This window comes from Glycine soja, chromosome 18 (assembly GCF_004193775.1).
Source record: "Glycine soja cultivar W05 chromosome 18, ASM419377v2, whole genome shotgun sequence".
NCBI classification, from domain to species: Eukaryota; Viridiplantae; Streptophyta; class Magnoliopsida; order Fabales; family Fabaceae; genus Glycine; species Glycine soja.
Window position 1 is genome coordinate 12,728,502 of NC_041019.1, and position 72,089 is coordinate 12,800,590.

Genomic DNA, 72,089 nt, shown 5'->3' on the forward strand with positions numbered 1-72,089 from the left:
AAATGTTATAACCTGGCAAGGATACAACATAAACAGGTATTCATTTTACACAAAAGCACAAGATGACAAAAGTACAATGCAGAACAACGGGGTCACCCTAAGGGTTGAATCTCAACACTTTGCAAGTGTCAATGCCGCCAATCCCTGTGTAGCTTCCATCCCTTACTTTGGGTTCATTGATGAAATTTGGGAGCTTAATTATGTGAAATTTACGGTATGTGTTTTCAAATGTAAATGGGTTGACAGCAACACCGGTGTGCGCACTGATGATATAGGATTTGCACTGGTAGATCTAAAGAAACTTGGTTACCACAATGACCCTTTCATAATGGCAGAACAAGCTAGACAAGTATTTTACGTGAAAGACCCTTGTGATGAAAGGTGGTGCATGGTTCTGCAGGGCAAAACAGTTGGTGTTAATGTAGAAGATGATGATTCAGACATGGACACCTATGTTAGTCCTTTGACCGCTCAAATCACTCGTAACGTTGTCGGAGAAGAAGAAGCTGACGACGTTAATGCTAATCGAAATGATCATGATGAAGGAGAATTGATTAACATCGTCTAATGTAATTTTTTGCAGAGACAGAGGTCACCAAAGCAAGTAAGTGACAACTACATTTTTCTCTAATTGAGGCATCGGTTTTTTTGTTTTAGATGGTATCCTTAGGACTTCATACAGCTCATGTTTGTCGCCAGTTTCATCATCCTCCACCCTTTTCTTCTCTGTCTTCTCACGTTTATTGTTGTTAAACCCATATTTATGCTTTCTTCCCTTCATGTCTTGTTTTATCACAACTTTAGCTGAATCTCCTATCTTCAGCATAGTTGAATCTCCTGTCTTATTCTCCAATGACACACTTTGATGGCCTGTATCTTTTTTCTTCGTATGTTCTAGAGCTTCAGCTTCAGAATGCATAAACCAATCAGAATTTTCCATTGATCACCAAAGGCTTCTGCATCAACATTGACACTCTCCACCCTCTTTGGTTTATGCTTCTGTGCTGCATTTCGTGCTTCCTCGTTATAAACCTCAGCTTTATTAGAGGTTGCAACTAGAACAATTAGCACCAATCTGTGCTTCTTCCTCGTCTACCAGCTCAATATCTTTCCTTTCAACTTTTGTTTTGTAAATTACAGTGTAGTTTACAAAAGCAAAGGTGAAACGAAAGATATTGAGCTGATAGAGGAGGAACATGCATGGATTGGTGTTGATCCTTCTAGTGAGACCTCCAATATGAGAATTATAAGGAGGAAGCACGGAATGCAACACAGAAGCATAAACCAAAGAAGGTAGAGAGTGTCAACGCTGATGCAGAAGCCTTTGGTGATCACTGGAAAATTCTGATTGCTCTATGCATTCTGAAGCTGAACCACTAGAACATACGAAGAAAAGAGATACAGGCCATCAAAGTGTGTCATTGGAGAATAAGACAGGAGATTCAACTATGCTGAAGATAGGAAATTCGGCTAAAGTTGTGATAAAACAAGACATGAAGGGAAGAAGGCATAAATATAGGTTTAACAACAACAAACGTGAGAAGGCACAAAAGAAAAGGGTGGTGGATGATGAAACTGGCGACAAACATCAGCTGGATGAAGTCCTATGAAGATCCTCTTCATTCTCAAAGAGTGGAATGAGCAACAATTTGAAGGTTGTACATTCAGGAACTAAAGAATTAAAAATAGCTAGTAATAAGAGGGATTTGTTTTTGGGATTTTCCGAGTAGCAAGAGCGGCTACGCAAGAAGCTTGCACTTGAGGAGGGAAGGATATTTGCAGCTAATGAACAATTTTCTTAACTATTTGTCCTTAAGATTTTACTGTTTCTTTTTGCTAATATGTAAATATAAATAGTATAAGGGTATGGCGTAAAAACATGGTCTATATTTACTTCTAAGATTGTTAGGGGTAAAAATGACCATGTCCATAAGCCATAGCCTTATACTATTTATATTTACATATTAGCAAAAAGAAACAGTAAAATCTTAAGGACAAATAGTTAAGAAAGTTGTTCATTAGTTGCAAATATCCTTCCCTCCTCAAGTGCAAGCTTCTTGCATAGCCACTCTTGGTGCTCAGAAAATCCCAAAAACAAATCCCTCTTATTACTAGCTATTTTGAATTCTTTAGTTCCTGAATGTACAACCTTCAAATTGTTGTTCGTTCCCCTCTTTGTTTTCTGCAAAAAAGAAAATCAATATCAAAGAAAACATGAATGAAGTCCTAAGGATGCCATGTACATGTGTATTTATGAAGATATAGTATTTATATTCCATCAAGCATACATTGACTGTTGATTACATGTAATAGACTTTTTATAACATGGTTGCCCCAAATCACAATTAAAAAGCACAACTACCAATCTTTCGAAGTCCTTTGGTTAATTTGTCTTGTCTCCTTCTGTGGTGGGGTTTTGTTTAATAATATTATACTTTTGCCTTCCAAAAAAAACTTATGACTGGTCCTCTTTTCATTAATCCTATTTTGTATGTTATTGTATAAAAGATCATGGGTTCTCCACCTGCCTCCACTCCTCCTCCTCCTCCTCCTCCTCTTCCTTCTCCTCCTCCTCCTCCTCCTACTTCGGACACATCGGCTTTGCCGTCTGCCGTGAAGACGACACGCAAAGCCTCACGTCTACGATCGTTGTCCACTAGACCACCTGGTGCTAAGAGACCAATGGTGCATGTTGATCCTGCTGCCGGGAAGGCCAACGGTCCCCACAGGAAGAAATTAAGAACATATTTGGGGATTGTGGCGCGTGATAAGGTGGACATCACCTACGAGAACTGGAAGGAGGTCCCTACTGCTCAGAAGGACCTGATTTGGGAGGATATTTAGGTATTTCTCTTTTCTTATTTGATTTTGTTTAATTAATAGCCAAAAAATACATTATTGTAACAAATAAACTTTATTTGATGTTGTCAGGCGGAATTTGATATCCCAGAGGCTTCTGACAGTAGGACGAAAAGAAAGTTACTACAGACTATGGGGGAGAGATGGAGGCAATTTAAATCAGACCTCACGAGGAAATGGGCCCTTGCAGTCGATCAGGACGGTGTCGAGGACACTGTCTGCGAGAAATATGGCATCAGCAAGGAAAAGTGGGCCTTGTTTTCCCAAACTCACAAAGACCCTTCTTGGGAGGTATGTTCTTTTCCATTTAAGTTGTTTTTCATATTAAACATGATGTTGTTATACTTCATTCTACCCATTTCAAACATTATTGTTTAATTTTTTCAGGATGTGCGCATGAAGGCACAGGCCATCCAGAAGCAGAATACTGCCCCCCTCGTTTTGTCTCGTGGGGGTTATGATTAATTGGAGCAGAAGCTCTTGGCTGAGAAGACGAAGAAGAAGTTGCAGGAAGCTGCACAGTTAGGAAGCGTTGATGGCATCATCGACCCTCCATCCCCGGTCAGACGCCACGTGAAGTGGAAGATGGCCCGCACGAAGAAGACAGGGGAGATGACGACTGAGGCCGCAAAGGAAATCGCTGAGAAGATTGTAAGTCATTTTCAACTAACCATTACAATTATGTTTTAATATTTTGAGAATGCCATGTACCACTGTGTGTTTTCTGTGCAGGATTCGTTTGAGGAGCAGGCCACGCAGGGATCGTTCGTCCCCCATGGACGTCAGGATGTTCTGGCCGCTGCTATTGGACGTCCATAGCACCCTGGACGTGTCCGTGTTGCTGGAGCCGGTGTCACCATCAAGCAATACTTTGGATCGGCTCCACGGACGTCCCGCAGCGCTTCCTCCCTGCCTCCTGACGAATTACAGCAGCTAACCCAGCTAGAGGAGTCCATCACAGAGAAAGTGACGAGGCAGGCCATGGCATCCTTCAACCAGCTTCAGTCGTAGATGAAATCTCAGGGACTTACAGTGCCTCCTGAGCCTCTAGTTGGTCCCTCCGGTCCTCGAGTGAGCACAAAGGGGAGTTGTGTTGATCCCTCAGGAAACGATCCTGAGACGGGTGACTCTGACAGGTGCGACTTGTACATAGAAGCAGATCCTGCCCGCCTGGTTGCCATGGGGAGAGTTTATGAGGGATCCACTGTTGTTCATAACACTCCTTTGTTGCCTGGCCAAGTAAAGGTGAGTGTGGAGTAGGTTACAGATGCAGATGCTCCAGTTCCTGTACCCACTGATGAGATTTCCTTAGTGGGGCAGGCACTTCACACCTTCCTTGCTTGGCCGACACATCTGGTCAAGTCTTTATCACAGCAGGTACTTATTGTCCTTACTATATGTTTCTTCTTTTTAAATTAATTCATTAAGCGTGCCTCAAATTAGGCTATTTAACTTTGTTTCATGAACAAGTAGCTGTGTCTCCGCCAAAACCACCTCCGAAGCCCGATCCGGAGGTTGATGATCCGCTTTATCTGATGACATTGACTATCCCAGAGCTTTTCTTGAGGCCTTATCAGGTTAGATGGGATGCCACCGTGTTCGGGGTCATTAATCCAAATTTCCCCCTCTACATAAAGCACGAAGACCTCTCCGAAATCGCACACGGTGTTCAATGTCTCAGCATATCGGTGTTACAGTTATGGATTTCTGTAAGTCTTTATATAAAAGGCTTTTAATTACCTAAGTTATGGCTTTCAATTCATAAATATTTAACTTTGACTTAACATAAACAGGCATCTCACTGAAACATGTATGCGAGTGGGGAATTCTGATATCTATGGATTCCTCGAGCCACAGTCCATTCAGAGGTCTGGGCAATCGCAGTTTGAGTCTGAAAGTTACATAAAGAGTTGGATGCAGAGTTCACAACGTGATGTCTATCTTGGAGCCTACCTAAATGGGTAAGTCACAAAATAACTAAATTTAATTAATGTTTACTAATGTACTAACCCATTTTAGGTTCCACTGCAGCGGACACTGGCAGATGGTCGTCATCCTGCCCAAGGAACACCTAGTTGTCTGGTTTTGTTCATTGCATAACAGGCCAGACAACTACCTTAAGGGGATTATTAATAGGTTAGTGTTCTTTCCAATACATTTGCATTGTAATACCTCAACGTACAACACCAGTTTTTAATTGTTACTCATATGGAACAGTGCTATCAAGGGTCTTGATGATGCTCCACAGCCTAAATCAAAGGCTTCTGCTAGGTGGATTGTTGTCAAGGTACGTCATTTACATAAAACTTCCACTTATATATATTTCTTTATGTGTCTGTACACTAGTTGTTTAATTAATATCCAAATTTTATTATGTATTTAGTGTAATAGACAAAAAGGAAGTACTGAGTGCGGCTACTATGTGATGCACTGGATGTCCACCATCATTTTAGGAACTTTTAGAAATAATTGGGAAGCGGTAAGTTTATTTCAAACAAAATCGATTTATTTATAATTTGTATTACATTATTAACTTATTATGATTTATTTCATCATGCAGTATTTTAACGATCCTAGACCATTGGAGCCAGAGAGATTAAAAGCATTGCGAGTAGGCACAGTTTTTTCTCCGAGTTAGAGATCAGGCCTAAGATTTAGAGACATTATCTTTAGCTTTAGTTTACTTTGGTTTAACATTTTTTACATTTTCTATGTAACATGAACATTGAATTCATTTGATGATTGTTCTTTATGATAAATCAATTATTTGATGTTTATTATCATTAAAACTGCTTGAAAGCATAATAAAATGTTTATTTGCTGTGAATTGGACCTCCTAAAATTGCATTTGACAGGTACAATTTTGGGTTTACTGTAAAAACAGAAAGTATATATAAAAAAAATACTTGAAAACAACAACGGTTATTAACAAAAACCGATGTTAATATCATAAACAACATCGGTTATTTACAAAAACCGATGTCGATATGAACCTTAACATCGGTTGTAATAGAAAACTGATGTTAACGTTTGAATATTAACATCGGTTATTTGTGTAAAACCGATGTCAGCGTTTGTATTTTAACATCGGTTATCTGTAGATAACCGATGTCAACTCTTGTACATTAACATCGGTTAGTTATAAATAACCGATGTGAACATTTGAATATTAACATCGGTTATGTACACATAACCGATGTTATACACAAAGAACTACACCAAATAAGTGTATGCATCATCAACGTTGACATCGGTTTTCTAGCAAATTAACATCGGTTTTCCAGTAAAACCGATGTTAATGTATTACATTAACATCGGTTTTTCTAAAAAACCGAAGTTAAAATAACATATTAACATCGGTTTTACTGGAAAACCGATATCAACGTTCATCATGCGTACACTTTTTTTGTTGTTGTTCATTGTGTTTAACATCAGGTATTTAGAGAACCGATATTGTCATATACATGTTAACATCGGTTCTCCAAAACCGATGTTAACATTCATATATTCAACATCGGCACTTTCAACATCGGTTTTAGAATCAATGTAGAATGTTCTAAATAACCGATGTTGAAAGTGTATTTTCTAATAGTGAAGAAACAAATGACATTCTCCTAAAAAATACTACTACAAATTTGGATCCCGTGTAATTGCCTCCTTCCTTTTCTACAATATCTGCAACTAATAAAAAATCTGGGAAAATGATCACGGTAAAGAGAGATGACGAATGAATAAAATCTATATTGTATGGTGTGGAACCCCAAAAAAGGAGACAAAATCAGTTGAATTCAAATTGTTCAAATCAACCTTTGTATTTATAATAAATGGCATACATCTAAACCATGCATGTTTGTATTTAGAAGCTCCAGAGTGCCTTCTCTCTTCGTGGGGAGCATCATCATGATTTTGATATATCATTAGTTAGAGTTTATATTATATAATGATAATTCTCCTTAGTTTTAACTCCCTATAATTGATGTGCAGTACGAGAACTTAATGTTCTTGGTCCCTACAATGGAACGCTTAAGTATGATACTTAGTTTACTTCTATGGTAACCTTGAATTCTCAAACTCTCTATATGTTTATCTTTTTATTTTATATATAAATATGTTATGGAATAACTAGAATTTTCAATGTTCATTTTTTAAAAATGCGAGCAACTACTAGGAAGTGTCGAGAATAACTGAGTGAACTATTTCAACTTAATTAAATGCTCAGAGTTTGAGTATTGAAAATATAGTTATGTTAAAAATTTTAAGATGACATTTTGTTATTTATAGTAATCTTTTTAATTGGAACAAGATTGTTTCTAAAGTTCCAATTGAAGATATATGTGATTAATTATTAAAAAAATAGGTTTAATTAAGTTTTTCATACTTGAAATATAGGTTGTTTTTAGATTATTACTTAACATTCATTTTTTTCACCCAAGAACATGAAAAAAATTTCAATTTCATTTTACTACCGTTAGTTGTCATCCGTTAAGTGATGATGTTACAGACGAAGTGTCACGTCATTACATCTTATCACAAACACCTCATTGATATGTGTTAGTGACAATAAAATGTGATGACGTAACACTCTGTATGACGACTAATAACATGTAGTAAAATGAAACTAAAAAAGTTGTCAGGTAATTATTTGACAAAAATAGATTTTTAGGTAGTAAGTGAAAAAGGGTCTATTTTGCAGGTATGAAAAACTTAATTAAGTCAATTTGAAAAATAATTTTTTAGTTAACAAATGATAAAGATGAGTTTTATCAAAATAAATAATTTAATTTTAGATAAAATGATAAATTTTATTATTTTATTAAAAATAAAAATAAAAATGGAAATCATAAATTTAAGTTATGTTTAAAAGCAAATTTTATAAGTCAATAAGAAAAAATCATTTCTAAAACACTTTTATTTGATCAAATATTTGTAAACTTGTCAAAAAAATAAAAATTAATTAAAATAACTTGATGAACCTATATGTAATTTATTTTATCCTATTTATTTATTTAAGATAATTCCTCATTCAAAATAAGAATATACATTAAATTAATTAGATAATTTTTTATTAGTATGAATTAAAAAAACACTATTTGAAATTTGTAATAATTCACTTGTCAATTTATCATGTTTAATCAATTGAACTAGATTAATAAGATAATATTAAAGATAAAATTAAAGAGTTAAGATAATAAGATTTAATATATGGACAAAGTTAAAAGAGAATGCAGAGAATAGTGAAGGAAGAGTTAGGGAAAATATAACATGTTACATGTGTACATTGATTATAGACCGCAAAACATCAATTATATATGATTTAAATAAGTTTTTCATACCTTAAAAATAGAGAGTTTTTAGATTACTATCTAAATATTCATTTTTTCAATCAAATACTGGGAAAAAAATTTAGTTTTATTTTACTATCTGTCGTTAATTGCATTTCATTAAGCGATGACGTGACAGACTGAGTGTTACGTCATCATGCTTTGTCACCGACATGCATTGAAGGGGATGACATGACAATGAGGTGTTCGTGACTAGGTGTGATGACGTGACACTTTGTCTGCCACGTCATCACTTAACGGAAGACGACTAACGACAGTTAATAAAATGAAATTGAAAAAAAATTTAGGTACTTGGTGAAAAAATATAAATGTTATGTAATAATGTAAAAACGCCCTATATTAAACTTGCATTTTCTCTTATTTTTTTTTTACCAAAAATGGATCAAAGTTTCTCATATAATTCGGGTGTTAGAAAGATTACCATATATAACATAAAACTTTTTTGCCAATTCTTTCTAATCGAGCCTCTTGATCTGTCATTATATCTCTAAAAGTTGAAAGAATTACAATTTCCATGGCCCTAAAATTTGAAGGATTCGTTGATAATTAGATTCAGATATGAAAAATTTAATTAAGCCTAAAAAAAAATATAAGGCCAATTGATAATGGTTGATGGTTATTGATCTAAACACAAAAAGGAGAATGTAGTACCGGAGGTAAAGGATGGCTATTTTATTCCTGTTATGCGAATGGGAGGGGTCATCAAAATCAGTTGATCAATTAGGCTCTCAACAGGCCCAAAAAAAATCAACTAGAAGCATGCATAAGCTGCCTTAACTTTAATACAATTTATTTAAAGTTTAAAAATAATAGCGACAATAAACAATGTCCCTTCCTATTTTGATTATAAGAAAAAAAAATTACAATTATTAAAAAATTAACTAATTTCATCAAAGTGTGTTAATTCTAATTAAAAATAAGCTTTTTTTTTAATTATCATTTAAGTTATATCAAACATAAAAAAAAAGTCTTTAATCTTTATTAAATGAAGAAATGTTGAAGACGGATTCATTAAATAAGATAAAAATAATTAAGATTTATTTATACTTGAAACCAAAAAATAAAATAAAATAATAATTATTTATATTTAAGATCAAAGGAAATATAAATTAGAGTGTATATTCAGGGCACATTTAAGTAAATAACTTAATTAGAAGTTTATTCAATAAAGTATAGTTATATTGGAGTTTATACATCTTCAAGTGCATAAATAAACTTATACATTGTTTAATCTAATAAGTATTTGTGTATATGATTAGGAAGTATTTGACCTCTTGACATTCAACTAATCTTTCTTCTAGTGAGTGGATCCATCTTGAAATAAAATCATATTTTTTAGTTGTAGTTTTATATCCAAGTTAGAATCGAAGACCTTAATTAAAAAAATCTAAATATCAAACAACGTTACAAACAACCCAAATCATAACTAAAAAAAATTATAAGATTGAAAAAGATAAAGTTCTATTTCATTAATTGTCATATTATTTTCTTAAACATTTTGGTAATCCTAACATTAAAACGTTATATTATATTATTTCGTTTCAATCGTTATTACCAATCCATAGGTATTATAAAATTAATTTACAAATAATCATATATGATATTTTGTCAATAAATAATAATATAAAATTAATTTACATTACACGTAAAAAAAATAATCTTCCATTGTCAATTCTTTTATTCATATTTTTAAATTAAATTTCAATATATTTTAAAAGTATCAATAATTTTTAAAAAGCATCTTATCTCATAATTTAATTTCTTAATTATAAATCTAAATATAATTTATATATTTAAAAATTATTTACCAGAAATTTTAATTATTTAAAAATAAAAAATACATCTATCAAATTATTTAATAAATTTATATAAACAATAATTTAGTTTTAAATTTATATTAACTAATTTCCTTCGAAAAAATTAACAGAGTAAAAAACTTGCTCTGTCACTCTGTTCCTACGTTCCTCAACAGAACGGAACAGAACTTTCCCCTCCCCATTCCCCTGAACCGTACCAGAGCAATCGATCGATCCATGTTCTCCCTCTGATCCAATCCCAAACCCTACCAATTTCATTCCACTGTCTCTCCGAACTCCAACAATGGCGAACGTGTCCGTCGCGGCGGAGTGGCAGCTCCTCTACAACCGCTACTACCGCAAGCCGGAGCTCTACCCTATGCCGTGGAAGCACGTGGACCTCGCCCGCACCAAGGTCGCCGCCGCGCCCTTCGGCGGCCCCATCGCCGTCATCCGCGACGACTCCAAGATCGTGCAGCTCCACGCTGAGTCCGCCCTCCGTAAGCTCCGCCTCTTCTCCTCCTCGGGGCGCCCCCTCGCCGACGCCGTCTGGCGCCACCCCGGCGGCCGCCTCGTCGGAATGTCCTGGACCGACGACCAGACTCTCCTATGCGTCGTCCAGGACGGCACCGTCTACCGCTATGACGTCCACGCCAACCTAATCGAACCGAACCTCTCCCTCGGGAAAGAGTGCTTTGAAGATAACGTTGCGGATTGCGTGTTTTGGGGGAACGGTTTGGTTTGCATCACCGAGGCGAATCAGTTGTTCTGTATTGCCGATTTCAGGAACCCTAGCGCGGTGAAGCTCGCGGATCCCGAGATCGAGGAAATGCCGCATTGTATGGCCGTGATTGAGCCGCAGTACACGGTATCCGGGAATGTTGAGGTTTTGCTCGGCGTGGATGATGCTGTGGTGCTTGCTGTGGAGGAAGATGGCGTGCAGAGGCTCGGGGAGGGAGTGCTGAGGGGGCCGCTGCAGAAGATGGTGGTTTCGCGCGACGGCAAGTGGCTCGCGTCGTTTACTCACGACGGGAGGCTCTTGGTGACGACTTCGGACTTGACTGGAGTTATCATCGAGAGGGAGTGTGAGGTGGGTTTGGAATGATGCTTTGGATGGATTGAAAGTGTTGTGTTTGTTGTTGGGATAATGCCAGTTTTGTTGTGGTGTAGTCTTCGATTTTAGGATTGGTTGTGGTGTTAAATTTGAAATGCCAGTCAGAAAAATGCTAGCAACGTGTTATCTAACACACTCTTTTAAACACAGTAATGAGTCTCACTTGTGATTTTGTTGTTTCTAATTAATTTAAACCAATAGGAAAGTGTGTCAATAGGAGTGTTAGAGAGTGATACTCTTTTAAACACAGTTATTTAACGAGACTCTATGATTTTGTAGTTTCTGATAATTTTAAACCAATAGGAAAGTATTAGAAAGTATGTTGCTAATAGTCCTAATGCATTATTTATGGGTTTTGAGGGAGTGTTTATGTGGTTTGTGGAATTCAAGGGATGTGCAGAAGGACATGATAATGGATTTAGAAAAAGTCTGTGACTGTGATTTTGGCTGTAATGTCAAGGTTTTTTGAGTTTCTGTGGCTAAATTCCTATGCAACACAAAAAATGGGAGTATCTAATATTTAACAAGGTGTATACAGTGCTCATGTTATGAAGTTTGTACTCTGTTATGAGTGTTTGTGTATATGTATTTGCCCCCCACCCCACTCCCCCAAACCATTTTTATCCTTCATACCTCACGTCAAGTTTGGATCAGAAGCTTGCATGATGCCCTTAACTAAATAATTGCTTTTTATGCATGCAGTCAGCTCTTCCTCCGCAGCAGATTGCTTGGTGTGGAATGGATGCTGTGCTGCTGTACTGGGATGATATGCTTTTAATGATGAGTCCTGAGGGAGAGCCAGTTCACTACCTTTTTGATGAACCAATAATTCTTATACCTGAGTGTGATGGAGTAAGGATATTGTCCAATACTAGAATGGAATTTCTACAGCGGGTGCCTGATTCCACCGTTTCAATCTTCACAATTGGAAGTACATCACCTGCTGCTTTACTATATGATGCCTTGGATCATTTTGATAGACGAAGTGCCAAGGTAGAGACTCTATTCCTGGCTTCCTGCAATTATTTTACTGTTGCAAGACTGATTATCATTTTCACTGTAGAATTCTAAAGTTTTGATTGTATGTAGAGTTTATATGTTCGGAACTTTGAGGTAATAACTAATGTGTGCCATTGATTAAATTTAGATATTTAGTCACTGACAACTAATAAACCTTGAATCTGTCTCATACTTTTTACAGTATGTGGTAAAGAAAGGCTGCAGTGTGAATGTGTGTAAATAGCAAAGACTTTGAAAATATATTTACCTGTCTGTAGGCTTGACAGTGATTCACCATAGCCTAAAGCCATTATAATTGAGCATTAGTTTTAATTCTTTTGGTTTTTGTCTTAATAAAAAATATTTTGAACAATTTGAAAAGGAACTTAACTAGTAGCTCTAGCAATGAATCTTACTGTGTTTTTTCTTCTTTTGCTAGGCTTGTTCTGCTTGTCTGTTGTATTTAGAATCTACTAGATGTGCCTTGAGTCATTCATTGATAGGCTACTTCTTACCAAGGATCTGTCTGTTAATTGTTTGGGTGTAGCCTTTTATTTAAAAATATAAGGCTTCTAGTTTATGCTCTATTGAGCACTGTGATGCTATTTTATTTGTGTCAGTCTGTAACATTAGGAATTGGTTTTGATTTTATTTTAGTCTATTAGTAAACAATTCAATTAAATATTCAAATATGTCTTACTGATTGTTAATATTTGTAGGTTTTTACAGCTCCCTAAACTAATCAAAGCATATTTTAAATCATTATTGTTGGACATGTTGAACATTGCTTTCTATTGACAACATAGTATACCCTTATTTGACTACATTTTGAAGGAAAAGAAGAATTGCTATTATTTCCAGTAATGGAAGGAAGATGTAGGTAAATTTGGCTGACTGAATCTAAGTTAATTTATTTTTTCTAATTTGGTGCAACTGAAAGGAAATTGAAGAATCAAATAGACGTTTTGTGGATGAGTTAAGACATGTTTTTGGCATCAAAGTCAAGAAAGAAGACCTTTATTTTATTTTGATTTTAGTTGATGTGTCTGGCCTTCATTTGTATTTTAATTGTGGCATCATCGAACAGTTCATGCTTGTAGATGAGTTTCTGATTTTCTTGTCATTCCCCAGGCAGATGAAAATTTGAGATTGATAAGATCATCCCTTCCTGAGGCTGTTGAAGCATGTGTTGATGCTGCAGGTCATGAATTTGATCTTTCACGCCAGCAAACTCTCCTAAGGGCAGCCAGTTATGGGCAAGCCTTTTGTAGGTGAGTTTGATTTGGATTTTCTGTTGGATATACTGGTGATATTCCTATAAAAGTGTTTTGTTGTCTCAAGTACACCATTTTCGATAGTGATTGTCTTAAAAGGGACAAGCATATTTTCTGATATTTGCTCTCGGTAATGATATCCAGTTGACTTTGGCAGCAATTTTCAACGTGATCGTATCCAAGAGATGTGTAAAATTCTGCGGGTCTTGAATGCAGTGCGCAGCCCTGAGATTGGCGTTCCTCTTAGTATTCAGCAATACAAGGTTTTTAAGGCTTACTTGTGTATCTCAGTGCTGAAATTGGCTATATTGATGTTATACTGAATTAGCTTATTGCCATCAGTTGCTTACACCATCTGTTCTGATTGGTCGCCTGATTAATGCTCACCAACATCTGCTTGCACTGAAAATATCAGAATATCTTGGAATGAATCAAGTAAGTTTTTGTATATTGTATGGATTATTGTATAATTTTGCATTATGTTTTGATAGCTGTTTGGCACCTGATGATTAAATACAAGATTAAAACTTCCCGTTATATAATCAGAAATTCGGGAATCACTTATCAAGTCTTGGATTCTGTTGCCATTGTTTTATTCTTTCTCTCCTCATTAGTATCATCAGTAAATTAGCAGTCATCTTTAAGTATACGCGTGAATTTGATATTTTATGTGACTGCTTTTGCGTAGGAGGTGGTGATAATGCACTGGGCATGTTCAAAGATAACTGCTTCACTGGCAATTCCTGATGCGACTCTTCTGGAGATTCTGCTGGATAAGGTTCCCCTTCCCCCACTTCAAGCTCTGTTTGATCAATATTTGTTGCAATAACTTGAAAATTTAATGTTTTTTACTCAGTTAAAACTGTGCAAAGGCATATCCTATGCAGCAGTTGCTGCTCATGCAGACAAAAATGGCCGACGAAAGTTATCTGCCTTGCTTGTTGAACATGAGCCTCGTTCATCGAAACAGGTGCTATTCTTATTTTCTTGTGTTTATGGATACTTGTTGAAATTTATGGCTTATTAGTCTTTGCTCCCCACCTCCCGTGCCTCTTTCAACCCATTGTGTTGGCTTGTATCTATTGTCTACTATGTTTTATCCAAGGATATTGAATTTGTTGGGTGGGATATTTTATTGTTATACTCATTAATTCTTATGTCCAGGTTCCTCTCCTGTTAAGCATTGGAGAAGAAGATATAGCCTTGATGAAGGCAACCGAATGTGGTGATACAGATCTTGTTTACCTTGTACTTTTTCATATTTGGCAAAAGGTATTGGCTCTGGAAAACTTAATATTTTAGATTTTGTCAGTTTTTTTATGTATATTGAGTAACATGAGTTTATCTCTAATGAATAATTCTTCTATGGATGATGCAGAGGCAGCCATTGGAGTTCTTTGGCACCATACAGGCCAGACCATTGGCACGGGACTTATTTATAACTTATGCACGGTATGTGACCTTGAACCATATTCCAGAAGGCAAGACAGTGTGGCTCTTCCTGGTTATATAATATTAAGGTCACTGCTAATTCCTAACCAAATGAAGAAAATAAGATGCAAAGAATAGTTTTATTAGTGTCATGTAAAATCTGTAAATTACTGAATTATGATAGAAGTAGAAGTTTAGGAGGCAACAGACCGGGCCTAATTCACTCCCTAAAGCTAGCTCAAGGGAGGAGGATTGTTCAAGTCTTATAACAAGTATCCTGGCCATATTAATATCCACATTCGGAGTTATAAGATTGGCTTAGTGGTTGAGGGGAGAAGGAGAGGTCGTGGGTTCGAATTCCCCCGCTAACAAAAACTAACATTTAACATTTGCATATCAAAAAAAAAAAAAATCCTCATTCAACAATATATACATATTTCTTTATTCTAATTCTCTATTTTTCTGTACTTTAATCTTGTCTTGCTACTATTCCTAGTTGTTGGGTATTCAATCTCCTAGAGCCCTAACAATGTTTTGTTGAGAATGTGTCATCCATTTCAATAATAATTACATCTGAAGTGGTAAAGTTGGGTGGCACACATTTAATAAAGAAAGAAGATGGAGAGAAGGGTAAAACGTAGGGGTTAAGATATAAGATGAACAGAATTTGTTAATATTGTGTTCATGTTTTTTAGCTTAGGCATACTTGTGTTCATGTGTTCTTATTTGAAATATTCAATGCTAAAAGTGGATGTCATCCAGGAATTAATGACTGCATCTCAATTTCAGGTTTTATAAACATGAATTTTTGAAGGACTTCTTCTTATCAACTGGGCAACTGCAAGTATGTTTTGCATCATGTGTAGTTTCTAATTTGGAATCTGCACATATGAGGAAACGTCTGGTTTTTGTCATAGGTTGCATTACCTTGGGTGCATGTTTGGGAGGTTTTGAAGGGAAAGGGAAGGATGGACAAGTTTTGTATTTTTAAATTAAGAGTTATATAATGTTTATAAAAATAAATAAAAGGTGAGGACGTTAGGTTTATGCTAAATCTATTATAATCCTTTTATTTTATTTTAAAAATGATCAAATTAGAGAATGTTTATTAGAAATGGAATTTTACTCTCCTATTCCTTTTCCCCCCAAAACCTCACTCCCAAATATACAATAAAGGTGATATTTTTACACAGATTACTGATTACTGCTCTTTCAATCTCATGAACTTTTTGTGTGGAATTGATAACTTATATATCCACACATCCTCTGACTACCCAGCATTTTATTATTATCTTTTTCTTTTCCCTCTAAATATGCCTTTTGCATAAATCGTGCCATTAATTAGTCTACTATTGATTCTGCCTTGCAATTTTCACATGATTTATTAATTACATCACTGCCTTGAAAGTTTATAATCATACTTGTTATGCCTGTTGTATTGCATTTAAGTAATGCTGCCAGATCATATCCTTGTATGCTCAATTACATGCTTTCCATTTAAATACTGGAATTGATTCTGAGGTCAATCCATGTAGGATGTGGCATTTCTTCTGTGGAAAGAATCCTGGGAACTTGGGAAAAACCCCATGGCAAGCAAAGGATCTCCACTTCATGGTCCTCGAATAAAACTTATTGAGAAGGCACATGGTCTTTTTGCTGAAACCAAGGAGCATACCTTTGAATCAAAGGCAGCTGAAGAGCATGCAAAACTTTTAAGGTGTGTTTAATTTTGTCAAATCACTACACCATAAAATAAATCTCAGCATTTCATTTGTTAGGCTTGTTGTGATAATAACTCCATTCATTTATGAAGAAACTTTTAGAGTTTGGTATGGGTTGAATGAATATTTTTGTCATGCAATCAAGAGTAACATTATGACACTGTCTCTACTGCAGAATTCAGCACGAACTTGAAGTGACTACAAAGCAGGCTATTTTTGTGGATTCTAGTATAAGTGATACAATCCGTACTTGTATTGTCTTGGGAAATCATCGAGCTGCAATGAAAGTGAAAACAGAATTTAAGGTTGGTAAATTTTACTTCATTAGTGCCTATTTGCATGAACAATTTGTTGAGAAAAAAATCCAAAAATAAAAAATAGAAACATTTTAACACCCCCCTCTTTCTTTTTTCTCTGTAAATGAGTTCTTGAGGCACAAAATTTTTGTTGTTCAGGTGTCTGAGAAGAGATGGTATTGGCTTAAAGTTTTTGCCTTAGCAACAATCAAGGATTGGGTTGCCTTAGAGAAATTTTCAAAGGAGAAGAAACCTCCAATTGGTATGTTTTTAGACTGAAATTGTTATTTTATAGTTTGTAGGGAATTGGTAAGTTTAGACTGCAAATATGCAATGAGTGGGTGAGATACTGATATTGGTCATCACTATAAAGAATTCAGTACTATACTTTTGCAGTTTTGGATATTTTAATGAAATATTAGAGTGGTGCAAATCAAGCATAACTCCTTGTTATAATGTTTCAGTGTAGAGGAAAAGAACTTTTCCTAAATTTCAGCTAAGCTAGCTACTAATGCGTTACTACTATAGCATTCAATACCTACATGTTCTGGTATTATAGGTTATAGACCATTTGTTGAGGCATGCATTGAAGCGGATGAAAAGGGAGAAGCTATTAAATATATCCCAAAACTTGCAGACCCTCGAGAAAGAGCTGAGGTATTTTATGTTTGTCTCATCATTCATCAATATAAATCTCATTAATGCCTAAATTCCTTCACTGCCTCTCATCATAATTATCTGAATCCTCATCACTTCACCACTTACTATTTTGTTGATACTATAAAGCTGGAACAGATTAAGGGTTAAATATATTTTTGGGGGAGTTGGAATTTTTTTATTCAAAAACAAGTACAACTAAGCAGAGGATAAAATATCCTCCAAGATAGAAAATTCATGTTGCAACATGGAGATTGTTGAGATTAAAAATGCTGTAAAGGCTATATATCAGAAATAATAACTCCATTGAAATAGCCTTGAACAGAGTGCCATACAGAAGTCAAACAAATTTCTATCTCATTACAAGTATTGTGATCCATTTAATTGCCGAGAAGGATTGCATAAAGTGAACACTGCTACAAATTGTGTAGGACAGATTAGAGCTTTTGCCTTGGATATGAGACTTCATCTGAAATTAGTGTTTTGCCAACTATGGAACAGAAATATTTTCCCTTTTATTACATTTTTGCCCTAGTGTAAGGTGCATATTGCAGCTTTACATAACTTTTCTCTATCTTGGACAGTCATATGCTCGAATTGGTATGGCCAAGGAAGCTGCCGATGCTGCTTCACAGGCAAAAGATGGTGAATTACTTGGTCGGTTGAAATTGACATTTGCACAAAATGCAGCAGCTTCATCAATATTTGATACTCTTCGAGATCGGTTGTCTTTCCAAGGTGCTTAATTTTCTTTCCAGAGCTTTCTGCTCCCTTGTTCCCGTTCCCTACTTATTATTTTCCTTTTTTTGGAACATTAGTTGTGTATATTGTGAAAAAAAATGTATCTTATCTGCTAATGTCTAGAGGTAAATGTGCTCAAATGTTGTCTTTACTTGTTCCCCCTTAGTTGTTGCGAGAGGCCATTTTCGTGTCTTCCTACGTTTTGGCTTGTTTTATGGTCAATGTACCTGTATAATTCAATTTGTCAATGAGTAGAGACCACAGCTGAGTTTGTTAATTGTATTACACATTGATAGATTCTTATTTAATTGATTTTGTTCGTGTGACCACTGATACAGAATATAGAAGTGTTACATTGTTACTTTACCAAACGGCATAGATCATCATGTAAATAATATAGTCGTAACAGAAAGCAATATTTCCTCTCTGAAATATACGTAATTTTTAACTACTTTTAATGTTTGGATATGGATTATGGAAGGATGGATTAACAAATCTTAACCATTGTGTATCTCCAGACGGTTTTATGGTAACGTCAGTTCCAAATTTGGAAGAGACGTGGTAGGCGTCTGAATAATAGGATATTGTCACTGAACAAAAATGCACACCCAGTTTTTAAATATAACTTGAAATTGACTCGCGGATTTATAAATAATATATATGATATTATTTTAGAGATATTAGCAATATTTTTTTTACAAAAAATATTATGTAGAAGATCATAAGGTTTATATGTAGACATTAAAGTATAATTTTAAAATTAATCTGATGGGTAAGTAGATATGTTAAAAATTATATTATCCAATAATTTCACGTGATTGATAATTTTTTTTAACAAGAAAAAAGAATTTTATTCATAAATGGCCATTCAAATTGTACAAAAATGACAATCGATCAGCAACATTACATACCATACCAGTTAAAATACACACTGATAAATAAATATGACAGACCAATCAAAGGATTATTCACCTATACCATCATTTCTAAGAACCAGAATTAATACACCTAAAAGGTGCATCTGAAACATGACCAAAAATTGATTGACATAACTATCAGATCAATACATCTCAAATACCAATACTGAAACTTTGTAATATGTTAAATCCGATCAACCAATATAAGCCGAAGGACATACACGTGATTTATAATTATAATTTCCCTTTTAAAATGTTAGATACATGGTGTTATAAAATTTGAAATTAATTTTAAATTTACAAATCATTTACCATCAAAGAATAATAATAATAATAATAATAATAATAATAATAATAATAATAATAATAATAATAATAATAAAATCAAGCCTTTTTTAGAGGAAGGAGAGACCAAAGAAATGTATTTTAAATTTTTTCTTCAATTTGATTAAAATAATTTTATTGAAAAAGTAAATATTAAAAATAACACTTTATACTAATTTCATTTAAATTTTTTATCAAGAAATGTTAGTGGTTAATTTGTTAGATTTTATTAGAAGGAGGATTGACAAATTCTGAGGTTGTATTTTTTCAAGGAGGCACTTTCACGAAAACTCACGCATATGCTTAACCAATTAAGTTAAGTCATATTTGTGCATAAAATTTGTTACGGTATAGGACACAATGTACCTAAAACTTAAGGCTCATGTGTGAAGAGAGAGAGACAAGTGAGAGTGAGAGAAAGAAATGAGAGAGTTTCAATCTCTTTTTGTGATTCAATTACTAAAATGGGAGAGAGGAAATATTTTAATAAAAAAATCAATTTAGAAAATTATTTCATACTGAAGTGTAATAATTGTATTAGAATTAGCATTGAGTAAGTCATACTTCAAAATTTTAATAAAATGTGATAAGTTGTTAGAATTTGTAATCAATGTCATATAATTATAAATTAATTTAATTAGCAGTTACATATTATAATTAGCAGACATAATTTGATTAAAATTTCAGTTATTGGAAGAATAATATATTATGAAAATATTATTAAATATAAATATCAGAAATGAATATTGTTGCAGTAAAAATTAAAAATTCAGTATTGAATTGACTAATAAAGTGTTACATAGTTGAAAATAAGATTATTATTTTTAGCTAATGGTAATAACTAATAAGATATTCTTCAATTTAATAAAATGTTGACCCAACATGACTCATAATAAATGTAGGAAAAAAAACAATGAGTCTTACATTAATAAAAATGATAAATTGTAAGTAAAATATAATGTTTTGTGGGTTATATTATAAATAATTTGAATGTGGTTATTAAGAAAAGTAGATAAATAATTAATTATATTCAGAGTTATACTAGTGTTGTAAGTGTTGTGCTGTTAGGTGATGCAACAAAGGAAGTTACACCTTAGATGACAAGAGTCTAGTAACCGAAAGTATCACTAGCTTATGCTCCAAGGGGTGAAAAGAATTACGTAGGAGAATAGTTCAGTTTGAAAATTAAAGTATACTCCTTTTAAGTTAATTGTTCATAAATTATTATGCATATATAACAGCTAATTTAATGCAAATTAAATTGATATGTAAAGGATATAAAACGGATAATTTTTTTTTACATCATATAAAACGGACAATTTAATACATATTTAAATGATTATGCATAAATTATAATAGGTAAGCAAAATTAATACAAAATAATGAGTAGAACAAATTATAATTTTTTTTGAAGGAGGACAAACTATAATAAGATTGCTTGAATTATAAATTAAATCATTCAAATTGATATGATTTTCTAATATAAAAAAAATCATGCATAGTATGAACTGATTATAAATTATAAATTATAAATTAAAGTTGTACCCAAGAATTTAAAAATTAAAGTATGCATAATACAAATTGGCATAGTTGTGAGACTGAGTTCAGTCCGACTGATCCAACCGGGACCTTAGAATGGGCTTTCCAAATGCAATAAAATGTGGAGGAAGCAATAGAGCAAGTGCAAGAAGCAACAACCAGCTTATCAATGCTCTCTCGTATCATGAAACCATTCAACCCACAACAGCTTAGTAGTAAGGAGTTTGAGTAATTTGCATAAAATTCTAAGTTCAAATCTTGGTATTGTCATTGTACACCAAAAATTAATACTCCAAACTTAGAGGACTACTCTTCATGAACTTCTTTCATCTGTTGAAATTTGTTCAAGAACTCAAAAAGTAGCCTGGATTAATGCATACCAGAAAGTACAGAAATCCATGACATATTTTTGGGGGAATTCTAAAAGAAGCAACATTTAACAGACATAGGAATTTCTCAATTTGGAAGAGCATAAGCTGAATTCTCATATTTACCATCCCACCTGTTTGTAATTAGAGAGAAATTTTGGTTATACAGACGAATTTAGTTTAAGAAAACATACTTACTGAATCAGAATTCAAACATCAACAAACCTGTATTCCTCACTTTCTGGAATTTGCAGCTCCAAATTCTTCTCAAATGGCTGAAAGATCAAGTCCAACTTTCCATCCTCTACTTTGTCAAGCGATGAAGGTTCCCACTGAACAAAGTTATAATTTAGTATTATAAAAGACAAACAGTAAGTATAATACTTTTTTCCAAAATAAGAAAACAATACATTTGGACTTCATATTGCTAGCAGTAATTAGATTTTAAGTTCAAAGTTTATAATTAACTATTTTTTTACAATATAATTGGCATTAATGCATGCATATAATTCCCTAACTAAACATGGAAAGCAGTGCTCACGTGAAGTTTTGTGGGTTATAAAAAGTGGAAAGGAAGATGCAAATTTGGGCTCCCACAGGGTACTTTTCATGTAAATGGTTTGTACCTTCAGATGGAAAAGCTGAAGTCCCACATCAACAAGAGATAAGGTCAAGATACAGTATATAAATGGGGATAACCTTCACTCTTTGAGATAACTTTTGGGATTGAGTTAAGTCTAAACCCACATTCTAAGACCTTTTACTGCAGATTTTCATCTATGGATGTAAGAAACTTGGTAATTTCATTTTCTTTTCTTTTGTGAAGTTCGCTTTTATTTTAGTGGAACTTTTTCAAACAATTACCTAGCAAACTACTGGCCTTCTAAAAAGTCAAGTAATAATAGTTTTCAACTTATGGAAGGGATAGTGCAACATCTATATAGTTCTATATTTTGATTACTAACTCAACACAAGCAATTCCAATACATATAGAAGTATGTGTGCATGTTTTGGAAGAGGAGAGAAAACAGAGAGAGAATACCTTTGGAGTATTATCCTTGTCAATGGTGAGAGCTCTAATACCCTTCTCATCAAAAGACAGTAAAAGTTTGCTTCAGATATTAGCAGGGAACAAATTCAAAAAATTTTAACAACATTAAGCTGCCTTTTGATTAAATTTGCTCTGCCAATGATACAACATCAATTACCTCATACATATCCTTAGATATTGTAGTTCGCAGTATATTCATTGTTAATCTGAATTCCTTTTTTAAGCATTCAGGTAGTGTTTGATTCCTTCCTTCACGAACCTGTACACATCCAAGACAGGATACAGAATCATGAAATTTGAGAAAAAGCATGTAAATCTTTTACAAGGCCAACTTGCTTTTTCCTCCCTTTTCTTTATTGAGTCAGTTTTGTTGCCACCAAAGACTTAGTGATTAACTAGATTATGCATTTACCATTTCTGTTTTTTGTCCTGATTTGGTTTCTTAAAGAATTTGAAAGAGTAAATTTTACACCTAGAAGGGAAAATTATTGTACTAGTTATATTTAAATAAAACTGCATCATATGCATGAATTAATGTGTATTTTCATGGCCATTATAAAGAAGATTGGGATATTTCCACTTTATGCATTTTATTAAGTTAGAGGACAATCATCATCTCAAAACTTTAGGAAACATTAAATTGTGACAGTCTGCCAGATGACATTTAATATATCTTTGGTTGCTTTAATTTCGAGTTTTATCTGCCAATCATGATTTGAAGAACTCAATACCTAGAATGCACCCTATGCTACACAATTCATATTAAAAATCCTTACCGATCTTAATGCTATTTTCAATGCAGTTGGTGATGATCTTTTCATTCCTTTTAAAACTGCATCTATCCATCCATTTCCTTCCTTGTATGCTTCAGCTTCCTTCAGATCAAAGCGCATAGCTATGTATAACAACATCCCAGAAAGGACTCAGCATGCAATAAGATAAGGATAAGAAACTTACCAATGATTTTATAATTTCTTCTAAAGAATCCTTTGAGAAGCACTCATTAATTATTGACTGCCTAAAAATCTCCAAAGGTTACTGTCTTGAGCTTAGTGGAATTTGCTGCTAACAGTGAGAATAAAACTAGAAAATAAATAGCAGATCATTGATGAAAAAGTTATTACTTGTTTAAGATACTCTCTTCATCCAGTTTAACTTCTGAAGAAAATTCTTCAATTACTGATCTTACAGCATTCTCATCACCAGAATTCAAGCTAATCAGGCGCTTCTCTAGCTCAACAATTTTCTGGTACACCAAAAATGTAAGAATCATCATTCAAATTAACATTTAATTAAAACCCATACATACTACACTATATGTAACAAACACCTAGTGACTTGGATCCTAAGAAGCACTTTTGAGAGAAACATCCTGGTGCTTTTTACTATTTTTTTTTCTTTTTTCAGTAAAATTTGATAAATGTTTTCAGATCAGAAAATAGAAAATGTAAACAAATCTATTAGAGCTGTTTACCATAGGCCTAAAACAAATTTTAAGATGAGTTTTTTTTAAAAAAACTAATAAACATACTTTATCATCATTACTGTTGTTTATGTTAAGACATGATATGATAGAGATTTAGGAGATATGATAAGATATGATTCTGTTATAATATGGTAGAGATTAAGATATGGCATCCTCCATGAACAAAATTATCTTCCGCTGCCCTGAGAGAGTTTTTCTAAGATCTTTATCAGTTTTTATTTTCTTTTTACTCCAATTCTTTTTCCCACTAATTCAGTTTCTTCCGCTGACACGAGTCTTTTTCTTCACTTTTGATTCCATTATTCTTTTAGCAACTTCTCTTAAAAAAAAAATCCCTCTCTCCTTTTCTCAGATTTTCTGAGCTTCTTATTTTGTTTTCGTCGATTTGGAGTTTCGATCTCGGATTCATCTTGTTGTGTTTCGAATACTTCTCAGATTCTGTTTGTTAGAGATAAAGCGAGAGAGCAATGGCGGTAGCAGCAGGAATCGGTTACAGGGTCACATGGGGGTGTTTTGGTGCTTGTCGTGAGTTTGGATTCTTCATGGTTAAGCTTTTGCCTATTGAATTTGGAAAGTGGAACTTTGGTCAAATGATTGGTCTGTCCTCATCTCAGGTGCATTGACCTTGTCTTTGTCCCAGATGCACTGACCTCGTCTGGCTTTGTCCCAAATGCACCGGCATTGTCCCGATCATTGACTCAATTACATTCATTGGGGTTCAAACTGGTCAAGAACCGTCTTTTTCAGCAACGGCTTACTAGTCCCATTCATTGTTGTCATGGACATAAGTATATCCCAACTGTTTTCAGCAACCGTCTCATCAGTTTGAATGGTAATGTATTGTAACAAGCTAAAAGCGTAGTAAGCTTTAGCTTGAGGGGGAGTGTTGGAAGCTGTGACTCGTCAGCTCTTCCTCTGCTTGTTTCAAGTCCTATTGTGCCGATATCTGAGTCTCTATTGTCCTTGCATTGTTGTCATGGGTTTCAATCTGATCCCCCGCAGCATTTGTGTTAGAAGAAGAATCTTCAGTATTTTGGTGTCATACTCAGCACATAGGAGTCCTCTACGTTGGAGATGTTTTCTAATCTTTTCCTTTTTTCTAGCTTATCTTTTTCTATCTATATATACGCATAGTCTTTGAATCAATGAATAAGAAGAGAGAAATGCACATATTTTCAATTATGTCCTTCAATCTCAACATGGTGTTAAAGCCTATCCTAGATCCATTGAACGGGTCACCCACCATTTCATACACACATCAAGCCCAGTAGTGTTAGGTGTGATGGGGTGTACCGGGAAAAATCCAAGTCCCACATTAGTTAGAAATAAGGACAAGATAGAATATATAATTGAGAGATAACCCCCTATCCTTTGAGCTAAATTTTAGAATTGACTTAGGCCCAAACCCACATTTTAAGAGTTTTATTTCAATTTTTTAAGATGAAAACTTTATAAAAAGAGAAAGTCATAGCAGAAATTGAAGATAATCAAACCTCATAAGGGACAAAATGGGTTGCCACTCCAACAGCAACTATTTCCTTCCCACTCAACCTTCCTCCAGTAAGTGCCAAGTATTCACCTGTATATTACATGCATGATATCATCTCCACAGTTTTCTATGTTTCATCTGCTATAGTGTTTTCTTCATTTAATGCTAACTCAGCATAATTTTAAAGAAACTTCCACTGTCATGGAAGAAAGAATAAACAGCTAGGGAGATAGAAGTGTTGGAGGGAAAATTTTCAATGCAGTAAAAGAGGACAAGGTAAAAGGAATTCTTTGAGATTGTGGTTACCTAAATACCCAGGTAAACGAGAATGGTAGTATGAGAAACCACAATCAGTATGAAATCCAAAACTTGCTTCAGGAGTGGCAAAAACCTGTCAAAGCATTGTTGAACACAGCACAAAAAGTTAAGGATGATAGTACTTGGCAATTATGCCACAAAATAAACATAAATGGATTTAGAAAATGAGTTTCATTTTGATGTATTGTCAGTACAAATACTTTTACACTATCAACCAATTAAAAATCACTTTAGATATGAATTTTTAAATAATTATTACAGAAGTAAACAATTTTATCACACATGGCAATCCATGATTTGATGACAGTACAAAAACCATATACGTCATTCTAATTAAACTCTTAGGAAATAATCTCTAACAAGCTGAATACTCACAGTTTTTTCTGTTACAACTGAGAACTTCAATGGGACCATCAAAGCTGCACCTCCACCCATTGAAATTCCATGAACAAGCGCAACCTGTTATAATATAATAGCATCATTCTTGAAAACATGAGACTTCACTGAATTTTCAGAGGAGCATATAGCCTTAAAATTTTAAGGACAGAGTGGAATTAAGTTTCCTAAATCGAACCTGGGTTTTCTTATAGGTACTAATGTGATAGCAAAGCCAGTAAAATCTGTAGACCACTTCAAGGCAGGCATCCTCTGTCAAGAAGAAATGCATTACAGTTCAAATGAGACCAGATAATGTAAAGATATCATCTTAATTATTTCTCTCCTAAATATCATCTACTAGTGCTCACTAAAAAATGGAGAACACTTGAAACACACTATTTTTCAATGACTCTTTACTGTGAAATTCACCTGAGACTTACTAAAGTGGTTCTATGTGAATTTCACCTAGTAGTAAAGAATGTACTAAAAAAGAGTGTGCTTGACAATATGTTCCTAGCATTTCTCTATAGAAAAAAGAATGAAATCTCTAAGTGAACTTGTTTGCACAGATTCCTCTAAATGCTACAAACAAAGATGCATTTACTTATTTTTCTTCCATCATAGAAGACTCTCAAATCTCCTCCAGCACAAAAAGCCCGACCAGCTCCCTGGAAAAATAATTGCACAGCAATTGAGTGAAGTGTACAAAATTATAAACGAAAAATGCAAGAGGAAGGCAGATTGTTTCATTTTGGTAGGTAACCATTGATAATAGGCAATAGCTAATAAGTAATCAGGTTATTTCAACAATTTCAATTAGTAAAATTGTAGCACAAACAGCAAGAGTGTGCAGGTTCAAATTCAGTGGTTAGTCTTCTTTTGGAACCCAAAAGAAATAATAACAACAACAAAGAGTTTAATCTTTGATACAGTGTCAATGTAAAAAGTTTTACAGTATCGGGCAATTAGAAATCACTCTAAATATGACTTTTAAAGTAATTATAACAAAACAATCTTGTTATATAAACTAATCCATAACTAGATAATAGTATAAAAAAACCTGTATACATTATAATTAATTGAATAAATAAATAATCAGGGAGTAATTAAGTAAACACAACCTTTATAATAACTAGTTCTGCTTTCTCATCCTTCTCCCACTTTTCCAAATATGTTGCTAGCTGAGAAACCTGAAACCATTTAACGATTTTTTTATAATAAGAAAAAAATAGTAGTAGTAGTAGTAGCAGCAGCAACAACAACAATACATGAACCTAACAGAGAGGGGAAATTTTCGAAGTTGAGCAAATTGGATCTACCAGTTCTGGTGAGATGGCATTCAATTGCCTTGGCCTGTTCAAAGTGACCACTCTTACATGCTCAATCTCCTCTCCAACAACAACCTGAATATCAAAATCCAAAACCACCAACAACAACAACATCCATGTATTATTTACCATCTTATCTTGTTCGAATAAAAATTGCAGAAACTCTACATTGGTGGTAGGTAGCTAGCAATTACAAATACAATTTTTCATTTTTACCAAAAAGGATCAGCATGTCAATAGAGAAGGGAAACTGCTCTCTCAAAAACAGATGGGAAAATAAACAATCAGAAATTGGAAGCATGATTCAGGAATTACCTGTTCATCTGGCACTGCAGAACTTGGTGCCATTGAGGTAAAGATACTGCACAATCAAACAATAAATGGCATATATGATCAAGTGAATCAAATTTTAAACACAAAAGATATTAAATTATTAATAAAACAAAATAAAATAAAGAGTGTGAATGAAACTAAAATTAACAAGTTGAAGTTAACCTGTAATAGGAAAGTGAGATAGAATAAACGTATATGGAGGAAGGAGGTTGAACTACAACTAGTAGCTACTGAGTTATTATATATTGCATTCTAATCCTTTGAGTGTAAACACGGTATAAGGAACTTCGGATAGGATTTGAAACACCAAATTTTCAATGATTAGTTCTTTCAAGAAAGTGGAAGGGGAAATTATTTTAGATTAAATTTATTTTTAATTTTGTATAGTCTATTTATTTTTACTTTTCCATTTATTAAAACAAATAAATAAATAATACTTTACTTCTTTAATTTTATTTCTAATAATCCAAATAACATATTATTTTATTATTTTATTTTTTCTGTCTTATTTCAGTTGCATTAGCATCATACCTGTGAAGAGAATTGGAAGAAAGTGAACTCAACATAGTCAACGGAAATCTGTCGTGTCACAGTTCACATTTGTTAATACTTAATAGTTATACCAACCGCTAAAGATTCATTACAATAAGATAACTTGTTCAGGGTATTTTAAGAACAATATTAATTATAATAAGTATTATTGTAGTAAAAAGAATTATTAAATTTTTTATTTAAAGATAAAATACAATAATGAGTAACTAAATATTTAAGTAACATATTCATAAATAAAATTTTTCAAAAAATTATATTATTTTGATTGTTTAAAATAAACCAAAACTCGTTATTTGATAAATGTTTTAAAATAAAGAGATCATTATATGAAGAACAAATATTCAATACTTTTTCAAAGCTCACATAATATTACTTAAATAGATCAATTAGTAATACTATTTAATAAAGTTTGAATAATATAATATAGTATAATATAATATAATATATTTCAGCGAAATGAGACTCCACCTACCTAACCTACACCAGTTCTTCCACCAACCAAACCACTTTTGCTACCTCGTGCGGCCTTCAACTACCACAAACTGTAAGGTTGACACTTAATCATTTGAACAGAAGGTAAGTATGCTCTATTTCAGAGAAGAAAATGTCAATAATATTTTTTTTTTACGTTTTTATTATTAAATAATTACATTGCACGTGAATTTTATTAAAAAGAGTATGGCCAATTTTTTAATTGTATTCTCATCAAATTTGTTAAATAATAAAAGGTGTTAAAATATATGTATAATTAATATCAATTGGAAAAAGAAAAAAAGCTGAAGCCTTGGATTTGTTTAAGTTTCTCTTTAAAACAAATTCATTTTAGAATATAGACATATAGTAGTAACTTGTTTTAAAGATATTTCTCACAAGTTGTTTCTTTTTTTAAGAAATATTAAAATGGTTTAGGTTTACTCTTAAAAATCTACATTATTTTTTTATTTTTTTTCTCAAAACATATACAAAACTAGGTCTGTCAAAATAGACTATCGGTATTTATTGATTTTCTATAATAATTATTGAGTAATCTTAAAAGTTGTATTAAAGATTATTTCTAATTAATTGACATTGAAAATAATTTTACGCAGACAGGTGATAACACATATCTATTAAAATCTTAATTGAATGAGTTTAAATTGGTCGGTTTAGATGAAATATGCTTAATTTGAATTCAATTGAATTAATCTCAAATCAAATCACTTGTTTAATTTTTATAATAATAACTGCCTTGAAAATCACATGAAGGATGATTTCTGATTGATTTTACACTGACACAGTATCTATTAAGTTCTTAATTGAATGAGTTTAAATTGTTCGGTTTTAAAAAAAATATGCTTAGTCTGAATTCCTTAAAAAAATGCTTAGTCTAAATTGAATCGAATTGAATTAACTTAGAATTGTATCATGTTGACTCATTGGTTCATATAAATACATACTTTTTTTGAATAGTTTATTTCAAACATCTAAAAACAAAATTAATACACAAGGAAAATAAGGGGAAAAAAATGTTTTAGAAATGGGAGCTAGCCTAGGGTCAAGTAAACTTGGATGGGATTCCAATTTTTAAAACTTTATATAGTCCCACCCAACTTGATCTAACAAAGTTGTTTTACTTATTTACTTGATTCAACCTGAATATATGACTCAACCCCTTTTTTATGCTTCAAGCTATGTTGGACGACTTCATTAATCTACCGAGCTTTTGTCGACCCTTAACATTATATAAGAGAAAAGATGCATGACCTAAACTAACCCATTGACATGTACAACTTGCTTTGTCCCAGTCGAGTAGACTAAAGTTTTGGTTAAGAAATTTGGCTTGACTCTAAGTTTAAATTATTTGGTTTGGTATTTTTTTTATTTGATTGGACAATGATTAAATTTTGTTTTAGATTCATTACTTTTTGTTATTGATTTATGTGATTTAGATTTAATTTTAGGAGATGCTAGTTTATTATTTAGAAGTGTCTATGAACCTAAATAATAAAAATACTCTCCACTGTGTATAAAATTACTATACTCTTAATTGGATTTCCTTTATTAAGAATGGTCATAGAGCTTTCGGGTAGGAAGCCATTATTATGTCATTTTGTTTATTATTTGTTTTTCTCCCGTTTCTTTTTGGTAGCTTGATTGTGAATAAAGTTTGAAAAATGATTCTTGTATAACAAATTATACAACAAAATATACAACTAAGATAGAGAAAGTGAGGAAAGAGAGAAAAATTTGAATTTCAAATGAAATAAATGATAATATGAAAAAGAGAAATAGACAAAATATAATGCAATAATTATTGTATGCATATCACATCTCATGATGATGGCTTGTTGGACGTTTGACATCACACGATAGAGAAAGGTATGTATACAGGTGATGTATATTGATCTCTTTGCTCTCAATTTATCTTAGTTTCATTTATCAGAGAAATTTTTTGAGAATTCTCCCAATTCTCACTTGTCATTAATGAATGTTGTTCACTCAAGGGAGGGAGTGAAATGAAATAGAACCCAATTTTCAAGCTGAACCCGATCAAATTCGAAATTCCAATGGACAATTATGGGTCACATTATTTATTGTTCGGTTTCCAGCAGAGTGAATATTTTCAGCCCGAACCCTTCTGACGCTCACCCCTGATTCAAATTATTATTTTATAGGAGAATTAAACAGCAAGATATAAAGAACTTGATCTAAATATTGTCCAAAAATAAAGGGGGCACATACGAGCAAAGATAACATCTTCATTTTAGGGAAATAATCAAGTTCATTACGATTTGAATGAAACTTTCAAAAAACCCTTTTCAGTCACTAGAATGGAAAGATTAAAGAAATGAAAAACCAGCATGTGTAACAAAAAGTAACCACTTGATTTAAAACCAACCCTGAGCTGATTCATGAAAGCAAGCAAAAGGGCTCAACAAAAATGATCAAAATAAAACACAAACTTTCCAAAACTCAATACTCTAAGCTTGAAAGAATGCAGACAATCTGTGGTTGCAGGTAGTGAAGTACTTTGTTGCTATGTGATTACCTTCTCTATGCTCTTCCTATGTTTATAAATGAATCAAGCAGCCTCAAGATGTCAAGAAGTAAATGTGGTTGACTGAGAATTACATAAACAGGTTGGGCTTGGTTGCCTTGTATGTTGTTTTGAGCTTCCTAGTTGGGGGCCTAACCTTCTTGAACACCAAAGGGAACTTGATCTTGGAGTTGTGGAACTGCTTGGTGCTCTCCCTTTTGCAAAGTTTAGCTGGGATGGTGGCAGTTTTGATGATCTGGATGCATGGAGACCTGACTCTATGACGAGATGCCATTTCGTTGTACATGTGTTCAACAGCGCCGTTTAGAGTAGTATCGCGATATTCCTTGTACATGTTGTGATAACCAGTTCGGCTCTGATATCGCAGCCAAATTCCATAATTCTTGATCTTGGTAGGATTTTTCTCAAAAATCTACAATAAGCATAAAGAATTATACATCACTGTCTGCAATTGGAGCCTAGAATGCTGAAGCTAAAAACAGGAAAAAAAATCGTCTCCAGGTACTCCTATCTTTAAGACATGTTTCATGAAATAGTAGCACGCAATCCTGTCCAAACTTCAATATCTTTTCCCTCAATAACCCCTCCCAATATTTCCTAGTATCTGACTATACTGTCTATGTGAATAAATTAAAAAACTGTGAGGTAATGGCCATATGAAAAAGGGTTAAAATCTTGAATTACCAAAATATGTCACAAGGTTCTACAATTTTTATAACTTGACATGATTTTCCAGCCACTTCACAGACTGGTATTTAAAAAGAAATATCAATGAAGAAACATCCTAAAAGATGCCTAATAAGTAATAACTTCATAACAAAGCAAACAGATCCCCATGTACTCTTAAGTCTTACCAACTTCCAATTAATTAGAGTTCTTCAATGAAAGATAGAGAAAAGGTGCAAATTGTGTCCAATGTAGCAGATAGTCAAAGCATAAATAACTTTGCCTAAGTCAAATTCCCAACAAGCATGCAGAAAACTACATGGAATTGTTATTTTAACTGTCTTACAATTATATATCTATATCTTAATAAAAATGTTTGTCCCTTAGATAGTACGGTTTCAGAACAGAAGTCATTTGTACCCAGTAATTACGTATATAAGGGGGGAAATAAAATATCTCTGAACAAAGCTTTAAGCTTCAATTAGAATTCTAGCTTATTAGCAACTTGCTGCTATATTCACTGTGATGTAAAGAGGAATATCATAGGACGATTGAGAATGCATACCTCATTGATGGCTAGCATTTGGCCATTGCTTTTCTTGACCTTCTTTAGCTTTCTCAAGAAATACCTGCAAAGAGTAAAATGAAAAAGAAAACGTGCTCAATAGTCATGCTTTTCAGAAATAGAAAATATTTTAATTATTCAATGAATATATAAAAAAAACATTTTGATCTCATCCAAAAGGAGCAATGCAAAAACTTGTCACAGCACATGATACAAAACATTATTAGCCCTGGCTTAGAGGAAGAGACAGCATCACATTCTTGTAAAGCTGCTTGAAATTGAATTGTGGCACCAAAGTGGCATTTCTTCCATTGACAGAAAGCAACAAGCATGTGTAATCAACAATAAACTAAAAATCTAGTGGGCTTGGTATGAAAAAAAAATTAAAGAAAAAAAATCAGTTTTTATGTATGCTGGATGATAATCATCCAGAGTGACAGCTATTACAGATTACCACTGTTGGGGTGCAAGTCATTTGGAATAAGCTTCAAATAGTTCTTAGTTTCATAGTACAAAAGAAGAATAAAATTATCCATGTGAATAAAAGGAACAAAAGCAATTAAAAACAACATTCCATGTGAATCATGCCAAACGAAAAACTTCATTCAAAACAACTATGCATATTTTCTATAAACCACAATGCACTATATTTGCCTATTAATGGTGCTAACCTACCAACTATATACGCACAAATGAAAAAGTCTTTAGGTTGAAAATTCTCTTAAAAAAAGCATCATTTTCACACAACCCCGTCATCAAACAGAAACAGAATGTTAAGGTTGTACATACCAGAACTTGGATTTGGCACGGACCTCATTGGTGGCCCACAGCTTCATCCTGTAGATCTTAGGATGCACATCAGTTTCAGTGGGAAGAGCCCTCCCAACAACCTGGTACTGGTGAAACTGATTCAACATACCAAAAAAAAAAACATTATCATCCATTATGAACTCTTCACACTCACAGCATCAGAAAAATCAACTAGAAAAGCAAAATTAATAAAAGGAAAATTCAATTTCCTGAGTTAAAAATCAAAAAGAAAAACCCATCTTGCAATGAAAAAATTGAAAGAAATTAGAATGGTGGCAATGATAAAAGAGAGGCAAATGGTGAAAAACCCATGATTGTATTACCCTGAAGGTGACCATGGTAGCAACTGCTTAGTGTTCTATCAGTTGCAGTGTTTTTCAGTGTTTAGGAATATAATTAAGGCAAAATGTAAAACCCTAAATTGAAGGCTGAATCTACGAGTGTTTTTGGTCAAAGGTGAAATAAAGCAAAAAAGGGCATGAAAAAGAGCCCAAAATGCATGCTTAGACAGGGCCAGACAAAAATATGAGGGGGGTTACTATTTTCACTTCATAAAATGCTATTAGAACCTTCTCCTTTTTGGACAAATCGTGAGAAGACTATACTGCCTCTGCTAGAGTTTTCCTACACTCACCCACCTCCCTCTTCTATTTCCCATTATCGCCACTCTGCATCCCCTTCTCATTTCTCCTCTCAATTCTACTTCCTTATTGCAGTATTTTTAAGCTTGTAACTGTATTTTCAAGTTATAACATTCGTCTCCTTTGTTCTCTGGGTGTTACATTCCTTAAGATATTTTTTTTCAAGAAACAACATAATCACATTTTTATTTGGAGTTGAAATAAGAGAAATTGTGGAATCATCGTGCTACATACACATATATGCACAAGAGTCACTATTAACATGTTGTCTAACACATTTTTTGAGAGGTCCAATATCACCACAACTATTATTTAAGTAATTAAATTCCTTAGTTGTTAGAAAATCTGAATTACACTAATTAATTATGAAAAATAAAAAAAAAATCTAAAAAAAAAACCAGAAAATTACTACACACCCTACCAGGTCCAGAGAGCAACATAAAACTCAATCACACTCAAATTGGCATTAAAATCATTTTTCCCAAATTAAAACACCTCTCTTGTCCACTAGTCCATATTTCACCTTTTAGGTCATTAAAAATACTTTCTCCAATTTTCTTGTTTAGCCAATTTTCTTTGGTTGATCCTCATTGTTGAGGTAAGAAACAAGCAGATCAGTTTCTCAAAACACGGTCCACAAAAAAATTTAAAAATAAAATACCAGATCTGACAGATTTGGTTCAAACAAAAGAAAATACCATTAAAAATAAGAGTGCTAAAAGTAAATTACAAAATTACCATGAGTTCCGGAGACCCCAAAAAGCATAGGAATGGTCTAAACTTTTGAAAACATGTCCCCCATAATTTTCTAAGAAACGAAAATCATGATCTCAGGGGTATATGTGCAAATAGGTTTTATTTTAAACCCTTTTTCTTCCTAATTAAATCTATTGCATTTTAGACCTTTTCATTAATAAGTCTCATTTTAATCTAGCCTTAATAAAATTATTTTCACTAAAATCTCACCCTTAAATTAATTTTAGACGATTATTTCACTAAAGCAATTGAATTAAACAATTAATTTAATTTTCAAATATTGTACCCACATGTTTATTTGGTCATATAAATAATTTCATAGGCAAACTAAATTAAATACAGTCATTTCATAAATAATTCACACAGAAAATACAATAAATTGAGTTATAAAATTTTAGGATGTTAAACGTAAGGAATCCCTTTATCTTCATAGGGAAATAGTGAATATGAACAAAGTGTATGAACTATCTCAAACCATCGTTATTGTTTTATATTAGAACATATATTATTCACTGGTTAGTCAATTATCATAATCTTTGTGTTGTGTTTATAAAAAAACAATAATTAAAATTGCAACGACTAAATATATGATTTAGATTGTATCAATTGTTACGAGGGAACTATAAGCATGTAAGATCATAATATAGTTGTCATGTGTGACAAAAGAAAAAAAAAAGGGTCCAAATTTTCCGTAAAAATCAATGACCGATACTGTTTTGATCCATGCACCTTAACTGTTCACGTGACAGTAAATAATTAAAATATAAAACATTTAATATTCATATTTAAAAAATAAGTTTCGTAAAAAAAAAAATAGCACAATAAAAATATGATTTTGTTGTATATTACATAATATAATCATATTTCTGTCTTGTATATTAGGATGGAAAAAAATTAAATGAAAATATGGTTCTGCTTTACAATTTACCTAGTGAAATCATCTTTCTATCGAAAGGTATTCATGTTATTTTTTGTACATGCTTTTTCTTTATTTTGTTAGTACAATTTTAAACAAACGTATATCCAAGAACATAAAATATTCAAGACATGTATCAAAACAGAGGCATGTAGTGTAGGGTTTATAAAAAATAGGTGAAAAGAAAATCAGTAAAAAAAATTGTATTTTTCACTATTTAACTAAAAATATATTGGGTTTTCCTTTTTTTTAAAAAAAAAATTTCTCTCGATCCTCGGATGGGTAATGAGAAATAATTCTTTTTTATTAAATTGATAAATTTATTCGTTTATTTAATTTATTACTTATGTACAAATGCTATTACATTAAAAAATGAAAAAAAAAATATATTTAACATACTTATATTTACTTTTCTTTCACTTTTCTTCTTATGTAAACAAAGGTAATTTTTTTCTCTACTTTTATTAATCTAAACTATAAAAAAAAACAATTCATTTTATTTAATTTTTCTTTAAATTTTTCCTTTGTATCAGACGTAACAGTAGGTTTTTTCTCTTAGTGCTCGTATATTATAGCATCTTAAACTTTCTCGCGTCCTAACGTCTCTCTTTTTTTTTTCACTACAAGAAAAGAAGTTTTTACAAGCAATTTTATTTGACGGTCAGGGAAAACCACAAAAAAAAAAAAAACAATTTGTGGCATAAATTGTAGAATAAAGAGAAGGTGGAGATATGAAGAGGGGATGTTTTATTTTGAATAATATGAGACCTTTAGGCAAACATTACATAATAATAATCAAATGATTATAAATGAGAGAAATCCAATAGTTATAACCTTTATTCTAATAATGAAGATGATTATTAATCATTAAAAGAACAATTACAAAGGTTATAGAATATAAAAAGTCAACAAATCCTCCCTTAAAATTGAAAGTTTGCAAACTATCAGTTTAATGAGATTCATTAAGCATGTAGACTCCAAGCAAATTCCTTAGCTTCTGAAATGCAGACAACTTCAATAGTTTGGTCATGATGTTAGCAATCTCCTCTTCACTCTTGCAATAGATAAGATCAATAATTCCTTCATTTGATAGGTCCCTTAAAAAATGAAACCTCACATCTATGTGCTTGCTTCTTCAATGCATAATAGGATTCTTTGACAACTTTATGGTGGAATTATTATAACAATAAATGAAAGTTGGACCTTGTTGCTTGAAGTGAACTTCTTCAAGAATATTCCTTAGCCAAATTGCTTGGCAAGCACATGTTGAAGCTACTGCAAATTCTACTTCTGTTGTGGATAAAGTGACAATGAGCTGCTTTTGTGATGACCAAGAGATCGTTGCTGACCCCATCATAAAAACATAGCCAGAAGTACTTTTCCTGTCATCTGAATCTCTAGCATAATCACTATCAGTGAATCTCAACAGATTAAACTTTTCACCTCTTTTATTTGCAAGTAGCGAAGGATTCTTTTAGCAGCAAGTAAATGCATTTTTGTAGGATTCTCCTTGTACTTGCTAATCAAACTTAAAAAATATATTATATATGGCCTAGTTGCAGTTAGATACATTAAGCTTCCCATAATTTGTTTATAAAGTGTACTGTTTATTTTCTTCCCTTCAGGATCTTTGTGCAACTTCAAACCACACTTAATTGGAGTGTTTACATAATTGCAATCATGCATTTGAAATCTATCCAAAATATCTCTCACGTATTTCTTTTGAAAAAGAAAAATTCCAACATCTGATTGCACTATTTCTATACCCAGAAAGTAATGCATCATGCCAAGATCAGTCATTTCAAACTCATTCATCATAAACTTCATGAATTCATCAAACATGAGAGTACAATTTCCAGTAAATATAAGATCATCAACATATAAGCTTACTATGAGCATTTTTCATTTTTCATCAGATTTAATAAAGAATGAATGCTCATAGGGGCATTTTGTAAAACCAACTTTTATGAAATAAGACTCAATGCGACTATACCAAGCTCGAGGGGCTTGTTTTAGTCCATAAAGCACCTTTTTTAATTTGTAAACTTTGTGCTCATTTCCAATTTTCACATAACCAGGGGGTTGATCAATAAATACTTGTTCCTCCAAATAACCATGTAAGAATGCCGACTTTACATCTAGTTGAAATATAGGCCACACATTTTGTGCTACTAGTGCAACTACTAACCTGATTGTATCATGTCTTGCAACTGGTGAAAACACTTCTGTGTAATCAACCCCATACTGTTGCTTGTAACCCTTGGCCACCAAGCGTGCCTTATATTTATCCACTTCACCGTTTTCTTTCAGTTTTGTTTTGAAAACCCATCTCACTCCTATGGTATTATGTCCATTTGGAAGATCATGCAACTCCCAAGTATCATTTCTTTTAATGGAATCAATTTCATCATCCATCGCTTTTCTCCATTTTTCTTCTTTGACGAAACTTTCAAAGGTTGTAGGGTCACAATCTGAAGAAAAAAAAAAGCAAAATGAGTAATGGGATCTTCAATTCCTGTTACCTCATAATCAGACATCCATGCGGGCCTTCTTCTTGCTCGTTGAGGTCTTTCATCTTCAACTGTGATTGCTGGAATTTGTTGTTCTTCTAGCTCCCTTGTCTGCAACTCTTCATCTTCATTATCTTCATTAAAGTTTGCAAGAATTTGCTTTGTTTCATCTATGTTATTTTCCCAAAATCTTTCTTCATCAAAAACAACATCACGACTAATGTAGGACTGGTAATGAGAAATGCATCCAAATATCTTGAACAGGTCCACTGTTGGTTTTCTTCCGCTTCATGCCTCCTCTGGTGTCATATTTTTCACAACAAATGTAGGACTTCTATTTAGAATGTGCACACTCCAATTAACAACTTCAGGCCAAAATTCTTTTGAAACGCCACTCTTAGTCAAGAGGCACCGTACCATGTTGAGAATGGTTATATTTTTCCTCTCTGAGACACCATTTTGTTGTGGAGTATATGTTGTTGTCAACTCCTTCAGGATTCCATGATTTACATTGAAAGTAGAAAATTCATTTGAGCAATACTCTCCACCACAGACTGTTCAAAGAGACTTAATAGTCTTTTCGGATTCCGTTTCAACTCGAGCTTTGAAGCTTTTAAATGAAGAGAGAGCTTCAGATTTTTCCTGCAAAATATAGACCCAAGTTTTTCTAGAAAAATCATTTGTGAAAGTAGTGACGTATTTTTTACCTCCATTGGAAGAAGGATTTATTGGACCACATATAAATGAATGAATCAATTCCAAAACACATTTTGCTCTCCATGACTTTCCATTAGGGAATTGAGAACGATGTTGTTTGCTAACAACACATTCTTCACAAACTTGAGAAGGAGCAGTAATTTGTGGAAGGCCTATCACCATGTTTTTTTTGTTCAAGGGTCTTCAATCCACTAAAACTCAAATGACCATTACGATAATGCCCCAACCAAGTAGAAACAATATCTTTGGCCATTAAACTAGAATGAATGCTTTCAATTTTTAGTGGGAATAACCCGTTTGAATTCATTTTTATAACTGCAATGGTACCTCGGATAGGATAAAAAATTTCACAAGTACTTTTGCTAATAAAAATTTCATAACCTTTTTCTTGCAATTGACCAGCACTTAACAAGTTGCTTTTCAAGTCAGGGACATAGAGCACATTAAAAATTGTTTCTACAAAACCATTCCTGGTTTTATTTTAATATCACTTTTTCCCATCACTTTTACAGTAGAACAATCACCAAAGCTAACAGTGGAATGAAAATCTTCATTTAAATATGAGAAAGAGAACTTACTTCCACTCATGTGATTACTACAACCAGTGTCTACAAACCAGATTTTTGCCTCGTTGTCTTTTGCATCTTCAACAACCATCAATAAGGTTTCCACTTCTTTCTCCTTGATAAAATTTGAACTTTCCCCCTTTTCTTTAAGATTAGGCAATCTAGTATAACAATTAGAGTTATAATGACCAAATTTATGACATCTATAGCATTGTACCTTTGATTTATCATGATCTCTTCCTCTACCATTGCCTTGAAATTGATCATTATTGTCTTTAGAATTATTGTTGAAATATCTATTTCCTCGATCTCCATGCCTTCTTCCTCTACCTCTACCACCACCCTTTCCTCTAGTGTTGTTGGAATGAGTATTGGTAGAAGCCTTCAATGCGTGCTTCTCCATTGTTGAACTTCTATTCACCTTTTGTTCATGTACTAATAAAGAACTTTGAAGCTCATCAAGAGAAAGATCATAAATATCATTTGACTCTTCAATTGAGCATACAACATAATCAAATTTTGGTGTTAATAAGCGTAGAATTTTTTCAACAATGGTTGTGTCAGTCATTTTCTCACTATGAAATCGCTTGTTGTTAGCAATACCCATGGTTCTTGAACAATAATCAGTTACTGACTCACCTTCTTTCATTTGAAGGACTTCAAAGTCTCTTCTCAATGCTTGAAGTTGAGCACGTTTCACTCATGAGGAGCCTTGATATTTTTTCTTCATTGAATCCCAAATTTCCTTGGAAGTATCTTTGCAAAATAGTTTCAAGGATAAAACGATCAATGGCTTGAAAAAAAATAATTTTTCACTTTTAAGTCTTTCAATTTCATCACTTCATACTCTTTATGTTATGCATCTGTAAGAGCTACGTCATCACTTGGTGTTGCCACACCATTTGCAACAACCTGTCAAAACTCCTTGGATCACAAGAGATTCTCCATCAACATGCTCCAATGATCATAGTGACCATCAAAACGTGGAATGGCCGGTTGAACAAAATTTTCAGAAGACATTGGTGGGACAATTATTTTCTTCTCTCTTTCTCTCCCCTTTTTTCTCACACTTTTGGACTACTATCTCTTTCACTCCCTTGGACTGCTGCCTTTCTCTTAACCTAGCTCTCGATACCACTGTAGAATAAAGAGAAGGTAGAGATATGAAGATTGGATGCTTTATTTTGAATAATATGAGGCCTTTTATAGGCAAACATTACATAGTAATAATCAAATGATCATAAAAGAGAGAAACACAATAGTTGTAACCTTTATTCTAATAATAAAGATGATTATTAATCATTAAAAGAACAATTACAAAGGTTATAGAATATAGAAAGCCAACATAAATTATAATTGCATAGTCTTTTGTTTGTTTACTTTTTTATGCTTAATCACATGTACAATGTGTTAAATAGTTATTGTTTTTGAATTTCCATGTTTGACACCTAGTCGTACATGTGTCACTTAACCAACTCTTATTCCAAGAAATTTATTAAAAAAAACTTTTTTATATAAATCTTAAAAAATAAATTATTTAATGTTTAAAACTAAAACATAAGGCATGAAATCAGTCATCTTTATTTGTTCATAGACACATTCAAACCACAATTGCATCCAATAGAATCCAATTCCACTCTCATTCATCAACTCTCATTTGTTCAAGGTAAGATACAAGACTCTCTCTCCAATTCTAATTCTCAATTCTCAGTCTTCACATCCAAGGTAGGCAAGATATTGTCATTATTAAATCCTCCTCATTCGTTGTAGTTTACTCTTCATTCATTTATTTTTCTCTCAAATTGGATTTTGAAGATTATAGTTTGTGTAGTTGGAAAAATTGTTTAAATCGAGATCTTACTTAAGATCAGGAGGATAAAAACTCATAACTCTAAACATAAGATCTTACATTTCTCAAACTAAAATACACATATATTTATATAATATATATTATTTTATTACTATTATTCTTTAATTTGTTATATCTTATATTATGTTTTTTAGTTGTTTATATTATTGTTACTTAGTTTATTATATTTTATACTTTAAATAGTTTATTATATTTTTGTTGTTACTATTATTCTTTAGTTTATCATATTACATGTAATGTTTCTCATAAAAAAAATGAGAAGCTGAATTGGCTCAAATTGAGGCCCAACAAATCAAACCAAAAAATAAAAATAACATTTACACCCAATTCCCTTCAAACCCTAATCTATCATTTTTTTTCTAACTAGTATATAAATGCCGACACAACTATCGTGAAAGAGAACACTTATAACCCTAATTTTCTATGGTTGATGAAGGATTATTGGGAGGTCAGCAACAATAAGAGGGAGGAGACAAAGGTGTAGAAGCAAATGACTTTGATGTTTTGATGATGATCATGATGATTTGATGCAAATGATGCAAATGCGCTTTTCAAGTTTAAATTCAAGACAATGATTCAAGAATACAAGACACAAACATTAAGATGATCACTAGTACATTAGGAAGGAAATTCCTAATTGATATAGCAAAAGGTTTGGCCAAGTAATTCATGTTAAAAAGTGTTTTTCAAGAGATTTACTCTCTGGTAATCGATTACTAGAGGATGTAATCGATTACCAGTGGCCAAAAATGTTTACAACAGCTATTAAAAATTTGAATTCAAATTTTAGAGTGTGTAATCAATTACCAACAGTTAATAAAAGTTTTAATTCAAATTCTAAAACTTGTAATCGATTACACAAATCCTGTAATCGATTACCAGAGGAGATTTTCAGAAAATAACTTCCAAGAGTCACATCTATTCAAATGGTTTATGAATGACCATCAAAGGTCTATTTATATGTGACTTGGAAACACGAATTAAGAGAGTTTTCATTGCCCAAAAAGTTTTATCCTCTCAAAAGAATAAGGAATTGTGATTGATCTTCATTGTACAATCTATCTCTTTCAAGAGAGATTTCTTCTTCTCTTCTTCTTACTTCTGAAAAGGGATTAAGAGACCGAGGGTCTCTTGTTATAAAGGATTCCTGAACACAAGGGAAGGGTTGTCCCTGTGTGGTTCAGACTTTGTAAAAGGAGTTTTACAAAGAGAGTGGAAAATCTCAAGTGGGTTGCTTGAGGACTGGACGTAGGCACGGGAAGTGGCCGAACTAGTATAAATCAATTTGCATTCCTCTCTTCCCTTAAACTTCTTTTATTTATTGCATTTATCTTTTGCTTTAAAGAAGTTTATTCTGAATTTTCTTTTGAGTAATACATGTTAAGGGTGCATTGTTAATCTAAAAAGAGAGCGAAATTTTAATTGGGGAATAGTCTTTGTATCTTAATTCAACCCCCTTTCTTATGATAACTGAGGCCATTTGTCTAACAAGTGGTATCAGAGCAGGTTTCTTGTATAAAGTTTAAAAACTTCAAGAATAGATATGGCCTCATCCAACTTTCCATTTCTTGAGGGAAATTCTATTAATAGGCCTCTTATGTTCAATGGTGAGGGTTATCACTATTGGAAAACCCGAATGCAAATCCTTATTGAAGCCATAGATTTAAATATATGGGAAGCCATTGAAGTTGGTCCTTTTATTCCTACAAAGGTAGTGGGAAATGCAACTATAGAAAAACCAAGAGAAGAATGGAATGATGATGAAAGAAGAAAGGTTCAATACAATTTAAAGGCCAAAAATATAATCACTTCTACATTAGGCATGGATGAATTTTTTAGAGTCTCAAATTGTAAAAATGCAAAAGAAATGTGGGATACTTTGCAAGTAATCTATGAAGGCACAAATGATGTCAAGAGATCTAGAATAAACACTCTTATACATGAATATGAACTGTTTAGAATATTTCAATATGAGACCATAGAAGATATGCAGAAGAGATTTACTCGTATAGTTAATCATCTTGCATCATTGGGAAAAATATTTCCTAATGAAGATCTTATTAACAAAGTGTTGAGATGTTTAAGCAGACAATGGAAACCAAAAGTAATAGCAATTGCAGAATCAAGAGATCTCACTAATATGTCTCTTGCCACTCTCTTTGGAAAACTTCAAGAACATGAAATGGAACTTATGAGACTCCATCAACATGAAGAGAATGATATAAAGAGAAAAGGAATAGCACTCAGAGCCTCATCATCTTTTATTCAAGAAGAAAGTGACAAAGAGGACTTGACTGAAACAGAAGAAGATGATGATGATTTCAGACTCTTTGTGAAAAGGTTCAATTAATTTTTGAGAAACAAAAGAAATAAAAGGGAATCAAACATCAATACAAAGAAGAAAGAAGAAGACTCCTCCTTAGCCCCAACATGCTATGAAAGCAATCAACCTGGGCACATGATATTCGATTATCTTGTCTTTGAAAGAAGAATTGAAGAATCCGACAAGAGGAATCTCAAAGAAAAGAAACAAAAGAAAGCATAAATCACTTGGGAAGAAAATGACAAAAATTCTTCAAGTGATTCAGAAAAATAAAATCATAAATCTGGGTATCTTGATGAAAGACTATGAAAATGGAGAAGAGCAAAGGCGATACATTGATAGCAATTTCTCCAAACACATGGCATGCATCAAAGTTCATTCATATTTCTCCCCAAGATAAATGGATATGTGATTTATGGAGACAACAAACAAAGGCCACTTGATCAACAAGCCTAACAAGTAATATCAAATGATACCAACAGGTCACTTGTCTTTAATTGATTACTTTGATGATTTTTGTCTATGATTATTAACTTTTGATTAAGTTTTGATGCTTGTTTACTGCTTAAATATTTGATTGTCATTAATGTTTTTGATTAATAGTTATGTTGATTGTCTTTGATAATTGTTCTTGATTATGTTTTGATGATTGTGTTTAATTGTAAGTATTTGATTATATTTGATTGGTGTGTGTTAATTGTTTGATTAATACTTGTTCGAATGAATTAAATGCATTAGTAGTGATAATTGATAATATTAGATTATTTAGCATAGACATAGGTAATTTTTTGAGAAACTAGCCTAGTTTATGCTCTGGTAATCGATTACCATTCAGTGTAATCGATTACACAAGAACAGGTAGCTTGTAATCGATTACAACATCCTGTAATCGATTACCAGAAGGCTTATTAATCCTGTAATCGATTACCAAGCCTTGTAATCGATTACAACTCGTCCTCGTCTATAAATACCTACGAAACCAGTCTTGCTGCGCAGCCAAAGCTCCTCCTCGTACCTCCTTCATCCCTAAATCTTCAAACCTTCATATCTTCCTCAAATCTTCACCAAAACACGTCCCGTAAAGCCCAATCTTACTCTTTTTCACTCTTCTTTCACTTCCACCGGTCGAAATTCACTAAAACTTCATCAAATGACAGAACCATCAAAGAAGAGAAAGGGATCATCCTCCACCGCCGCTGCTGCTGCCCATCACCGCCACGGACCATCCGAAGCACCCACAACACCTATTCATCCCTCTTTGTCATCTCCAAGATCATCCACTTTGTTTTCATTCAATGATCAGCGTCTACGGTACCTTTCTCAATTTTCTTCTAGGATCATCTTAGACCCTAAGTACCTAGATGTAGATTTCTTTAATGATGAAACATTTGATTGCTATCAAGTGTTTCAAAATTCTGGCTTGGTTGATTTCATGTCTTTAAAATTGCCACATTATCCTGAACTTGTCAAGGTCTTCTACTGCAATTTAAAAATTCAGGATGACATTATTTCTTTTGAGGTGCATGGTATTCCAATGATCATTGATCAATCATTGTTCTTTTCTTTAACTCATTTACCCAGTCAAGGTGCACCTTTTGAGGGCACCATTGTTGATGACTGGAAATTTGATTATTCTAGTCATGATGCTCGTCGTATGGTCTGCAATGACCAGGCTGAAATGACCGGTAGATTACTAGTCGGGTCATTGACATTTGATAATCGCATCATCCACTATATAATTGTTAGAATTTTGCTTCCCCGGTCTTCAAATTTGGCACAAGCCTCTGAGGAGGATTTGATTCTGATGTGGGCTTTCCTTACCAGTTGTCAGATCGATTGGGCTCACTTGGTTCGGTACCGAATGCATAAGGCATTACGGGCCAATGCACCTCTCCCTTACCCTCAATTGATAACTTTGTTTCTGCGTCATTTTCAAATTCCGCTTGATGATGAACCATTTGTTCAAGTCAAGCGTTCCTTTGCAATTGGTGCTGGTGCAGTGACTTCTTTTGGATACCGTAAGGATCAGAATGGTCAATGGCAGAAGAAAGACGCACTCCCTCCTTAAGATGAACGTACTCCTTCTCCTCCTCCTCAGCGAGATGATTCAGCCCTCATGACTGAAGTTCTTTCCGAGTTACGGGGTCTTCGTTCTTATGTTGGTGAAAATTTCGACTCGTTGGATACTCGCTTTGCCGGAATGGATATCCATCTCACACAGCTTGAAGAAGATGTGGGTTACATTCGTCAGAGTTTTGATCTTCCACCACCACCTCCACCTTCTTAGAATTTAGTTTATAATTCTATGTTTCTTATAAGCCGTGCATTTTGGCTATGACATTTAGATTATTGTTTTCAGTACTTTATTTATCTTTTAGTATTTGAATTTTGGAATTTGATGTTTTGATTCTATGTGTTTTTGAATTTTGAACTGATTGGATTATATTTTTGGTTATGACTTATTTATGATTTTGGTTGGTTATGACTTATAATTGATTTTTGTCCACTTCATTATTTTATCTGTATTGATTCCCACGTACTTTGGCTTTTTGATGTTGCCAAAGGGGGAGAAAAATGGGGTGGTAGAGAAGCTTAGAAATCAAGTGATCATCAATTCCAAAACATAGGCGGAGTGAACGTGCAATATATTATGCATATACATTGCTTGCTTGTATCTTGATTTCAGGACTTATATTGTCATCATCAAAAAGGGAGAGATTGTAGAAGCAAATGACTTTGATGTTTTAATGATGATCATGATGATTTGATGCAAATGATGCAAATGCGCTTTTCAAGTTTAAATTCAAGACAATGATTCAAGAATACAAGACACAAACATTAAGATGATCACTAGTACATTAGAAAGGAAATTCCTAATTGATATAGCAAAAGGTTTGGCCAAGTAATTCATGTTAAAAAGTGTTTTTCAAGAGATTTACTCTCTGGTAATCGATTACCAGTGGCCAAAAATGTTTACAACAGCTATTAAAAATTTGAATTCAAATTTTAGAGTGTGTAATCGATTACACCATATTGGTAATCGATTACCAACAGTTAATAAACGTTTTAATTCAAATTTTAAAACTTTTAATCGATTACACAAATCCTGTAATCGATTACCAGAGGAGATTTTCAGAAAATAACTTCCAAGAGTCACATTTATTCAAACGGTTTATGAATGGCCATCAAAGGTCTATTTATATGTGACTTGGAAACACGAATTAAGAGAGTTTTCATTGCCCAAAAAGTTTTATCCTCTCAAAAGATTAAGAGAGTTTTTCTGAATTGAAATGTCTTATCCTCTCAAAGATTCCTTGGTCAAACACTTGCATATTCAATAAGGAATTGTGATTGAACTTCATTGTACAATCTATCTCTTTCAAGAGAGATTTTTCTTCTCTTCTTCTTACTTCTGAAAAGGGATTAAGAGACCGAGGGTCTCTTGTTATAAAGGATTCCTGAACACAAGGGAAGGGTTGTCCCTGTGTGGTTCAGACTTTGTAAAAGGAGTTTTACAAAGAGAGTGGAAAATCTCAAGTGGGTTGCTTGAGGACTGGACGTAGGCACGGGAAGTGGCCAAACCAGTATAAATCAGTTTGCATTTCTCTCTTCCCTTAAACTTCTTTTATTTATTGCATTTATCTTTTGCTTTAAAGAAGTTTATTCTGAATTGTCTTTTGAGTAATTCATGTTAAGGGTGCATTGTTAATCTAAAAAGAGAGAGCGAAATTTTAATTGGGGAATAGTCTTTGTATCTTAATTCAACCCCCCCTTCTTAAGATAACTGAGGCCATTTGTCTAACAAAAGGCACAAACAAATTAGTAGCTATGAAGCCAACAAATGCCATAAACAGTAGAGCAACATCCATGACTTATTTTTCTTTCCTTCCTATGTGAAAGGGATTGTCAATCTCACAATTGAGCATGGAAGATCACAATCTAATTGTGATCTTGCTCCATCACAATCTGTGACACAAGTTAGCACAAGAAAAGGCTTTTAATGCATAAGATTGTGTGATTACATGATATATCTCTCGATCTTAACAACCATGGTTGTTGGTGGTTGAAACACCGAAGTCATTATTGTTATTTATTATGTTTTAATTGTTGGATTGGGGGTTAGGGTTTTCGTGATTAGGGTTTGGTGTTTGTTTAGCTTATGAATATGTTTTTTGCTTCATTTTTGTATTTGGATTTTAGGTTATGGGTTAGGGTTTTCACAATTAGGATTTAGGGTTTTTGCTCTTTTCTTCTTCCATTTTGTGACTATGTTATAATTTGTTTCGTTTTCTTCTAATTTATTTTGCTAATTTTGGATGTAGTAGATTTTTGCAAGAGGATAAAGTAAAGGTATCATTCACTTGCAGGAACTAGGCACCTCACTTGGTGTAAGCACAATGGTATTAAACTGCCTTACTCACATTCTTTCCTTACCTTTGAATTTGTTGTCTAACATTTTCTATTTGGGTGAGTAATCATTACCTTTAATTTGTTTTTTTTTCTTTTTATTGATATTGTACTAAAGGTTTTTAACTCCCTATTCTCATTCCTTCATTACCTTTGAATTTATTTTCTAACAGTTTCTAGCATATCTCATAGTTAGATTCATCGGAGAAGAAATCATGAGTTTCATTATGGTATCTCTCATCCTTAATTGTTTTGCACTGTCTCATATGCAAGTAATTCTTTGTGAGAATGTTATTGCAAAGCTTGAAACACCTTAATAATTGTTTTCCTATATTGCACACACACACACACACACAGATATATATGTGTGTGTGTGTGTGTGTATGTGTGTGTGTGTGTGTGTAAAATAAAAATAAATAGTATTATGGTAAATATGAGTATGAGAAATAAAAATGATTTTATTTAATAGGTTAAAATATGTGTTATATTAAAAAATAATGTTTGGGCTTTGTTTTGTGATATAGGTCCTTTTCCATGAATCCTTTAGTGGGCTAGAGTAAGACCCAATAGACAAATTTCTCTCCTTTTATCCGAAACCTAAACCTAAGTATTGTCACTTTTTTGGAAAATTGTGTCATCACCGTAAGGTCTTTAGGAGAATCACCATATGTGATATCCTTTACCCCATACTAAAATAATAAATAAAATTTTTGCAAAATAAAAGAAATTAATATTTGAAACTGTACTTCACGATAAAAGACATCCCATATCTCATTACTTTAACTTCAAGTTTGTAATATATTAAACTCATGCATAAAAAACACAATTAATAAATATTGACACTCCAAAGGTCATTCATCTCGAAAAGGGAACATAAAGAAAGTAAATAAAACATAGCGAAAGTAATTAGGACGAAACAATCCACATTGCTCTAATATTACATTGCAATTTATTAAAGCATACAATCCTATGAATTAAACATAAATATCTCTAAATAAAATGCTAAGCTTCCTCTCTAACATCATGTTCACAGTATGGATGAACATCATATGTAAATGGTGTTCAGCCCTAATAAATACAAACAAACAAACAATAAAAAAGGGAATGATAACATGTTTTCTAAAATTCATAAACATAAGGGTGCTAGGACCCATAAAACAACAAAACCCCTAATGAAAATAATTTTAACCCTAAGTAACTAAAGGAATATCAATTGCATAACTTCACAACAATTCTATCACTTACACTATATTCCCTAATTAAGCATAAAAAAGGGAAAACACCATTGACAACCAGGAATTAAAGATTCAATAAGAAATCAACAAATAAATGCTTCAAGGTATTCACAACCCATCCAATTTGTATAATAAAAATGAAATATATAAATCCTATTGGGTTTAGGGCCAACTCCTCTACTCATGGATGATGTCATACCCACGAGCAAGAGCTCCCACTTTCCCTTACCTCGAATGATGAAAAATACAACAAGATTGAAGTAGTACTCCTATGTCCGCACTGATGATTCACATCAAGGTTGAAGCAACACACACAAACATATTATAGAAAATCATTATTGGGGTGTTACATTGTATGAAGAATCTTTAGGGTTGTAAGTGTGAATGAAGAAGTGTTACTTCTATTGTGTTGTGTTTTCGTCATCTGAGGTAATGGGAAGGGACAACTATTGCTAGTGTGACATTATCCATATGTAGAAGGGTTGACCTTAAACCCCAATAGGTTTTGAGGTGAACATAAAAGTTGTAGTGTGTGTGTGTGTGTGTGTGTGTGTGTGTGTGTGTGTGTGTGTGTGTGTGTGTGTGTGTGTGTGTGTGTGTGTGTGTGCATGTAAGTGTTTATTTTGAGATGTTTGATGATGAATGTATGGAATTTATAAGAACTTGATACCTAATATGCTTACATGCTTGTGAATGCATATACTTCATGGGTCATGTAAGATAATATTAATGGTTAATGGTTTATGGACTATTGTCATAAATGATAAATAACCATTTTTGTGAAATAGTCTTTGTATTTAATGGTTAATAGGTTACCTTAGGCATTATTAATAATAATTACCTTTCATTAAGTGTTGACTATAGTTGGATAACCAAAACCATATAGGAAGGAAAGGTCTAAGTTGGCCTAAGGCCTATCATGATCAATACACTTCCATGACTATATATAGGTGAGGGAAATGAGAGTTAGGGAAAGAACTAAAGAAATATAGGAAAATCTAGAAAGAAGGAGAAGAAGAGGAAGAAAAGAAAGAAAATGAATGAAGCAGAGATCAAAGACACAATGCCCTAGATCTCAGATCCAAGACTCCTTGAGGTAAGTGTTTCCTTCTTGTTCTTCCATACCCCTTTGAAAGTTTTCCCTTTTTCTCCTTTTGAACCCTAACATATAAGACTTAGGGATTTCCATGATTAAGCTTGATTGAGGGGTTTATTAAGTAGATTAAAGCATTAGGTCTCAAATCTCATGCCTAAGCTCTAAAACATTAGGTCTCAAATCTCTTACCTACTTTTCTTATTTCTTTTCTTCCTTGTCTTCTCCTCATTCTCTCTAATTTTCCCTTTCTTTCTTTCTTTCTTTAGCTCTCCCTTCATTCTCCTATATAAAGCCATGGGTGTGTGTTGAGCTTAGCGGGCTTTATACCTCCTTTGGTCTTGTCTTCCCATTTGGGTCCTATTATTCAACTATAGTAAAGTCTTAATAAAATTTAACTATTATTAATCATGTCTAAGGTCGTCTTTTAACCATTAAATATAAAAACTATTCCATAAAAGAGGTTTCTTTATCATCATTACTAATGTCCATTATTTTGGGGATTTTAACAAATGACCTAGCCCGTTAGTTGGTGAGAACAAGCTTAGGTAATGGTTTAGTAGTGAGTAAGCTAGCCTATGAAGGGCGAGGATGGGCTCACTTATGTGTAACGATAAGTCTAGTGGATTATTTTTTGTTGAGATGTGACATGCATCATTGCATAATCTTGAGTTTGTGTGAAATAGACAAAACTTGGATGGTGGAGGTCATGACACATTTTAGCTTGAACCTTGAGGTTTTCAAAGACCTGATGTAGAAACCCCAATGGCCTATGTTGATCCCGTAGCATTGAGGCATACTTTAAAAGTTAGGTAACACTGACTAGTCACTAGGTGGATATCATTCTAGTGGAGCGTAGTCTATACCAAAGGCATTGATGTCACTTCTTATGGGTGGACATATGTGTTCGTAAACTATTTCAAGAGTTAGAGTTGGTACAACATGACATATGGAGTAAAGTAAGGATAAGATTCAATTAAACATGAACACAATTACTAGTGATTGCGGATAAACAATGTGTTTTCAATGTTAAGGGAATGTATGTGCATATTTGTAAAACTGTGTGTGTATGTGTGTGTTCTATTTTTGGTTAATGTTATAATTTGAGCCCAATGCAAGAACATGATATCACTTGTTATTTTTTCTGTTTGTACTTAGGCAAAATGTCATTTGCTTGTCATGTTTATTAGGATGATGAATTAGATGTTAGAGAGGAAGCTTGGCATTTTATTTAGGGGATATTTATGTTTAATTCATGGGGTTGTATTCTCCGATAAATTGTGACATTGGGGGAATATGAGTTTTTTTGTTCTAATTACTTCTGTTATGTTTCATTTACTTTCTTTATGTTTCCTTTTCAAGATTTATGGCCTTTGAAGTGCCAAACTTAATTACTTATGTTTTACGTATGAGGTTTTTTAATATTTCAGACTTCAAATTAAAGCAATGAGATATGTGATGTCTTTTAACGCAAAGAAAAGTTTCAAATTTTTTATCATGTTTTGATTTCGCACAATTTTATTTATTATTTTTGTTTGGGGAAAAAGGTGTCAAAAAGCTTATCCTGAAATTACAAAATAGATTACTAACATAGTTTAGGCTAGAGTAGAGTAAGGTTTGAACTATTTGAATATATAGATAGTGAAAGAGAGAGCTAGTATCTCATTCCTCTATTTTGCTGACGCAAATACCATGGAGTAATCATTCTTCTAGAAAGGTTGTTAGAGTGTATTCCTGAAGTGTATACACAAAAAACTTGTTTCCTTTCTCATTTCCTAAGTGGTGTCATTGAGCTTCAAAAGGATAAAGTTAGGTTGTGATGTGAGTGGGCATAGTTCCTTCAAAACTCTTATGTCTTTGTTTTATTTCCCCCCAAGGTTATTTCCTTTTTTACACAAAAATGAGAGCTTAAATAATGCTTTTCCCATATTAAATAATGCTCTTGGAAATTTCTTTTATCCTTCTCATATATAAAATGTCTAGTTTGAGTTTCTTCTTTGGTGTTACATGTAGGCGCAACTTGTCGAGGATATTAAACACAACGAGTCATGTGATCAACTTTGTTTTAAAGATAACAAAAAGGTTATGTTTTAACGTTACCCAAACATAAGTTTAAGGGATGATATCCCAAACTGTAAGGCATGATTAAAATCGTGCTTAGAGTAAGAGAAAAAAAATTGGAACCTAAAATTATCGTATGGAAAAGCCAGAATCAATTACTTTAGCACATTTTGATGCCTTATCATTCATAGGTTTTTACTTGTAAAACCTTGTGTTGCTAAAGTTGTATAAAATCTACTACATTTTTCTACCCTTGTCATTCTATAAAATGATTATACTTTAGTACTTCATAAGCCACTTATTAATATGAATATTTATTTCTACAGGTATGACATGAACTATTAAATCAAGTTGAAGATAATTATTATAATGCTACATTTTGTAATAACAATACTTGCTCATTTAAACCTCAAGATCAAAGTTTCATTTCTAGGAAGTATTTGTATGGCTCATTGAATATACGACTAGTCTTCAAAAAAGATAATTTAATTTGTATATACTTTGAGACCTACTACCTTTAACATTCATGCAATTTTTTCCACTTTGGAACTTGAGTTTATTTATTATGTCAAGTTTCATCTAATGAAGTTTTTAGTCTAAATCAACCTATTACTTTGTGTAACATTATGTTTTATTTATTGATTGTCCAAGTGATATAATTAAATTGTAAGAGTAATTAAATTTGCATTTGAGGGCCTATAATTAATTAATGATTGATGTAATGGTGCTTTGCTTATGTTTATTGTGTTTAGTTAGTTTTTTGTGAGTTTGGGCTTGAAGAAAGATGAGCTTGTTATGGTTAGTGAAATGGGTGTGAGTGTAGCAGATACTTAGGTGTAGGAAGGAAAAAAATCTTTTCAGTCCTATATCTCCCTAAAATCCTCTTGTTGTGCTGAAACACTCTCTCCTAACACACTTCTCCATGAAAACCATCATTGGAGAACCTTGAATTTTTGTATTGTGCAAAAAGGGAGCTCATTTCTCCCCCCTTTAGTGGTTGTTGACTATCCCTAGGTGAGATAATTTCACCTTCTTCCTCTCTTTGAGTTTATTTTCGTTTTCTTAAAACACCCATGAAATTTCATGAAAAAGCTTGATTTTAAGGGGTTTTGACTCTATTTTTTGTTGGCTTTGGGTTTGAGTTGATACTTGTTTAGTGTGGTTGTTGTGAGATTGAAGGAAAGTTCCTTTCTTGAACCCAAAGTTCACTCCTTTTCCTCCCTTCTTCAAAGAGTCATCATCTTGGGTTTTTGTAGGTAAAGGAAGCTTAAACCATCTCTAATCTTATGTTTATGTGTGTTAGATAATTGTTTTTGGCTCCTAGAGTGTGTTTTAATTCGATGTTCATGCTTGGAAATGAAAGATTTGAGTTGGGATTCAAATTGGGATCCATTAAAGGGGATTAGACAGAAATCAAGTAGGTTGTAGACTTGTCGCATTTAAGCGAGGCTAGTGGTGTGCTTAAGTGAGGCAGGGAAGCTATCTTCTATTAGTTCATGCTTAAACAAGGTCAGGGGTGCACTTAAGTGAGAACAAGATAGTTAGCTACTATAGGTTCGTGCTTAAGCATCACTCAAGGTGCGCTTAAGTGAGACAAGGGAACCTAATTATTGTAAGTTTGTGCTTAAGCGAGGCCCGGGGTGCACTTAAGTGAGAACTAACAAAAGGGGAAATAAAGACCACACTTAAGCATAGAATAAGTCGTGCTTAAGCAAGGCTTCCCGTTAAGTTTTCTTTTGTGTATATCATTTCAATTTCAATCCTAAATGCTTCTTGAAGTGTATGTGAACCTTAAATGTGATGAATGGAGTGTATATATCTCATTATTCTCATAGAATTCATATTCATAAAATTGGTGTTGATTATGAGAACTTGTGGTGTGAAAAGTCCCATGATGTTAGATGAACTATGTGAGAGTTCATGTTTGGTAAGAAGGACATGAATAGTGAATTGATGATGAATCGAACAAGATGTGAATGATGAATTGATGATGTGTTGAATGAGGTATGCATGATAGATTAAACTAATATAGAATGATTGAGTTATTGATGAAAAGAATTATATTGATGATGGTGAATGAATTTACGATGATGTTTGATTTGAATGGTCATAACATACATGCATTAAATGAATGATGTTGCATGTGAGTAGGAACGTAAGTTGTGGGTGCTAAGAAGGCTCTCAACCTAGTGTTGGATACTGTTGATGGTGGCTAACAGGAATTGACCTATAAAATGGATGAGTGAGTGAATCTCTAGATATGTTAAGGTCTTTGCAAGCCTTACTAAGGTAAGCCAATACCTACGCTAATCCATTTTCAATAAAACTACACTTCTCTGCAGGGTTAATTCGGGCATCCCTAAATGGTCAAATCATAGAGTACAACTATGTTAAGAGATGTAATTAGGTTAATCACTCAAGGTGAAATCTTCCGGAAGTGAAAAGTCAGTATGACATACCATTATAGATAGACATGTTCATTAATACTTGTGATTTAAGAATGATGTGTTACTTGAAGAGTCATGGAAATATTATGCTATTTGATGATGATGACAATGGTGTATAATGATTGAACCTTTATGTAATGATTGGCAAACTAATGATTATTGTGAGATGTTCTGTTATGAGAATTCTAAAACTTATGTTTTATGTATGATTTCTACATGTTATATTATATATGTGATTGGTGGAACATCCTTTAACTGTTAAGATTTATCCCTTTTAGTATGTTTTCTTTTTCGTAAGCTTATCCTTGTATTGTTATACATCTGGTTTGTGCCTGTGATGATCATGTATCTGATGTACGTGGGGAACAGATAGCTAGGAGGTAACCCTTTGTCTTCGGAGACTCCATGGATATGTGTATCTAGATGTGAAGATGCGTTATCGCTTTTGTTTCCTCTTTAAAAATTTATGCATAGTGAAAACCGGCTTAGAGTTTAAGTAGTTTAGCCTTATAGTGTGGTGATAGTGGTGCAACCAGCCCGTCTAATGATCCTTTACATGGGATTGGAGGTCCTATGACAAGGTCCAAGACTAAGAGGATGAAGCAAGCTTTGCAAGGCCTGATTCTAAAGATCAAAGAGAAAGAAGACCGATGTGAATTAAGGGTTGCACCTAAGTGGGTCGCTCTCCGACAAATTCATGAAGATGCCTTGAGGCCAACTTGAAGAATCACTTTGGGAAGCCCAATTTACAAGACAAGAAGCATCCACGGGCTAAGTTGATCAATTTTGGTGAACTATTAATATTGGGCTCATTAGATAATAATTAAGCCCAACATAATTGACTTTTAGAATAAAATTTATTTTCATTTTTTAATTGTATTTCAGGCCTATTTTGTTGTTCTTATAATGGGCTACCTTTTTATTTTTATTTTTAAGTCTTTTAATTATTAGACTAGTTATTGGGCCTTGGGCCTAATTTAGGGTTATTAGTATGAGTTATAAATAAACTTCTTAAACACTTTGTGAGGGCTTTTCCCTTGTTTTTGGGCTAAGAACTAATAGTGTTGGTTCTATCGGCAGGTCGTGGTTAGGGTCACACTCCTTTTGATAACTTTGATTCTACTAGTAGGTCACGGTTAAGGTCAAGTTCCTTTCTTTTTATACCTTGTTTTCAAGATGATCCTAAGTGGTCTCTTATCATTTGGTATTAGAGCTTCGGTTCTTGAATTAAGTGTTATCTATCCTTGTATTTTCTTTCTTCTTCTATGTTTCCTCCTTTGTTTGTTTTTTTTTTCTATTGTTCAACTCTATATTATTTTTCATTTTCCGTTGTTCTATTTCTTTGAGTCTATCTTTCTTTTTTGAACTTTATCTAGTGTCAATATCCTTTTGCCTTTTTTATATTTACTATCAAAACTTTGTGCAAAAAAGTAGAAAAAAAAAATCCAATTTTCAAATTTGGAGCCAAAATTCTATTACAATCCATATTTGGATAATTAAAGTTGGAAAAATTTTGTTAGAATCCATATTTGGATGATTAAAGTTGTTGGAATCTAAATTTGATTTTCAAATTTGGAACCAAAATTCTAGTACAGTCTAGATTTGGATCTGCCCAATCATATATTTCCATTCAAATTTAAATTTCGTGCAAAAAAACGTGAAAAAAAATTTGGGCAGTTTTTACATTTGTTTTCAAGTTGAAAAAAAAATATTTTCTTAAATCCCTTGTTCCTTGTTCGTTGTTTGTTCTTTTTCACTAAGTTATCATTGATTTCTTGTTGTGTCTTGTCGTGTATAACCAACCCCAAAGGTTCTTACTTAAGAGCTCACAAGGAGAAGTTGAATGGTAAAAGACAAGAATGGTGAGACTATTAAAGGGAAAAAGACAAAAAGAGTGAAACACGAGTGAAATAAATTATTGAGTGTAAACACGTGAGAGAGTGTTTGTGTGAGGATATTTATTTGTCCATTTACAATCACTTCTAACACAATTATTGCAGCAAATTTAATCATGAGTGAAGAAGAAGGAGTGGATCTCAAGTTTTTTTTGTTAAAGTTGTTAATGAACAATTTCAAGTTTTAAACTTGAGATTGGATAGTTTGCAATCTCCATTTCGATCTAGAAGTCATAGACAATCAACTTCAAAAGAAGAGGAGGAAGAGGAGTATTCAGATGCAAGAAGTTATGGAAGAAGGCGAAGAGGCAAACCAAGAAGAGATAGTCATTTAGGGACATTAAGATGACAATCCCTACATTTCAAGGTAAAAATGATCCTGGATTGTATTTGGAGTGGGGGAGAAAGGTTAAACATGTGTTTGTTTGCCATAATTATTCTGAGGAGAAAAAGGTAAAACTAGTTGTTGTTGAATTCATCGATTATGCTTGTATTTGGTGGGATCAACTTATGACTATTAGGTGCAGGAATGGTGAAAGGCCTATTAGTAGATGGGAGGAGATGAAGACTGTCATGAGAAAGAGATTTGTATCCAACCACTATCATAGGTATTTGCATAGAAAATTGAAAACTCTAACTCAATGTTCCATGAGTGTGGAGGACTACTACAAGGAGATGGAAATAGCCATGATTAGAACCAAGGTTGAAGACCATGAGGCAACTATGGCAATATTCATTGGAGGTCTAAAGAAGGAGATGACCGATGTGGTAGAATTACAACATTAGGTGGAGATGGAGGACTTCTTGCATAAATTTATTCAAGTGGAGAGGCAATTGAAAGCTAAGAGTACTTCCAAATTTGCTTCCACTTCTTCATGGAAATCAAATTGGCAAAACAACAAATATGTGACAAAGTCAAAAAATGAAACTAAGTCCAAAAATTCATTTGTTGCAGCTAAAGGTAAAATGAAAATTAATTCATCTTCTAGATCTTGTGATATCAAATTTTTAAGGTGTTGAAGAGTTGGACATATTGCTTCTCAATGTTCAAATAAAAGAGCCATGATATTGTTGGATAATGGAGAAATAGATAGTGAGAGCTCAAGCGATGATGAAATGCCACCATTGGAGGATTACAGTGATGTTGATGTTGTTGAACCTGTAAATGGGGATGTGCTTGTTACTAGGCATCCTCTTAACATGCAGCCTAAGGTAGGAGGTGATGAGGAGCAACATGAGCATATTTTTCATACAAGATGTCACATAAAAGACAAGGTATGAAACTTGGCCATTGATAGTGAGAGTTGTACTAATGTTGCTAGCACCTTGTTGGTTGAGAAATTGGGGTTGCCTACATTAAAGCACCCTAATCCATATAGACTTCAGTGGATAAATGATTGTGGAGACATAAGGGTGACCAAGCAAGTGTTGGTTTCTTTTTCCATTGGTAAATACAAGGATGAAGTTCTGTGTGATGTGGTTCGTATGCATGATGGGCATATACTTCTAGGGCGTCCATGGAAATTTGATAGAAAGGTTAACATGATGGTTACAAACATAGATATGCTCTTGTTTGGAACAATCACACCATTGTGTTAACACCTCTCTAACCCACTGAGGTCTATGTCGATGAAATTAGAATTGTAAGAGAGTGTAAGTTAAGAGAAGAACAATTAAGCATTAAAGAAAAAGAGAGAAAATAAAAGAAAAATGAGAGTGAGCAAAAGAAAGAAAAAAACAAAAAAGAAAACAAAGAAGAAAAAAAAAGAAAGTGATGGCATTTGCAAAGAAAAGAGAGGTTGAGAGCGCATTGATGGCTAGAGAGCAGCTATTTGTAATCATGTGCTAGGATGTTTATTTTACTAACGACTTTAACTCTTCTTTGCCTTGTGAGGTTGTTTCCTTGTTGCAAGAATTTGGTGACGTTTTTTCAGAAGAAATTCCATATGGATTACCTCTTTCAAGAGGTATTAAGCATCAAATTGACTTTATTCCTGGTGCTTCACTTCCAAAAGAGGCTAGCCTATAGGTCAAGTCCAGAATAAGCAAAGGAGATTCAAAGGCAAGTTGATGAGTTCCTGCAAAAGGGATTTCTAAAGGAAAGTCTTAGCCCGTGTTCCGTTGATCTTGGTTCCAAAGAAAGACGGGACATGGCGCATGTGTACAGGCTATCGAGCCATCAATAAAATCATTGTAAAGTATAGATATCCTATCCCTAGATTGGACGATATGCTTGATGAATTGCATGGTTCGTGTGTGTTTGCTAAAATAGATTTGAAAAGCGGATACTATCAAATCCACATGAAAGAAGGTGATGAATGGAAAACAGCTTTTAAAACAAAATATGGTTTATATGAGTGGTTGGTGATGTCATTTGGTTTAACTAATGCACCCAGTACCTTCATGTGGTTAGTGAACCATGTTTTGCATGCTTTCATTGGAAAATTTATTATGGTGTTTTTTGATAACATTTTGATCTATAGCAAAACATTAGAGGGACATGTTGATTATTTACATGTTATTTTTAATGTTTTGAGAGAAAATAAATTGTATGTCAATCTTAGAAAGTGTTCTTTTTGCCATGAATCTTTTGTGTTCTTGGGTTTTGTCATTAACTCAAAAGGAATAAGTGTGGATTGTGGAAGCAATGACTTCCAAGATTATTTTGATGATGCCAAAGAATCAAGAGTTAAGAAGGTTTCAAAGAATCAGGAGTCAAAAAGCTTCAAGAATCAAGTTTCAAAGAATCAAGATTCAAGAATAATCAAGTTTCAAGATTCAATCAAGTTTCAAGAATCAAGATTCAAGAATAATCAAGATCAAGATTCAAGACTCAAGATTCAAGAATCAAGAGAAGACTCAATCACGATAAGTATTAAAAAAATGTTTTTCAAAACATTGAGTAGCACAAGAATTTTTCACAAAATCTTTTACCAAAGAGTTTTACTCTCTGATAATCAATTACCAGAAGGTAATAATTGATTACAGTAGCCAGCATTATTTTCAAAACTGATTTACAAAGCTGTAATCGATTACCATAATCATGTAATCGATTACCAATGTTTTAAAACGTTAGATTTCAAATTTCAAGAGTCACAACTTGTGATAAAACATTTTCAAACCATTTCAAACTTGTGTAATCGATTACACAATACTTGTAATCGATTACCAGAGTTTCTAAACATTTTGATTTTCAAAATTTAAACATGAAGAGTCACATCTGTTGATGTGTAATCGATTAAACCTTGATGGTAATCAATTACCAGTGACTGATTTCGAAAAATAAATTTCCAAAAGTCACAATTCTTAAAGTGACTTGTTTCTGAAGATTTTTTGAAAAGTCACAACTTTTTAAGTGACTAGTTTTCAAAAGAGTCACAATTTTTAATGTTGGATCAAGTGGCCTCGGAATAATTAAGAAGGGGGGGTTGAATTAATTATCAATGTACCTTGACTAATTAAAACTTATCCTTCTTAATGTTACTAGATTTAATTAGGCTTTACTACTAAGTTATGTAACTTAAACAAAAGTAAAGCGTAAAAGTAAAGTGCACAGCGGAAATTAAAAAGTGTAGGGAAGAATAAAACAAACACAAGAATTTTATACTGGTTCGTCAACAACCCGTGCCTACATCCAGTCCCCAAGCAACCTGTGGTTCTTGAGATTTCTTTCAACCTTGTAAAAAACCTTTACAAGCAAAGATCCACAAGGGATGTACCCTCCCTTGTTCTCTTTGAACAACCAAGTGGATGTACCCTCCACTTGAACTGATCCACAAGAGATGTACCCTCTCTTGTTCTTTGTTACAACAACCCGAGTAGATGTACCCTCTACTTGTACCACAAAGGATGTACCCACCAATGTGTTAAGACAAAGTTCTCAGGCGGTTAGTCCTTTGAAACTTTGTAAAGGGGAAACAAAAGATATCTCAAGCGGTTAGTCCTTTGAAATCTTTTGTTTAAGGGAAAGGGAAGAATCAAAAGAATTCTCAGACTATGTCTTTTTGAATTCTTTGAAAAGGGAGAAGGGAGACACAAAAGAATTCAGGCGGTTAATCCTTTGTTCTTTTTGGAAAGGGGAGAAGAGAGACACAAAAAGAATTCAGACGATTAGTCCTTGTTGAATTCTTTTTGGAAAAGGGAGAAGAAGAAAGATGAGAAGCAAAGGTTTCAAGATTTCTCAAAAGTTGTTCAAGAAATTCTAAAAGTTGTAAGTGTTATAGAAATGCAAGTCAAGGTCTTGCTTTTATAGACTCTTCATGTCTGGTCAAGAAAACCATTGGAAGAGTAATAACCTTGAGAAAATCTTTGAGAAAACCATTGGAAGAGTTACATCTCTTGACTTTTCATTCAGAACTTTTCACTGGTAATCGATTACCATAACCATGTAATCGATTACACAAAGCATTTTATGAAAAGATGTGACTCTTCACAATTGAATTTGAATTTCAACGTTCAGATACACTGGTAATCGATTACCAATATATTGTAATCGATTACACCATTTAAAAAACATTTGGAACGTTGCAAATTCAGTTAAAAGCTTTTGAAATCAATCTTTACCACTGGTAATCAATTACAGGTAATTGGTAATCGATTACCAGAGAGTAAATACTCTGGCAACTTAGAAAAATTTGGAAAAACTTTTCTTGTAAAACAAAATTGTGCTATGTTTGATTTTTGAAAAATCTTTTTCAATACTTCCCTTGTGAAGTCTTGACTTGTTGTTTTTTGGTTTCTTCTTTTGAATCTTGAATTCATCTTCTCTTAAAACTTGATTCTTCTTGATGTCTTTTCTTTAATTTTGATCTTGAACTTGTTGACTCAATCTTGACATCATTCTTTTGGGCTTTTTGTCATCATCAAAACTACTTGAATCATACTTGATTCATCATCATGAAGTTTGCTTCTACATTTAAAAGGTGACTAGTTTTAAAGAAATTGCCAAGAGTCACAAACTTTAACTTGAGTCATCAAATGATTATAAATATGTGACCATGGCATGAGTTTCCATAACATTTGTTTTTTACAGAACTTTCTGATTCATTTCTCTTCATCTTTCAAAAAGTTTTTGTTCAATACTTTCTCTTTCAAGAAATGTTCATTGACCAAAAACTTGTGCTATTCTTCTTCTTCATTCACTTCTCCCTCTTGCCAAAAGAATCGAAGGACTAACCGCTTGAGTTCTTTTATGTCTCCTTTCTCCCTCTTCCAAGAGAATTCAAAGGACTAATCGCCTGAGAATTCTTTTGATTCTTCCCTTCCCCTTAAACAAAAGATTTCAAAGGACTAACCGCCTGAGACATCTTTTGTTTCCCCTTACAAAGATTCAAAGGACTAACCGCCTGAGAATTCTTTGTCTTAACACATTGGAGGGTACATCCTTTGTGGTACAAGTAGAGGGTACATCTACTTGGGTTGTTATACTGAGAACAAGAGAGGGTACATCTCTTGTGGATCAGTTCAAGTGGAGGGTACATCCACTTGGTTGTTCAAAGAGAACAATGGAGAGTACATCCCTTGTGGATCTTTGGCTTGTAAAGGATTTTACAAGGTTAAAGAAATCTCAAGAACCAATGATTGCTTGGGGACTGGATGTAGGCACAGGTTGTTGCCGAACCAGTATAAATCTTGTGTTTGTCTTCTTCTTCCTTACACTCTTTAATTTCCGCTGTGTACTTTTAATTGACACTTTTACTTTTGGTTAAGTTATTGTTTCTGTTCTTTACTTTCTTAACTTAGTAGTAAAAGCCTAATTGAATCTAGTAATTAAGAAGAATAATTTTTAATTATTCAAGATACATTAATAATTAATTTAACCCCCCCCCCTTCTTAATTATTCTGAGGCCACTTGATCCAACATGGATGAAGAAAAGGTAAAGGCAATTAGGGAATGACCTGCACTTGAGAATGCAAATGAGGTAAGAAGTTTTCATTGTTTAGCAAGTTTTTATAGAAGATTTGTGAAGAACTTTAGTTCACTTGGTGCACCTTTAAATGAACTTGTCAAAAAGAATGTGGTATTCAAGTGGATTGATGTGCACAAATAAGCTTTTAATTTATTGAAAGATAAGTTGACCAATGCACCTTTGCTTTGTTTTCCTATTTTTGATAAAACTTTTGAAATTGAATGTGATGCTTCTGGTGTTGGAATAGGGGTTGTACTGATGCAGGACTCTAAACTAGTTACATACTTTAGTGAAAGGCTTCATGGGGCAGCTTTGAATTATTCCACGTATGACAAAGAGTTGTACACTTTGGTAAGAGCTTTGTAGACATGGTAACACTATTTGTGGCCTAGGGAATTCATAATTCATTATGACCATCAAAGTTTGAAGTTTATAAAGTCTCAAGGTAAGCTTTAAAAGAGACATGCCAAGTGGTTGGAATTAATCGAGATGTTTCCTTATGTGATCAAGTACAAGAATGGTAAGGAAAACATAGTGGCTGATGCTTTGTCCAGAAGGTACGCTTTGCTTACTTCTTTGCAAAGTAAATTGCTTGGTTTTGAGTTTGTGAAGGACTTGTATGCTACTGATTCTGACTTTGGCAAAGTATGTGATTCTTGTTCTAAACATGCTTTTGGGAATTATTATAGACATGATGGTTTCTTGTTTCAGAAAAATACATTATGTGTGCCTGTGTGTTCCTTGCATGAAATGTTAGTTAGAGAATGCCATGGTGGTAGAATGATGAGACATTTTGGTGTGAAAAAAGACTTTGGGAATTCTACATGAGCATTTTTATTGGCCTAGCATGAAGCATGATGTGCAATTTGTTTGTGACAAGTGCATAACATGTAAACAAGCAAAATCTAAAGTCATGCCCCATGGTTTCTATACACCTTTTCTTGTGCCTAATCACCCTTGGACTGATGTTTCAATGGATTTTGTGTTAGGAATACCTCAGTCTCAAGGTGGTAAAGATAGTATATTTGTTGTTGTTGATAGGTTTAGTAAAATGGTGCATTCCATTGCATGTTCCAAAACTAATGATGCAACACATATTGCTGAACTTTTCTTTGAAGAAGTAGTGCGATTGCATGGATTGCCAAGAACAATAGTAAGTGATAAAGATGTGAAGTTCCTAAGTCATTTTTGGAAAACTTTGTGGATAAGCTTGGAACAAAACTCTTGTTTTCCACTGTTGCACATCCTCAAACGGATGGACAAACTGAAGTTGTAAATAGGACACTTACCTCCTTGTTGCGTGCTATAATTCAAAAGAATTTGAAAAACTGGGAGAATTGCTTGTCACATGTTGAGTTTGCTTATAATAGGTCTGTTCATTCTACTACTTCTTATTTTCCTTACGAAGTTATGTATGGCTTTAATCCTTTCACACCTTTGGATATCTTACCTTTGCTTTCTAATGAGTATGATAATTTTGATGGCAAGAAAAAGGAAAATTCTATCAAAGAGTTGCATGCAAATGTTCGAGCCAACATTGAGAAGAAGAATGAAGAATATGCAAAGAGGGCTCAATTCCAACAGCCTTGATTTATAGGATTCAGTATAAGGTCATGAACACATGTGCATCCCGTGTCCTTCTCAAACCACAAAAAGGAGAAACGACTTTTTTTATCACTGATATGACAAAGGTCAATGATTCTCTTCCTAGAACAATTAAATGGGATGAGGTAACTCTTCCTCAAAAATGGGTCATGGATAAGGCTACAACTTCAATCCACAGACTTACCCCTTCCATAGAGCAAATCAAATAGGATAATTCTGGTAAGGTAGAAATAACCTTCAATTAGAGAAACTCTTTCTCATCCAGAATAGAAGCCTCAAGACAATCTGAGTCTGAATCTGCAACATAGTCTTTCTCAGTTAGAACCCAATCCATTCCAGTTGGATTATCTAGATTTGGGTCACACAACCAGCTTTCTAGTATAAACCTCTGAGAATTAGATACGACTTCTAGTATACCTAGGATCACGTATCAACAGGAAGCAGAAGAAGACCAAAGGTCAATTCAATCTCCAACATACTCTTCTATCTATGAACCTTATGATGTTATTTGACGAATTTGGCATTGATAAGGAAACCCATAGAAAAGACTTTTATTCTCCAGAGAATGAACCTCAGAGAACATGGTTTTTTCAACATTTTAAGGGAATAAAAAGGCAACAAATCCAAGAAAAGTTTTATAAATTTGTCGAGAGAGTTAAGATCAATATTCCTTTCTTTGATTGGTTTCATGCATATACTATCAAGAAAAATATGGATTACCCTTGGCAAGCTGGCATTATAGGTGATCCAACAACCAATGTCATTAATAACTGGAAAATCAAAGACGGTGAGTTAATTCAATCAGAATTACCTCCCACAACTCCGTACCAATTACCAAAGGTTAAGGACAACAATGATAAACGTGTCATGGCCACACCTTTTAAAACAAAGGACGTCAATGAAGAAATAACCTCGAAGGATATTAAGAGTCTAATGGAGCAGACTAATTATACCAACAAATACCTTTAGGTGTTAAAAGAATCTATCAGTAAAGAAAAGGTATTTACTAAACTCAAGGACCATGAGGCATCAACCTCTCAAGTTCCAATAGAAAACCCCTTGTTCAAACCTTTTAAGGTTAGCGAAAAAGCCAAACAGAAATTCAAAGAGCTTAGGAAACAAAAATCCCCAAGGGAGTAGATAGGTGATAGCAATAGTGAATTTTTAAGTAACATTAATAGTTTACTTAATACCATCCCTGAAATCCCTCAACCCTCAGAAGAATCATCCAAGTTGAGAACTAGACAAACCTCCAAGTTGATTAATGTCATTGACAAGGACCGTGAAAAAACTTCAGAACAAGCATCTGAAGAAGGTTCGATGTCTGAAAAGGAAATCAATCCGATTAACACCAAACATTGGAAAACACCTTACAAGCTTTATTACTAAAGACCAACCACCCCTGACCTCCTACTAGAAGAAAGAGGTAAAAGCAACTTCAAAAGTTTCAGTGCAAATAACATCTATGAATGGAACATAAATGCTCAAATAGAATACAACATCATGAATACCCTTCAACATATGACCATGGTAGCTACAACATACCAAACGTCCCATGATTGTCTAGAAGAAACAATTGTTGACATTCTTGTTGCAGGATTTTCTGGTTGGCTAAAAGGATGGTGGGATAATTATCTCACTAATGATGAAAAATCAAGGATTTATAGCGCTATTAAGAAGGATCTTAATGCGAAAGTCATTACAAATGACGGTAATGAAAGGATCCCTGATGCTATCAATACCCTTATTTTTACAATCGCCCAACATTTCATTGGTGATCCATCATTATGGAAGGATAGGTCAGTAGAATTACTATCCAACCTTAATTGTAGGACTTTAGCAGACTTTAGATGATATAGAGATACCTTCATGACTAGAGTTTACACTAGGGAAGATAGCCAACAACCTTTTTGGAAAGAGAAATTCCTAGCCGGTCTTCCAAGAACATTAGAAGATAAGGTTAGAGACAAAATCCATAGTCAATATGCTAATGGAGATATTCCATATGATAGCTTGAGTTATGGACAACTTATTTCCTATATCTAGAAGGTAGCCCTCAAAAGTTTTTAGGATGACAAAATCCAAAGACAACTGGCCAAGGAGAAAGCCCAGAACAAAAGAGATTTAGTGACTTTCTGTGAACAATTTGGATTGCCAACTTGTCCAAAGAAAAAGAAGAAACAACACCCCAAAAAGGGGTTTCAAAAGAATAAATTTGTTTCTAAAAAGAGATTTTCAAGCAGAAAAAACTCGGATAAACCTTCAACCAGTAAAGAGACCAATATTCTGAAATCGACTACAGAACCCAGGACCAAAGTAGTTTACTACAATTATGGAAGACAATGCTACATAAGCAAATATTACATGTTGAAGAAGAAACTAAGAAACCTCAACTTGGATCCATCTATAGAAGAACAGATTAATAATCTACTCATTGAAACCTCAAAAAAAGAAATTGGGGAAGTATTTTCAGAGGAAAACCTCAACCGAATCTAGTAGGATGATCAAGTATTGTCTTTGGAAGATGACGAGATCCAAGAGGTCAACACTTTGACAAAAGAGCAGGATCTTTTGTTTAAAGCAATAAATTCCTTACCCGACCCTTAGGAAAAGAAGGTTTTCTTGAATAAATTTAAGAAATCTTTGGAAGCCAAACCCAAACCAAAAGAATTTATTACTAAACAACAAATTTGATGTTAACAATATTCTCAAAAGATTGGAAAATGCTTCTGTCAAACCAACCACTATCCAAGATCTTCAAACTGAGATTAATAGCCTTAAGCAAGAGGTTAAAGAGCTCAAATAACAACAAGAGATTCATCACATCATTCTTTCTCAATTCGAAGAACCTAACGATTTGGATAATGAAGTCAAAAGAGAAGAAGATGAATGTCAAGATGATGAAATCTTCATGGGATTAATCAACAAGATTAAAATCCAGAAGTTCTATATCAATATTAGAATTATTATCAATGATTTTGTTCTGGATACAATGGCCCTTTTTGATAGAGGTGTTGACTCAAACTCCATTTTGGAAGGATTGATTCCTACAAAATTCTCTGAGAAGACCCCAGAGAAATTGAGTACAACAAGTGGGTCAAAACAAAAGATTAATTACAAGCTATCTAGCGCAATCATAGAAAACTAGGATCTTAGGATTGAAACCAACTTTCTTCTTGTAAAAAACCTTAAGAATGAAGTTATCCTAGGAACACCCTTTATCAAAGCTCTGTTCCCTCTCCAGATATCGAAGGAAGGAATAATCACTTGGCACTTAGGAAAAAAATTACCTTCGATTTCTCCACTGAGCCAATTACAAAAAAAACCTCATAGAAAAGAAGATCAACCAGATTAATTTCTTAAAGGATAACATTTCCTTTAACAATATCCAACCTAATTGGAGAAACCTCAAGTGAAAGAGAAAATCCAGTCTCTGTTGAAACATATCCAATCAACAATCTATTCCAATTTGCCAAATGCATTTTGGAATTGGAAGAGGCATATAGTCGATCTCCCTTATGAGAAAGATTTTAAGGAAAAACAGATTCCTACAAAAGCTAGACCAATCCAAATGAATGAAGAACTTCTTCAATATTGTCAAAAGGAAATCAAGGATCTTCTTGATAAATGATTAATTAGAAAGAGCAAAATCCCTTGGTGTTGTGCTGCTTTCTATGTCAACAAGCAAGCATAACTTGAATGCGAAACACCCCGACTAGTCATCAATTACAAACCTTTGAACCAAGCCTTATAATGGATTAGGTATCCTATTCCAAACAAGAAGGACTTACTCAATAGGTTGAACTCTGCAAAAATATTTTCAAAATTTGACATGAAGTCTGGTTATTGGCAAATCCAGATAAAGGAAACTGATAGGTACAAAACTGCCTTCACAGTCCCTTTCGAGCAATATGAGTGGAATGTTATGCCATTCAGTCTGAAGAATGCTCCTTCAGAATTTCAAAAAATCATGAATGATATCTTTAATCCTTATTCAAAATTTTCCATTATTTACAATGATGACGTGTTAATATTTTCTCAAACCATCGATCAACATTTCAAACACCTGCATACCTTTATCAATATTATCAAACAAAATGGTCTTGCAGTGTCTCAAACCAAAATCAATCTTTTCCAAACAAAAATCAGATTCCTTGGTCACAATATCCACCAGGGAACAATTATACCTATAAACAGGTCAATCGAGTTTGCCAACAAATTCCTGAATCAAATCTTAGACAAAACCCAGTTACAAAGATTTTTAGGTTGTCTGAATTATGTCGGTGAGTTTGTGTCGTACTTGAACAACATTGTAAAACCCTTGCACGATAGGCCAAGAAAGAATCCTCCTCCTTTGGCCTGATGTTCATGCCTAGGTACTCAAGGATATCAAGCACAAAGTTCAATCCATAAAATGTTTGTATCTCCCAATTCTGCAGGCCTTTAAACTTGTCAAAACAAATGCATCTGAAATGGGTTATAGTGGTATCCTCAAACAAAGAGTCAATACCCAAGAAAATGACATTGCATATACATCAAAGCATTAGAATTCTACACAACAAAAATATTGAAATGTTAAAAAAGAAGTTTTAGCAATCATTTTGTGCATCTCCAAATTTCAATCTGACTTATTAAATCAAAAGTTTCTTATCCGAGTTGATTACAAATCATCCAAAGAAATTTTACAAAAAGATGTTAAAAATCTTGCCTCAAAACAAATTTTTGCTAGATGGCAAGCAATTTTAAGTGTTTTTGATTTCAAAATTGAGTATCTCAATGGAACTTAAAACTCTTTCCCTAACTATCTTACTCGTAAATACTTACAGAAAAATTGTCATGCCTCCTAAGGCAAGCACTGCCTCCTTACAAGGAGAAAAAGGAATTGGAAAATGATTCAAATTGGCTCTACCAGATCCATCTTTAAAAAAGGTTTCACCTTCAAAATCTGGGTCATCCACCCAGAAATCAAAACAGCAGGAAGGGTCATCTACCCAACTTATTGAAATCAAATCTGAGTCATTCACTCAGGAGCCTTCAAAACCCCAAACTTCAAAACAAACCAAAGCAGACTATGCCATTCCAATAGAAACACTTTTGGCCCTTCAAGAAATTGGCCTAACCAAACTTCCAAAGAAAACCTGGGCTAACATTGCCTCTGAATCAGATGATGAATCTGAAATAGATCTCAAAACCATGATCCAAAAAACCAAAGCTTCAAAATTTATTTGCGGTACTCAGAAGGGGAAACAGATAATAACCCCAACAACAACACCAGCCCCAAAACCTTCTAATAATTATATTTACAAAAACAAATTTTCAAATGTTTTGCAGATGGAGTTGGAATATTGGGACAAGAATCCCTTTAAAGCCACAACAAAGGCCTTCCCTCCTGAATTCCATTTCAAACCAATAGCCAACAATAAAACAAGAACATTTTATGAGTTCATTTTAATAGATTCAAACTCGGTATCTATTAAACATTTCAAAGACCCAAATGACCCTCTTCTAAACACTCATTCAACAATCCAAATTTTAAAGGTTTTACAACCTAGACATTTTGGAACCAATCTAAATGAGTACAAAATTTTTTTTGAACCTTTTGACCCGATCGGTTATACTTATTGGGACTATATGGATGCCTGGACCAAATGTTTTTGACATCAAAATAGCAAATACAATCACTCGTGGTTGATCTATTTCAAGACTAACACGGTGTACAATTTTCCAGTTTTGCTCTTGCATGGATATTTTCCTGGCAATATAGATACAATGAAACAAACAACAACAAGAAATTTTCATCCTTGCAGGGACATGCCTTTGTTAAGTGGTGGAACCAATTTGACACAACAAAAGCAGAGCTAGACAAGGTTAAAATCTGGTTCAAAGCTCACCCAAAGTTCCTTAAAGCATCTGATCTGGAGACTTCATTGTTTCTCAATCAGAAGTCCAAGCTAGTAGCCTTCCTAGCAGGATCTAAGTCTAAGGATCATCTAACCAAGGACTTAAAAGAGGTTCTACAATTACTTCGAAGCCAAGAAGAAAGAGAGTCTTCGTCAAAGAAAGTAGATGCCAGCTCTTCAAACTATTCAGAAGATTTCTACCAGCTCTTCAAACTATTCAGAAGATTTCTACCAGAACGAAGATAACTATTTTGGTATTAATTTAGCTAAAGATTAAAAAATCTTTGTTACATGTGTTGTAGAAATAGTTTCGGTAAAAATGACCTGAATTGTAGCTACCGTATTTTTCAATTCTACAAAAGGAGTTCTTGACCATATTGTGAGACGCCCTTTTGAATAGAGAGAGTTCAGAGAGAAGTTAGAGGGAGAGGCTCTGAGAAACAATTTTTGTAAGCTTTTCTTTCTTCTCTAATAAAACTTTCAATTGTCTCTGTATTTTTCTCTTCTCCCTCCTTACTGATCTAGTGCGAACTATCGCCGTTTTAGTTTCTTCTCTTCTTCCTTCTACTAGTCCAGTGCGGACTACCGCTGGAACAATATTCTTTTATGTTTAAATTTATTTAATTTCAGCTTTTAATTATTTTTTTATTTTTTAATTTATTTAATTTCAGCTTGTAATTATTTGTTTTTCTTTGAAGTAATTTCATACTTGCATATCATTATGTTATTATCTGTGGTTCCTACTCCTTTTTGTCCGTTTGATTTTCCGTTGAGCTCTGACATCAAAGTCAAGTTACAATCCTGGGACTTGTGGCCCACCACGCTTTCGCTACTCCACTCTAATAAAGGGTGTTCCTACTTTCCCTATAATAATACCAAACCTTTAATATATATATATATATATATATATATATATATATATATATATATATATATATATATTGCGTGATGTTTTATCTCGATATGTTGTGTTTTAACTTTTGACTTTTGAAACACCAAAAGTTTACAAAATATTTTTATAAATAAATTAATAGAAAAGTTTTAAATGAATAAAAAAAATTCCATTAAAGTTAGTTATTAGTTCCATGTAATGGTGGCTGAGTGTTACACTTTGAAATTATTAGGATTTAAAAGATTACTCAGACTCTTGAAGGTGAACTGCTTGCATATGATAAATATAACACCTATTTTCTTTTATTATTATTGAAAGTAGGAATAATTTTTTTTTGTAAGTTTGAAAAAAAATGAATCTCTAAAATTGAATAGTTAGTTTGATATTCTACTGGTGGAAGTTATGATTCATGTATGACTTTATGCATCAACTAATGCTTAATGACTAACTTTTTTACATATGTTTCCGTGAAATTTATTTTTTCTCTTTACAACGAGAGGATATTGGGAACTGACTAATGGATGAAATAACATTTGAAAAAACAAAATCTAGTTTTCATATTCATATTAGAGTAAGGTGGGGAGGGAGTCCTTTATCAGTTTTATGACCTTATTATTTTTAATATTTAATATGATATGATTATGTTATTATGGTAGTCTTCAAAAGATGAGGGGGACAACATGTAGTACCACTAAGGATAATGTGGATGTGTTAATATATGGATATACATTTTGTTAAAAGTTTTGCATGAGATGGACCTTAGTTTGCTTTAAAAAAAAGGAAAGTATGTGCTCCCACTTTGTATAGGATTACGATTATGATAACTTAATTGAAAATTTAACTTCTTAATTTCACTTGTCAAGTTATTTTAACAAGTTTTTGGGGAATGATCAAGCTAAATGGGTTCGTTTTGATGACAATAAACTTCTATATGAAGTTAGCATAAACACGAACG

The 72,089-nt window shown here is 33.4% G+C and overlaps 3 protein-coding genes across 4 annotated transcripts; 1 reads left to right on the plus strand and 2 right to left on the minus strand.

Annotated features, from left to right (window-relative positions):
• Positions 1 to 10,120: 10,120 nt before the first annotated feature.
• On the plus strand, positions 10,121 to 18,563 carry LOC114396594 (protein VACUOLELESS1-like). The gene is made up of 15 exons (XM_028358658.1): positions 10,121 to 11,087; positions 11,814 to 12,104; positions 13,242 to 13,381; positions 13,542 to 13,647; positions 13,727 to 13,819; positions 14,073 to 14,162; positions 14,241 to 14,354; positions 14,549 to 14,656; positions 14,763 to 14,836; positions 15,605 to 15,659; positions 16,351 to 16,532; positions 16,712 to 16,841; positions 16,992 to 17,094; positions 17,392 to 17,489; positions 18,074 to 18,563. The coding sequence occupies exons 1-15, from the start codon at positions 10,302 to 10,304 to the stop codon at positions 18,233 to 18,235; spliced, it is 2,532 nt and encodes an 843-aa protein (XP_028214459.1). The 5' UTR covers positions 10,121 to 10,301; the 3' UTR covers positions 18,236 to 18,563.
• A 2,434-nt stretch (positions 18,564 to 20,997) lies between these two features.
• On the minus strand, positions 20,998 to 28,070 carry LOC114396723 (3-hydroxyisobutyryl-CoA hydrolase-like protein 5). Its single transcript, XM_028358851.1, has 16 exons — positions 27,924 to 28,070; positions 27,744 to 27,789; positions 27,420 to 27,503; positions 27,222 to 27,290; positions 26,705 to 26,768; positions 26,297 to 26,370; positions 26,098 to 26,181; positions 25,711 to 25,795; positions 25,409 to 25,494; positions 23,554 to 23,675; positions 23,387 to 23,447; positions 23,206 to 23,304; positions 22,587 to 22,688; positions 22,421 to 22,462; positions 21,604 to 21,710; positions 20,998 to 21,512 (listed from the first exon to the last, which is right to left on the minus strand). The coding sequence occupies exons 2-16, from the start codon at positions 27,774 to 27,776 to the stop codon at positions 21,467 to 21,469; spliced, it is 1,158 nt and encodes a 385-aa protein (XP_028214652.1). The 5' UTR covers positions 27,777 to 27,789; positions 27,924 to 28,070; the 3' UTR covers positions 20,998 to 21,466.
• Positions 28,071 to 31,031: 2,961 nt separating this feature from the next.
• LOC114396603 (60S ribosomal protein L18a-2) lies at positions 31,032 to 33,871 on the minus strand. 2 transcript variants are annotated; one of them, XM_028358670.1, is made up of 4 exons: positions 33,715 to 33,871; positions 33,371 to 33,486; positions 32,582 to 32,645; positions 31,032 to 31,762 (listed from the first exon to the last, which is right to left on the minus strand). In XM_028358670.1, the coding sequence occupies exons 1-4, from the start codon at positions 33,727 to 33,729 to the stop codon at positions 31,421 to 31,423; spliced, it is 537 nt and encodes a 178-aa protein (XP_028214471.1). In that variant the 5' UTR covers positions 33,730 to 33,871; the 3' UTR covers positions 31,032 to 31,420. The 2 variants fall into 2 exon arrangements, with proteins under 2 accessions (XP_028214471.1, XP_028214470.1); XM_028358669.1 differs by lacking the exon at positions 33,715 to 33,871 and having other exon boundaries at positions 33,371 to 33,540.
• Positions 33,872 to 72,089: the final 38,218 nt, after the last annotated feature.

What these genes read in the sequence shown, in the direction of transcription:
- LOC114396594 (XM_028358658.1), top strand. Translation starts at nt 10,302, where the DNA reads ATGGCGAACGTGTCCGTCGCGGCGGAGTGGCAGCTCCTCTACAACCGC. An exon ending in TTTTTCATATTTGGCAAAAG is followed by an intron (nt 14,657 to 14,762) that starts GTATTGGCTCTG and finishes TGGATGATGCAG; the next exon opens with AGGCAGCCATTGGAGTTCTT. An exon ending in GGAGAAGAAACCTCCAATTG is followed by an intron (nt 17,095 to 17,391) that starts GTATGTTTTTAG and finishes CTGGTATTATAG; the next exon opens with GTTATAGACCATTTGTTGAG.
- LOC114396723 (XM_028358851.1), bottom strand. Translation starts at nt 27,776, where the DNA reads ATGGCACCAAGTTCTGCAGTGCCAGATGAACAG. An exon ending in ATGCCATCTCACCAGAACTG is followed by an intron (nt 27,291 to 27,419) that starts GTAGATCCAATT and finishes AAATGGTTTCAG; the next exon opens with GTTTCTCAGCTAGCAACATA. An exon ending in CAGTTGTAACAGAAAAAACT is followed by an intron (nt 25,796 to 26,097) that starts GTGAGTATTCAG and finishes ATGCTTTGACAG; the next exon opens with GTTTTTGCCACTCCTGAAGC.
- LOC114396603 (XM_028358669.1), bottom strand. Translation starts at nt 33,525, where the DNA reads ATGGATGATAATGTTTTTTTTTTTGGTATGTTGAATCAGTTTCACCAG. An exon ending in CGTGCCAAATCCAAGTTCTG is followed by an intron (nt 32,646 to 33,370) that starts GTATGTACAACC and finishes TACTCTTTGCAG; the next exon opens with GTATTTCTTGAGAAAGCTAA. An exon ending in AAATGCTAGCCATCAATGAG is followed by an intron (nt 31,763 to 32,581) that starts GTATGCATTCTC and finishes TGCTTATTGTAG; the next exon opens with ATTTTTGAGAAAAATCCTAC.